The 55,790-nt window shown below is 32.7% G+C and overlaps 2 protein-coding genes across 3 annotated transcripts; one reads left to right on the top strand and one right to left on the bottom strand.

The window, feature by feature from the left end:
• Positions 1 to 3,106: 3,106 nt before the first annotated feature.
• On the top strand, positions 3,107 to 19,024 carry LOC143055053 (uncharacterized). The gene is made up of 6 exons (XM_076228200.1): positions 3,107 to 3,240; positions 10,718 to 10,801; positions 11,945 to 12,085; positions 14,223 to 16,532; positions 17,903 to 17,995; positions 18,895 to 19,024. Exons 1-6 carry the CDS (start codon positions 3,192 to 3,194, stop codon positions 18,906 to 18,908), a joined length of 2,691 nt encoding a protein of 896 aa, XP_076084315.1. The 5' UTR covers positions 3,107 to 3,191; the 3' UTR covers positions 18,909 to 19,024.
• LOC143055054 (protein toll-like) lies at positions 18,857 to 26,111 on the bottom strand. 2 transcript variants are annotated; one of them, XR_012971927.1, is made up of 3 exons: positions 25,985 to 26,111; positions 23,250 to 23,472; positions 18,857 to 19,832 (listed from the first exon to the last, which is right to left on the bottom strand). XR_012971927.1 is itself a non-coding variant. In XM_076228201.1 (2 exons), exon 2 carries the CDS (start codon positions 22,711 to 22,713, stop codon positions 21,346 to 21,348), a length of 1,368 nt encoding a protein of 455 aa, XP_076084316.1. In that variant the 5' UTR covers positions 22,714 to 23,472; positions 25,985 to 26,111; the 3' UTR covers positions 21,195 to 21,345. The 2 variants fall into 2 exon arrangements, 1 of the variants encoding a protein (XP_076084316.1); XM_076228201.1 differs by lacking the exon at positions 18,857 to 19,832 and having other exon boundaries at positions 21,195 to 23,472.
• Between the last annotated feature and the right edge of the window lie 29,679 nt (positions 26,112 to 55,790).

Here is a 55,790-nt window from a genome sequence, read left to right as displayed (position 1 = left end):
AAATAAAACACAAGGAGCACAATACAGAGAATCTTCAGATACAGAATATCTCAGCCATTGGTGTTCTTTGAACCATACATTCTGTACTTTCCTCTTCACTCCGTTTTTCATAACTCTACAAAATTTACGAAATTTGAAAATCTAAAGTTACATTTCTGGGCCAAAATATTCGTTTGTCTTAAAAATAACAAGAAATGGTAAAGTTATTTAGATACTATACTATACAAAGGATATGATTAACGGTGTTGTATGTTGTACTGTTACACCATTGTCCAAGGTTAGGGGGAGGGTTGGGATCCCGCTAACTGGTTTAACCACGCCACATTATTTATATATGTGCCTGTCCCAAGTCAGGAGCCTGTAATTAAGTGGTTGTCGTTTGTTGCTGTGTTACATATTTGTTTTTCGTTCATTTATTTGTACATTAATTTGGCCGTTAGTTTTCTCGTTTGAATTGTTTTACATTTGTTATTTCGGGGCCTTTTATAGCTGACTATGCGGTATGGGCTTTGCTCATTGTTGAAGGCCGTACGGTGACCTATAGTTGTTCATTTCTGTGTCATTTAATTTGGTCTCTTGTTTAGAGTTGTCTCATTGGCAATTACACCAAATCTTCTTTTTTTATATTGTATGCAAATACAGGCATAACCATTACACGGTCGCTGGGTTGTTGGGGGAAGCCCAACGGGCCGTGGTAATTGTATTTGGATACTTATACGAAAGTGTATTCTGATGTTTCATTAACAATTTGGATTTGGAAATTCAGAATTTTTTCTGTAACTGCTAGTACATGTAGACCATGATACAAAAAAATACGAGGTGCACAATGACATTATATTGCTAATATTCTGAGAAATTTTTCAGTAAATCTGATTCGGCGTTTAGGAGCTGAAGGCGTTGCGGATACAAAAGTGTAATGAGAGAACGAACGAATAGACAAACATATGGACGAACGAACAAACGAACAGACGGACGGACTTCCCCTTCACAATATACAGTACCTCCTACTTTACAAGTGGTGGGTATAAAAATGACAAAAATGTTTAAATCACCATTGATCCAAATAAAACACTTATATTGGGTGGTATAGGTTTTTTTGTGCAACGTCAGTTTTTGTTATGTTCTGTTGTTTAACGTTTAGTCCTGCAAGATTTATTATATTTTGCAAAAAAAAGTTTCCCGTTCATTGGTGATTGGCATTTTTTAACGTTCTTCCGATCGTGTATGTACCCCCTCCCCAATTGTATCACTCTCTTGTATATGACCCGGGGGCGTTCTGCATTTCATATGCAATTATATATGATTATTTTGCACGGGTGCATCATATTTTCTTTTTCAAATCGTCCTGTGACAATGAAGACCCTCGTGTTCATGTGCAAAATGTAAACTCTTTGTATATACATGTATATCCGAAGCCGACTAAGTTACTACAGAAAGCCAGGAAGGGGTGGGGTATTTATATCATAACATATAAAAGTAATATTGTTTTTTTTCATATTCTAATTACCTAGATGGGAAAGAGTAGTAGGTTGACTTTTGTTTCATGTTTTGACAACTCATCATTTGTTAGGCTAGACATATCAGGATAAGGGGGGTCAAACAATGTTATTTTCTTTGCAGTAACGTCTTGTGAAAACGATGTACATGGCTCATTTACATCTTTGCTGGGCGACTTAGATAAAACGTTTTGGCTTTCGTTATACGCTGCCTTCTTGCTAAAATAAAAATCTAGCTTCTTCATTTTTATTTTTATTTCTACCGGGGTTAAACTTTGTGTCGTGATTGTAGTTGCAAGTACAGACACCGCCAGACACGATAATTCGGAAAGACTAAAGACTATCCGAAAATTCAATTTCAGGATTTTTTTTTTGATTTTTTTTTTTTTGTGAAAAACATGTGCAAGCAAATGATTTTTTGCGTAAAGGCAGCTACGCGCCTGCAAACCATCACACCTCAGCCTAACCAACAGGATTCGGAGTACCATCGCGGTTCAGAGTCCTACATATATGCCTGTGTTTGTACTAAATCTGGCTATCTGGAATACGTATAAAAAAGAAGATGTGGTATGATTGCCAATGAGACAACTGTCCACAAGAGACCAAAATGACACAGACATTAACAACTATAGGTCACCGTACGGCCATAAACAATGAGCAAAGCCCATACCGCATAGTCAGCTATAAAAGGCCCCGATAAAACAATGTAAAACAATTCAAACGAGAAAACAAACGGCCTTATTTTAAATACAAAAAATGAACGAAAAACAAATTTGTAACACAAAAACAAACGACAACCACTGAATTACAGACTCCTGACTTGGGACAGGCACATACAATGTACATAAATAATGTGGCGTGGTTAAACATGTTAGCGGGATCCCCCCTTACCAGGGACAGTAGTACAACAGTACAACATAAGAACGAACTATAAAAATCAGTTGAAAAAGGCTTAACACATCAGATGGTGTTGTTCTTTGGTTGTTTGTCTTTATCTTTGTGTGTATGTGTATTTTTACATAGGAGACGGTTGTTCGTACATTTTGTGTAACATCCTTTAAAACTTTAACTTATAAAATTTGTTTTTGCTCTTGTCCTTACGATACTACAGTAAGAAATGTACTCATGCTACCCTCATTTATAGTTTTCAAGATCTGAATTAGATATTGAGCTATATTTTCTATAAAAATTAAAAGACAAAAATGAAGGAAAATGAAAAATGCAAAACGTTCCTGTGTGAGAATAATGGAAAATAAATAATTTTATCCTGGTGTTTCAAAAACAAATCTCGAACTGTTATTTTATATATAAAGAGTTTTTGACTAGAAAGTCTTATACAAATTTGTTCCGAGAGAAATACAAAAGCCAGCTTCTTCACAAAAGATGTACAGGTTGTGCCTTTTGACTTTTGTAATGCAGTATTTTTTTGTCCTTAATCACCTTCTGACCTTTACATCTCTAACTATAAAAGTGCACACAAGTACTATAGAAGTACTTATTGATAATATAAAGATACCCCCTGTATCTTCACTGACAATAAGAGATACACCCCTGTATCTTTACACGCACCTGTTGAACGTTACGACACTGCGGTCAACATTAGAGATATATTTATAGAGATAGAAACGTGAACGGATCAAACGTCAAGTGGAACTTGGACCAACAAGAGACCAGTTTTTGCAAAAAATCGAAACAATGAAGTTGATTTTGGCAATTGTTCTCTTTTCGGGATTGTTGTTGCAAGGTAAGAAAAAACATAATTTTAAATAGAGATTATGGATACCGTATAGTGGGTTATTTTGTCGGGAGTAAAATTTCGCGATTTTCATTGCATAAGGTATACGTAATATTTTAGCGGCTATTATTTTTGGCGGATTCAAAACTTTATCAATACCTTGTATGTACACTTTTAATTTTGCGGAATATATTTTGTCGATTTTGTTCTATCCGCGAAAAGAAGTTAAAATTTTTACTCCGCGAAAATAACCCGCTATACGGTATTGTAGCCCAGTAGTCAACACTTCTGTGTTGTGTTCTGCGTTGACATGAATTATCATTGCTATCTTAGCTATGGTCATAATTATAAATTAACTGCTTAAAAAAACCTTTGTTTTTTTAAATAACAATATTTTATAGTGTGTCTTTCTATGTTGTGAGGTTAACACTAATTTTTTTTTCAGGTAAGGGTGAATGTTTGGTACCCATTAAAACGTTTAAACCGTTTATATCTATTTACATCAAATCAACACAAATTTTAAAGTTTGTGAATGTACGCTTTATCAATTTCACGGGCAAAACATGGCTATGTGTGTGCCTGTCCAAAGTCAGGAGCCTGTAATTCAGTGCTTGTCGCGTTTGTTTATGTGTTATATATTTGTTTTTCGTTAATTTTTTTATATAAATAAGGCCGTAGTTTTCTCATTGTTGAAGGCCGTACGGTGAATATAGCTGTTAATTTCTGCATGTGTCATATTGGTCTCTTGTGGACAGTTGTCTCATTGACAATCATACCACATTTTTTTTTATATCTACGTTTGATTTAAATTTTAATTTTATCTTAAAGTTGTTCTAAATTGCATTTGTAAACGTCTATAAGTCTTCTGCTACGAGGGTCTTGCACGGTCAGCCCCCATTTTTGAAACATTTTCATAATAGGAATTGGTGAATGGTAACATATCGCAATTTTACACTGACGATTAAGATGAAGGTATGCACACGAATATTTTTTTGCGAAGTCTTATAAATTATTTACATAAAACATTCACACATGCTCATATTTTAATAAATAAGAACAAACTACACAAATCTCACATGAACCTATAGACCCAAAACTGGGGCTTCTAGACTACACGAATCAGAAGGATTGCGATATTCTGTTGCAATATTAACGCAACAGTTCAAGACGACAAGGATAATAATCGGTTGACACTTTCACTGACAGCATGACGCAAGATCCACGAAAACCGATTGTATTCATGCCGTCCTTACACAAAATATATTCTAATCCTGTGGCATGTAGCTCTAAGTCTCAATAGACAGTCACATAAAACATTGAATCGATGTCGATGGCATATGGATCCCTCTCCCTCTCCAGTCACACATCAGTGATTCCCCGTATAAGCTACCAAATATTGTCCACAATGTAACATCATTTGTTTTGGTTATTACGATCACGTGGTTCAAAGAGTATTCCATGTTTTGGTTATTACGATCACGTGGTTCAAAGAGTATTCCATGTTTTGGTTATAACGATCACGTGGATCAAAGAGTAATCCATGTTTTGGTTATTACGATCACGTGGTTCAAAGAGTATTCCATGTTTTGGTTATTACGATCACGTGGTTCAAAGAGTATTCCATGTTTTGGTTATTACGATCACGTGGTTCAAAGAGTATTCCATGTTTTGGTTATAACGATCACGTGGTTCAAAGAGTATTCCATGTTTTGGTTATTACGATCACGTGGTTCAAAGAGTATTCCATGTTTTGGTTATTACGATCACGTGGTTCAAAGAGTATTCCATGTTTTGGTTATTACGATCACGTGGTTCAAAGAGTATTCCATGTACTGGAAGGGTTGCTTCTCTTATACTAGAAGATGCCCGCGGAATCGCTATACAATTAGACATGTGTTGAAACAATAACCGTATGAGGTACTTCCAATCCGTTTACCGACTGGGACAAAAATGAGTAACACAATGGAAAGACACTCATCTTAATCGGATAAAAAATAAAATCTAAAACACTTTATTCATTAGGAGTCAACCCCTCTAGAATCTCTGTTGACATACTCAAGTTGCAGAACTTTATTAGCAGTAAATAAAACTCCATTAAAATATGTTGAAAAACAACACCCATACGTCGACTGATCATGCGCGAAATCGTATGAGACACTGATTGATGACGATCTAAAAAAATTGGATATTAAAAAAAAATGGCGTTTTTTATGGAAAAAAATTGTTTCAAAGACAAATTAAGGAAGTACACAACACTACATTTATACCTCATATCACAAATATTTTCAAATTTGTATTAATATGTCTTAGAGGGGTTGCTACTCAATGAAATCAGCCTCTTCCTTTGGTAGAGAATGACGCAGATATAAGACGGTCCGGTCCGAAATTACTATCAAAAACACAAAGAGTATGAAAGTCTATTTCCGTAACACAGTATTTACATATACTGATCAGTGGCGGATCCAGAAATGTTCATAAGTGGGGACCCACTGACTGCCTAAGAGGGGGCCCGCTCCGTTCATGCTTCAGTGATTCCGTATATAATCAACCAAATTTTTCCCAGAAAAGGGGGCCCCCTGCCCACCCCTAAATCCGCCTCTGCTGATATGCTATTTAAATTAAGGACTTCTGACAATGTGAATATAGTCTTGTTCAGAAGACATTGCCTTCGTTGTCGGTCAGTATAATCTGAACAGGTCTGCGTCCGTGTACATTTACGCCAAACATTTGTCATTTTAAAATTACAAATAGATTTAGCAAACTGCAGGACCGTCCAAATATATATAATGTGTTGTTATTACATTCTTAAAACATAACAGAACATATTCCTGATATGTGGTAAACTTATCTATTAGATATAAGAAGATGTGGTACATATGTATGAGTGCCAATGAGACAAATCTCCATCCAAGTCACAATTTATAAAAATAAACCTTTATAGATCAAGGTACAGTCTTCAACACGGAACCTTGGTTCACACCGAACAGCAAGCTATAAAGGACCTCAAAAATATTACCAGTCTAAAACCATTCCCACGGGAAAACTAACGGTATAATCTATATAAACAATGAGAAACGAGAAACACTTATGAACCACATAAACAGACGACAACCACTATTAAGTTTAGATGTACATCATGAGTGCAAAGATAGAGGTGGGAACAAATGAAGATAAACTTATCTCCTTGTATCTGTGACTTACTGTCAAATAAACTTCATTCTAGATCTATTTCCTCTAATTCTGTCAACATTAATATTTGGTGATAAAAATTTAAATTTTCCACTTCACTGTTGTTTCTTTTCGTGATGAATATTTTACTTTAATCAGCTTCTGTGGCCCACGACAAACTGACCACTTATATTAACCAATAAATGTACAAGTATTCGTAAAGTGTACTACGGAAGCCATTAGGGCCATGCTTGTCTACTTTTTACAATTTGATATAACAAATTAATAATTTGATATAAAAAATTATTATTTTGATATAACAAGCTATTAATTTGATACAACAGATTATCAATATGATATTATAAATTGTCAATTTGATATAACAAATTATCAATTTGATATAACAAATTATCAATTTGATATAACAAATTATCAGTTTGATATAACAAATTATTAATTTGATATAATTTAATTTTAAATGTAACGCGTCTTCTGATTGGCTGACGTTATTTTGTTATCAGCCCATAGACATAATTTAGTCATGTGACCGTGACGTCATCAACGTTTTTTCATGGTTTTCCACGGTTTAAAATGGAATTTAGAATTAAATTATAAGAAATGACTGTAATATTATTTCTGTCTATTTGAAATAACATAAAAAATGTTGGGCACACTGTTAAATAACCCGCTTCGCGCGTTATTCGGTGTGCACCAAATTTTTTTTGTTATATTTCATAGACAGAAAAAATATTACAGTCATTCCTTAAATAACAAATTATTATTTTGATATAAAAATTATTAATTTGATATTATAGGGTTATTGCATGAATATTGGGGAATATTGTCCCGAGTAGAATTTTATATTGCACGAGCTTGCGAGTGCAATATATGTTCTACGAGGGACAATATTCCCCAATATTCATGCAATAACCCTTTTATTGTATAGCAATATAATATTGAAAGTGAAAAATTGTTTAAACTAAGATTTTGTCATTGATGACGTCATGAATTTTGAAGATTTATTGCACTAGTCCAATATTAGAATTTATTGCACGCTAACTTTTGGTTACTTTCTGTTGGAAATATTATATTGCTATACAATAAAACAGATTATTGTATAGCAATATAATATTTCCCACAGAAAGTAACCAAAAGTTAGCGTGCAATAAATTCTAATATTGAAATAGTGCAATAAATCTTCAAAATTCATGACGTCATCAACGTCAAAATCTCAGTTTAAACCAATTTGTACTTTCAAATATTATATTGCTATACAATAAAAGGGTTATTGCATGAATATTGGGGAATATTGTCCCTCGTAGAACATATATTGCACTCACAAGCTCGTGCAATATAAAATTCTACTCGGGACAATATTCCCCAATATTCATGCAATAACCCTATATTATCAGTTTGATATAACATATTTTCGATTTTGATATAACAAGCTATTAATTTGATTTAACAGATTATCAATATGATATAATAAATTATCAATTTGAATTAACAAATTATCAATTTGATATTAATTAAAAGTTGAATAACCCGAACTGGCCCATTTCGTGCATTAATTGATTGTTCATCTGACGTCCAGTAACAAATATATAATGCATTTTCAAAACTCAATTTACTGGTTAAATGTTTCTAGAACCAACTCCTTCCCCCTTCCCTTTTATTTGAGACATTTTTCTCAATTTTGAATATGGGACCTGGTGCCTTAGAACGAACAAATATAAGAGAGAAAAGGGGGGTCTATTTGATCAATTTATATTACATATTTTCATGTCAAAGTGAAACGAAGAGTTCTATTGATATGTTAGTTTTTTAGTAACATAGAAACATGCAAGGATAAAAATAATGCTCTTTCTTCTTAAAAAAAAACCCCTGACATGTTGCTTTATTAATTTCAATAGGAACATGTTTAATCCCACTGCAAACGTTTGCACCTGTCCTAAGTCAGGAATCTAATGTACAGTAGTTGTTGTTTGTTTATGTAATTTATACGTGTTTCCCGTTACTCATTTTTGGTATGTAGTTGGTTTTTCCGTTTGAATGGTTTTACACTAGTAATGTTTGAGGCCCTTTATAGCTTGTTGTTCGGTGTGATCTCAGGTTCCGTGTAGAAGGCCGTTCCTTGACATATAATAATTTACTTTTACAAATTGTGACTTGGATGGAGAGTTGTCTCACTGGCACTCTTAACACAAGTACATCTTCCAACATTTATGAAAGGATGTATTAAACATCCTTCAATCCATCACTGCATTTGTCTTAAATAAACTTGTTTCAACATTAATTTTTGATTTTGAAATTTTTTATTAAAAATAAACCTGCGTGAGATTTTGAATGATTGTGGAATTTCAATTTCTGTTAAAAAAAGACCACACAAGTATAATCTGAGCACCTTAATAACGTTGTATATATATGTAGGACTCTAAAGTGCGATGGTACTCTAAAGTGCGATGGTCACGCTAAAGTGCGATGGTCTACGCTAAACTACGATGGTGTGTCACGCTAAAGTGCGATGGTTGTTTGTTTGCTAAAGTACAATGGTATATCACGCTAAAGTGTGATGGACCAATATGATAAGGTTCGACGGCTTAAAATGTAATATTGATAAAAAAGAAAGTCTTTTTGCCAAAGCTAGTATGCTAAAAGAAGGAAGAAAAATACCAGAGTGACCGCCAAACTTATAAATCGCAAATAAACTGACAACGCCATGGCTAAAAATTAAACAGACAAACAATAGTACACATGACACAATATAGAAAACTAAAGAATAAGCAACACGAACCCCATCAAAAACTGGGGGTAATCTCAGGTTCTCCGGAAGGTTAAGCAGATCCTGCACAACATGTGGCACCCGTCGTGTTTTTCGTGTTGTAACAAATCCGGTATGTTAAGGTATAACATATGTGATGACTTTATGATTTACCGGTAGGCGTATACCATCGCACTTTAGCGTGACCATCGTACTTTAGCGTCCCCATCGCACTTTAGAGTCCTACATATAGAAGAAGGATTTCAGATCATGAGTAATGCAAACACATTTAGGTCTTTATCTCTAAACGGTAAAACGTTTCGCTTATATATCCTTTATGTTAAATGGAGAAGGGGATAACCCTAGTCCATGCATAATTAATTTGACATATCAAATTTCCTTTTTTGTTATATCAAATAATTATAATCTGTTATATCAAATTAATAATCTGTTATATCAAATTGATAATCTGTTATATCAAATAAATAATCTGTTATATCAAAATCGAAAATCTGTTATATCAAATTTATAATTTGTTTTATCAAATTGTAAAAAGTAGACTAGCATGGCCCTAAAAGGCCTCTGTATGTAGTAAAGCATATTTTACTCCTATCAGTTTCTGTGGTCCAAGACAAACTGACAAACTTATCTGAACGGATATATTTTCAAGTATTTTTGATCCATATTTTACCCTTATCAGTAAATAAATTAGACTTATGATTATAGACAGACATTAATCTGTAATCAGATATCCTGATTAAATTAGGAATTTGTCTCTCCTGATAAATAACAAAAACAATAATCAAAGAGACAAGGCTCATAGTTTTAAACTCAATTCTTGTGTTTTGTCTGCATACGACTCGTAATTGGAAGTACACATATTACTTGTTTGCTTTCATAATTAAATGTTTCGAAAAAAAAAAGAAAAAAAAAAAAAAAGTTTCTTTATATGCGTAAATCACTGTATAATAACATAACATTTTCGACGACAATTCAGTCTTCCTCTCAACTATCGTGGCCAACGATTGAAATGCTTCATAAAACTGTTAAATATGAAAGTTCATTATTTCAATGATTTGTATGAACAAAATCATTGAAAATACAATTGATTTTTTCAATTTTTTCGGTGTTGTGTTACATGCAATGCTTATGACAACTTATGAAATAACGATTATTAAGTCATTGAATTTTTTTTTTTTTTTTTTTTTTTTTTTATCAGAAGTGGATTTATGTGGTAACATATTATGTCATCTGATGAATATCTTTATTTTTACAGAAGTGGATTTATGTGGTAACGTATTATGTCACCAGATGAATAACTTTTTTTTTACAGAAGTGGATCTATGTGGTAACATGTTATGTCACCTGATTAATAACTTTATTTTTCAGAAGTGGATTTATGTTGTAACGTATTATGTCACCAGATGAATAACTTTTTTTTTTACAGAAGTGGATTTATGTTGTAACATGTTATGTCACCTGACGAATATCTTTATTTGTCAGAAGTGGATTTATGTAGTAATATGTTGTCACCTGACGAATATCTTTATTTTTCAGAAGTGGATTTATGTGGTAACGTATTATGTCACCTGATGAAACCTCAAGGAGGTTGTGGATGTGGATGCAACAATAATAATAATAGTACGTTTCTTGTTATATTGATCTTTTGGTCTTTTGTCAGAACAATTAACATGTTCAAATTGCAAGTCTGAAAATCTTTAAAAATGCGTATCTTAAATAAACCAAAACACCGCTGCAAATAGCTGAAAGAAATAGTGTAAAGGTGTCACACCACCAATTACTCCCTCCAATTTAGAACGTATTGAAAGTAGGCCTACTCGGACAAGACATAGTGCATTTAATGTCATTGTTTACTTAAAACCTAACCAACAAATTGGCAGAAATGAACCTTTTGGCGAAAGAGAAATATATTAAAACCATTTTGAGCTTAAATTTACTTGTTTATGAGTTTGCATTCAAAATTGAGGATTAATGCACTCCATAGTATACTAATTTAAGATATCCAGAAAACCAGGGGTTATTTTTAGTGGTACCTCTATTCGGAAGACCTTTTCTTTTTTATTTGATTTTAAACATCTGTTGAAAATTCGCTTGTCATGTTTTCGGGATTTGTGTCAGATTTTAGGACATTTTAATGTCTTATAAAATTTGCCTATTGACCCCCATTATATAGTGGTATAATTTTAAGACATCTGTCAAAAAGTCTTATAAAATCTTTGTTATTTTTTAATAGTTTTTGGGAACTTAAACTTGTCAATGATAAAACAATGAAAAATCAAGAGAGAACGTTTTCCCGCAAAAATTTCAATGGCTAATATCTCGAAAACATGCACATTGACCTATATATTTTATTGGCCTTTTTTGTTCCTTTATTGTATATATACTAGTGTTATGAAAAGCTTCTTATTTTGAAACTGAGTAGCGAACTTGCTTAAAAGCATTTAAAGAACATTGACTTACTAACGAAAAATGATTAAGAGGTCAACATCAATATAAAATGTATTAATTACCATGGTAGAAACAGTACAAGGACATAATTGACTATCAGTTTATTTAGTGACAAAGTTTTTGATATTAATGTCTTGCCAGAGACCTAGCATTGAACACTAACCAGTAAAAACATTGAAGAAAAACGAATGCTGCAGCATTCCAAGTGGGATAGATAATTCGAGAACTGTAACTGGAATTAACTCAAAGAAAGAGTCAAGTACAATTTTGTAAGAAATTAAAACTTTATGTTTTCATGTTAATGTTCCATTTCAGATATATTAGAATTGTTATCCCTGATGAATATGATGAATAGTCCCTGTGAAATGAACTCTCTAGTTACCATGTTCAGATGTGGAGCAAAGAACGTCACTATAGACCCTCTTAAAGGATGCATGAAGTGTAAAGAATCAATCAGTATGTAGTTATTTAAGGGGAAGATAACTCTGTGAATCCGTTATAAGTTTTTTTTATTATCTAAACATGCTTTTCCCACTAAAAAAGAGGTATGCATTTGATTGTAATAACTCAAAATAATGTCTAAAATTACTCAAACTTAGGTATTGCCCTCCTTTATTTCATTGCTGTAATTTAAAAAAAAAAGGCTTTATCATCTTGCAGTATCTTCATACATCCATCTAATGAATACAATGAACTGCAAATGAAATTAGATATGCCTAGGGGAACGATTTCCTCTGTGTCTGTAACATCTTCTACATATGCGTTATTCCGTATAATAAGTTTAAATAACAACTAGAACACACCCGCCACATCGTGGGCATTCAGAGCGTAGTTTAAAGTACTAGTATGTAAAGTGTTGTTGGAAGAATTTTGTAAAATATAGAATGACTGGAGAATTTCAGCAAAAGTATCAAAGTCAAAGGATATTAGGGACAGGAAAATGTTTTTTTTTACCCTCCACCTTTATTTCCAAAGTTCCCAATTTTTGGTTTTCTATTAATTTCAATATGAACATACATGTAGTATGTTATGTACATTTAAGTAAGGAGCCTGTAATTCAGTGGTTGTCGTTTGTTTATGTGTTACATATTTGTTTTTCGTTCATTTTTTGTACACAAATAAGGCCGCTAGTTTTCTCGTTTGCATTGTTTTACATTGTCATTTCGGGGCCTTTTGAAGCTGACTATGCGGTATGGGCTTTGCTGTTTGTTTAAGGCCGTACGGTGACCTATAATTGTTAATTCCTGTGTCATTTTGGTCTCTTGTGGAGAGTTGTCTCAACATGGCAATCATGTCACATCTTCTTTTTTGTAATCAATGCATTTTGTAAAAGATTTGACTGGAGAATTTCAGAAAAGGCATCAAAAGTTCACATGCATAATTTTAGCGCTTATCTGTATATTATGAACATTCATTACATATAAATAAAGCGTATTTACTTCAATTCTAAGTTTACTAATCGATCCATGGTCACCCGTGATCATTGATATAGTATACAGACCCTCTCTATTTAATAAACTCTGTGACCGCCGTGAATAGTAAACTTGAAAATGATAGCAGATAAAATTCTCAAAATACACTTTATTCGTAGAATATGTAACTTCTTTTTTTTTTGTAATCAATGAATTTTGTAAAAGATTTAATGACTGGAGAATTTCAGAAAAGGTATCAAAAGTTCACATGAATAATTTTAGCGCTTATCTGTATATTATGAACATTCATTACTATATAAATAAAGCGTATTTACTTCCAATTCTAAGTTTACTAATCGATCCATGGTCACCCGTGATCATTGATATAGTATACAGACTCTCTTTATTTAATAAACTCTGTGACCGCCGTGGATAGTAAACTTGAAAATGATAGCAGATACAATTCTGAAAATACACTTTATTCGTAGTATATGTAAGTTTAAAGTATAAAGAAAAACGCAAACCGGAAGTCTAATCTGACTTAAAATTTTGTCCATTGACGGGATCATATCCGGATGCCCTTTTCTCGTTTTTCTCCTTAAATAACTCAATCTGAATAATCATATGAAATGGATGACAAATGCGACTATGTACTGTACCTATAGGACACAGAGGCGTGTTGATTAATTTATTGTGGAAAGAAGAGAAGCGACACACAAAATGAGGTCTTCTCGTTTAATAGTATAGATAGCACGTGCATGCATTTTGTGACAGTTCAAACTGAGCCAGTAAACACTTATTAAACGATGCATTTCTGTCTACTTACAATTAACGTTTAACAAACTATAACAAACTGCAAATAACGTTTACGAACTGGTTAGAAAGAAATGAATTCTTTGTATAATGAATATTAGTTTAATATTGACCGAAATGAATAAATTTAAAGATAAATAAATTAAAGAATAGAAAGTAAAAGGAATGAATAGACCAAAAGATAAACATTTTTAAACAGGAACAAATCAATGAGAGTAAGGCAAATACATTAACATATATACAAAGATAGATAACCGATTAAATAATTTAGTATTGTGTTTTATAAATTATTATGTAAATATCACCAGAGAGAGATATAATCTCTGAAATCATATTTTTAAATTATGAGATTTATCCTATTTTTGTAGGTAGAGAAAATGAGCAAACTACGACAATTGCACCGATAACAGAATTACAAACGACGACAGAAACAACAGCCGTACCGACAACGACGGTGACGACAACAATACCGACGACGACCATCACAACAACACTGCCAAAAATGTCGACTACGACTGAAACAACAACAATGCCGACGACGACGATGCAAGCAACAACCAAGACACAATACACGACAAAAAATATGAATACACATGACAATGGAAGCAAGCAAAACCAAAGTAACTCGAAAGCGAACATGGCCAACACAAGTAGCAATAATAGTTCATCTTCTAACACTGGATCAGGCGGAGTTGGTGGCAATGGGAATTCATCTTCTCAATCTAGCAGTTCGCATTCCGAGAGTCATAGCTCTTCCAGCTCGTCCTCGAATAATGGCGGAACTTCCGGTACTAAGAATGGCAATGGGAATAATGGAACAACAAGTCATACTGAGACACATACCAGCAGTTCACACACTGAAACCCATACTAACGGTGGAAAACACACGGGTGGAAATGGGGGTAATGGAAACAACAGTACGCAAACTGTAACTAATACTGACCAAAATGGTAGTCAAATTAGTACTGCTACTAATAACAATGGCACCAGCGGCCATAATGGCACTAATGGAAATACCAATGGGTCTAATGGGGGTACCACACATACCGAGACTCATACAAGTAATACACACACAGAAACACACACTGGTGGCGCAGGGGGTCATGGAGGTAAAAATTCTTCTAGTTCAACTAGCTCCAGCAGTAGTTCAAGCAGCAGCAGCAGTAGTAGTAGTTCTACTAGCAGCAGTACAAATACTAATGGCACGAATGGTCATGGTGGGAAGGGAGGAAACAATACCAGTTCACATACTAGTACACACACTGAAACACACAGCAGTACTACTAACAACAGTCTGAATAACAATGTAAATAAGGGAAATAACTCTGGAAAGCAGACCTCTTCTAATAATAATTCAAATAATAGCAACAGTACGACGCAGAATAATGCTAATAACTCTGGTAACCTCAATTCGTCAGCTAATAAATCCGGTAGTAGCAACAATGCTTCGCAATCAAGCACGAACAGTAGTGGAGCCAAAAATACAAACCCCAATTCTGGCAACCAGAGCAACAGCAGTTCTGGCAAAAACAGTACAAATACAAACAATTCTTCTTCGAAAACAAATACTGCGAATTCAGCAAACTCTTCTAACAACAATTCTACGACAACGAATACAAATACCAGCAATACAGCAAATCAAATGTCAAATAACAACAAACAAACCGCACAGAACGCAAATTCTAATTCAAATACTGCAAATCAAAATGCAGCTTCAAAGAATAGTACATCTAATCAAAGTACCAACCAAAATTCAAATACAGCTAATAATAGTAACAATTTAAACAAACAATCATCGAGCAGTGCTCATGCGTCAACGTCAGCTGTAAAAATGCATACAACGAAACGAATGACTACACCGAAACCGACTACAACCCAAAAGCCCACAACTACAATAAAACTGACTACGACCCAAAAGTCTACAACCACTCCAAAACCGACAACGACCCAAAAGCCTACAACTACACCGAAGCCGACTACTACCCAAAAGCCCACAACTACACCAAAACCGACAACGACCCAAAAACCAACAACAACTTCAAAGACTACAACAACTCAAAAACCAACACCTAGACCCCATCATCATCATATCCACCGGACCAAGCCTGTACAGAAAATAATTACAACTCAGAGACCAAAACCAACAACTACCAAACCTACAACCGCAACACCAAAACCAACAACAGCCGTTCATAAAATACATAGAACTCACCGCCCTGGTCCAACACCTCCTACCATCCCACCAACGACGAAGGCACCGTCTACAACACATAAAATGATGAAAACACATCGTCCAGGACCAACCCCACCAACCATACCCCCAACTACCGTTGCACCGTCTACAACACATAAAATGGTGAAAACACATCGTCCAGGACCAACCCCACCAACCATACCCCCAACTACCGTTGCACCGTCTACAACACATAAAATGGTGAAAACACATCGCCCAGGACCAACGCCACCAACCATACCCCCAACTACGCAATCTCATACAACACGTGCTGGACCTACGCCACCTACAATGCCGGGAAGTACTGCTGGACCGACACCACCCACAATGCCTGGAAATACCGCCGGACCAACTCCACCTACAGTTGTTACAAATACTGATGCAGTAATTAAAAATAAAGTTACAACACCGATGGCAAATATTATCCTTAAAACAACAACACCAGGTCAGTATATAAATGAGGATCTGAAATATTTTTTTGGAAATATTTAGATAAGATACCGAAAGACACTTTTTGTCAAAATTAACTAACAGTAATAATATCATGTATCAAACACATGGAAAGATTAAAATATAGATGCAAAACTGCAACACATGTGTTACGATATTTCTCCACTTGAGACAGTTACATTTTTATATTTAAAGTGCGAGGCTTGCCGAGCATTTTAAATAATTAAAATTTAACTGTTGAGAGTGGAGAAATATTGTAATACACGAGATATAGTGATGGAATCTGTTTCTCTAATGATTTTTACCCTTTTCTTTTCAAAGATTTGAAGACAGTTGTGTAATTTTTATGTGACATCATCAGGCATGGTCGCCTTTTTTCGTGACGTCACAATAGGGAATATCAGAAGAAACCAAGAAAATTTAACGTCACAATTAAATTTCTACAAATCATTTGCCGAGAACAGATTTTTCACTTGTGAGGAGAAATATTTTTCTCACACCGCCCAAGAAGTGTGGAAAAAGCACAAACATTAGAAAATGTAAGATAATTACGCATTCTATTTTTTATAAGAATAAAAGGTAGATTATTAAAATAAAAATTAATCAATTTCATTTTCATCTCTTAGACGTATTTGCTGATACTTAGATAATGTAACTTCTCTTGGAGTATTCATATTGAATGTTATAATAATAAAGTTGAAACCTACCGATAAAGTTGCTTTCACACTACCTATCTTTTTTTGATTTTACGAAGACAGATCGGCTTGATTGGAAAGGAAGAGATGCATACCATATGAGCAGAAATGCATGCCTTCTAAAGCGGAAAAAAAAGTCAGACCTCTTAATCTTTTGTTACGGAGGTTCTTCCATACTTTTAAAAATTCCCAACATAAAGAGATTTAATCGAAGATAACTTTTTTTATAATCGACACACTTATCGACTGAACGGCTGGTATAATTCAATACCCTGTGCACCATTCGGCTTCGCGTTTTATTTCATATTTTTGATTTCACCATCATTCTTATAATAAAGGTCTGCAGACTTTATTACGTTGAAATTTCTATTACATTTCAAAGTTAGGATGCAATTTAAAATGAAGGACAAGAACACTAGTTGTAATGCAAATCAAAAGTATAAATACACATATATACTAATCATATGTTCAAAAGTACTTTAACAAGAAAACAAAGATGTGGTATGACTGCCAACACCCCACGAGACTTTAAGTCTTTTCTTCTCTCACTTATTTAACATAGAACAGCAAGATTTTTTAACATTAAGTGAAATCAACAGCAATCATGTTACAATAGCAAACTGCCATTTATACCTCTAACGAACATACATTGTTTTTGTTATTTAATTAGGCTGTCCCCCGTATGATGGTGCCACATGCCCAGCAGATTGTCAGTCATATGACATGGATTTCTGTCCAATTTGTGACTATTCTATTTGTAGTGGTAAGTAGCCATACCACAACATCAACACCATAATTTTATACCGTCTTTCAAATTCGTGCATTCTTTAATTTAACATAGTTTCATGATGAATGTGAAAAAGTGTCTCTCATGAACGAAGATTCATTGGTGACTGATTCACTGTATTACTGTATCATGTGTATATATAAACTGTTATACTTTTCGATTTATAAAACAGATAAAGTCATGTATTCTGTTCAAAAACGGTTTGAAGCCAACGCCTCTTAAAACAAAGAACCCCTTCCAAAAAACATAAAGACATACTAGTACACATTTTAATGTTTGTACTGCACCAATTTATATAAATATCAATACATCGATGACTACAAAAACGTTGCACATTAAAAAATATGAAAAAGTGTATGTATCGTAGTGGTGTTAAATGTCTTTGTTTCCATAAGAAATCAAGTCAATACACTTAGGGCTGTTCCAAAAATAAATATAATAGGGGAAGGGGGGGGGGGGGGATAGAAGGGAGGCACTTTAATTTTATACATTTTATACATTTTATACATTTTATACATTTTAAATAGGATATTTCATTTAAATGTTCAAGCAATCTTTCTTAAATAACAACCACCCATCAAATTTTAATAAAAGTGCCTTCCTTCCCTGCCTCCATACCATTAATTTCGGAAAAGCCCTTACTATGAAAACCAGGCCGAAATCTGTGTAATCTGTGTATACCAGTGGTCCGTTTCAAATCCTATGACACACAAAAGAGTGAACTGATATTATTCATGTTATTATTATTATTTTTTTATATATTAAAGGCCTATAGCAATGTTTAACATTAAGTGATAAAAACCGTTGATGGATACAAGTAAAAATATCCTTGAAAGAGAACATTAACTTTTTTATTTCGTTTTATTTTCTTTCAGCAACCAAACCATAATGTAGCGTGGTAGCGCCATGTTGTACAACGAGTCACCAGTCTACAATTCAAAGACGTGAACAAAATGAAATTTCTTATAATGAAAAATATATAAAATAAAATTGAAAAAAACAAAACTGTATGCACTGCTTTAGAAAAAAGGCTTGTAAAATAATCTGTCATGTTAAGCTTATAACAGCTAAAATCTGAGTGAGGGACAGATGGAGTTTGATTTCGTACAAAAAAGGAAGATGTGGTATGATTTCCAGTGAGACAACACACTGTTTGTTTTGTGAGATAAAAATGTAACACAATGTATTTCTTATAGATAAAGGCAACATTAGTATACCGCTGTCCAAAAGTCATAAACCGATTTAGAGAAAATAAATCCGGGTTACAAACTAAAAATGAGGGAAGCACATCAAATATACATTGTAACAGGAAAACAACGAAACATTAGAAACACTATTTTGCAAAAAAAAACACCAAACGACAATGCAACACACACACAGAAACGAACTATAAGATAACAATTTCCATTTCCTTATTTGGTTCAGGACATTATAAGAAAAAATCGTGGGTTAACCCTTGTGACATTTCATTTCATTTCATTTTGTTATAAGTTCTGATTTCCGAGTACAATCACGTATACACTCAAGTATCACTTTACACATTATTTGTATTTGCACAAAATGTTTAACAATTTGTATTACAATATATTTTTAGTAAAAAGTAAAATCACAAAAGTGCCGAGGAAAATTCAAAACGAAAATTCCATCATCAAATGGCAAAAATCAATAGAACAAACAACACATAACACGAGTTGACAACAACTGTCATATTCCTTAGTTGCTACAGGCATTTTCTTATGTAGAAAATGGTGAATCGAACCTGGTTTGATAGCTATCTAAACCTCTCTTTGTATGGCAGTCGCATCAAATTCGCCTGTAAAGCAAACACATTTGTTAAATATTTGTTTGGTCTTATAGAGAATAAGATTATAACACAATGGTGTACCTCTGTTTTCGACATTTTTACACAAATCATTTTTTTTCTCACGCATCGTTGTCAATATAATGGAATTTGATACGACTATCATACAAGTGAGAGGTTAAGCTAGCTATAACACCAGGTTCGAACCCCCATTTTCTACATAAAAAGTGACTGTACCAAGTCAGGAATATGAGAGTTGTTTTACAATCGTTCGATGTGTTTGAGCTTTTGATTTTACCATTTGAATAGCAACATTCCGTTTTGAATTATCCTCGGAGATCAGTATTTTTGTGATGTTACTTATGTCAAATTGATAACTTTTATATCTTACTATACGTTACGGTTATTTTTTATTGTTAAAGGTCTTACGGTGATATTTGTTAACATCATCGTTTTTTCTGGTTATTAAACAATTATTTAAAATCAGCTTAATTATACAATATTTGGAGATCTCAGAATAGTATCAACAGGCTTATCAACAGGCGAAGGATGCCACATGTGGAGAAAGATCTGCTTACCCTTCCGGATCACCCGAGATCACAAATTGTTTTTGGTGGGGTTCGTCTTGCTTATTCTGTATTTTTCTATGTTGTGTCATGTGTACTATTGTTTGTCTGTTTGTCTTTTACATTTTTAGCCATGACGTTGTCAGTTTATTTTCGATTTATGAGTTTGACTGTCCTTCTGGTATCTTTCGTCCCTCTTTTATACCAAAGAGACCTTAAAACTACATAGACAAAAACACTGCCAACTCCAAGGCTAAAGAAGAAAACGGCAAACAGACAAAGAACAGTACAAAAACACAACTTAAAAACAAAGACTAAGCAACATGACACTTTCTAAACACTAAGGTTGATCTTAGGTGCTTTTGAAGGGCAAACAGAACCTGTTCCACAAGCGGGATACGTCGTGTTGCTAATGTTAGTACAAACTCAGTTGGAAGTCTCATTCGGTAGATCATATAAGAAAGACCCCAATCTGTCTATAAATAGTCTGGCGAGATTGCCACTGAGATAACTATTTACTATGTAACAAATAAAGTTGACCCAAAACAGTTTTAGGTCACTGTTCGGCCTTTAGTGATGAAAGTATATCAAATCGATTATAAAAAATAAAAAACCTAAACGTAAAAAAGATAAACAATTGAAAATGAAAAAAAAACCACAGCATTTAAATCATATCGACTATAAAAAATTAAAAAAAATAAATGTAAAAAACAAAATAAACAATTGAAAATGAAAAAAACTCAACAAAAACAACTTTCTTATTAGCGTTAGCATAAAACCACTTTCTATTCATAACATATTTCAGGCAATCAAAATGGTACATTTATTGCAAATGTTAAAGATATAACAACATTTCATCTCTTACACCAAATAGATATATGAAGATGTGATATGAGTGCCAATGAGACAACTCTCCATCCAAGTAACACTATATACCACTATTGGTCAAGGTACGGCCTTCAAGACGGAGCTTTGACTCTAAGTTCGTTTTCTATTTTCGTCAATAATTTTTTATCAAAGTTACTAAAGTCAATGGAATATTGAAGTCTCAGAAAAGCTTTTAATATCTGATCTTTTATGTTTTTACTGTGTAACATGTCATAATTAATGACTAAAATGTTACTGTTAATGTTACGTTTGTAATTGTTCCAGATATGGCCCCATTCAATAACTTGGTATTGTGTTTTTAAATAATCATCACTCAACACAACTACATAATTCTTTGAGCTGGCGGTGTGAGTCATTATTTGATCAACATGGACTCCACCCAATTCAAAATCTCTAGGCGGTAAACAAATTTTAAAACCACGTGTTTCTAAATGTGTCGTTAAAACATCTATCACCCATTTACTTATGTCCTCTTTGTCTTCACTGAATGAAATATAAATATCAAATGTAGACGACTGATCGACAGGGTTGAAAACATTAAACTTAAATTTATGTCTGCATTTCCTTAAAAATAAGTATAGTTCGTATTTGAAAATAAGTCGAGTTAATGTAGCTATAAGTACAATTAAAAATAAACCCACAATTAGATACCGCTCGTAGGCTAAATACTTCTTTCGAAAACTACAGTTATCGATCATATATAATGTTATTAACTCATCATTTCTCTGTCGACATACGATTCGATCATGTCTTACTAGTAACCTGTTCTGATATTCCAACCAATTTGCAATCCATTTCTTTCTACAGGAACACTCAATTGTAATGTTGCCTATGACAATTGTTCGTCCATTTTTCATTAACTGTATATTTCGATGAAGGTCTGTTATTTGATTGTTTTCAACGTTGATAAGTTTCAGTGTTTCAATTCCATAGACGAGAGGATCTAAAACTTTAATTTTATTAAATGATAAATCGATTGCGACCGTGCGATCTAAATATGCTCTCTTTTCGAGAATCGTTATAAAGTTATGACTAAGATCAATATCTAAATTAGCCTGTTGAGGGAATGCACTTGGAATTTTGTACTTTTTACTACGACTACAATTCACAACAACACGTTTTCTTGAAGGTTGTTCAAAACAGTTACAGCTAAGTGGACATTTCTGTTTTACTAATATATTGCATACAAAAAGGTCATCTGGTACATTAACAGCCAATACTCCCCTAAGACTGATTGGATATTTGCATTCCCAGTCACCTCCTACGTTAAAATGTTTGCTGGCTAATTTTAATGACGGAATAAACCAAGCAAACTTGCAATCACAAAACCAAGGGTTGCCTCCCAAATAGAGGCTATATCTGAATGATACACTTAAGATTGTTTTACTTGTTATTCCTGCATTTTTAATATACGGTAAGTGTGAAAAATTATTATTCATAAAATCTATGCTTCCGCCACCTATTAATTTTGGACTCTTCCACTGTAGTTGATTTGTAATTTTCGAAATTTTATTCCTGGCGACATCAATTTCAGAAAACCGGTAACCTAAGTATAGATTTGTAATGTCAATACTTTTCAGTATGTTTCCACGAAGATTGATAATCAGGAGCGAACCGGGTCGGTAATTAAATGTTCTCGGTTCTATATACTATATGACATTATATGATAAATCTAATTTTCTCAGATTCTTAAGTTTGAAGAAAGTTGTATTTTCCACTTTTGAAATTTTATTAGATGACAAATCCAAAGTGTCGAGATTAGGAAAGCATTCAAAATGTGATCCTGTTATATTTTCAATTTTATTGTTGTTAAAATCTATTTCAACGGTCTCATTATAATACATAAAACCATTTGGAATAGATGTGGAGTTTGTATTTTTGAAAATTAACTTATAGAATGTTGTTTTCGTAGAGCAATGTCTAGTTTTACCATTGCCATTGAGATTGAGATTACAGATTGAACTTCTAAATTTACCGATCTTCCAAATGGGAAGTGATCGGACTGTACAACATTGGATAATAGGAGAACCACCAAATGGTCTGACTTGTACAGTCGTTGTCTTACAAGCAATTGGACACATAAGGTGTTTACTCGAAACCGCTTTTGTTATCCACTTAAAATGTCCTGGTACAATCATCTTATCCTCTATAGTTGCATTTGATGTCAATGGTATCACTACAAGTAGTAGCATAGCAATCTGAAAACAAAAGTAATTCAAAAGTTTAAGAAATGAACAACAATTTGGTCCCGATTTTTTTGTACCTGATTTTTTTATTTGATGGCTACAGTAATGTACGTATACACAAAAGTATTGCTGTACTTAAGTGTTCCGTGTTCATTTGTATTAGCATATACTACATGCTTTGCTTTGCAGATTTGTGTGCAATTGTCAGCTGTATTTGAATGTAAGAACAAGTTACATTTACTTTACTATTTATAGAAATGAAGGGATGATGATGTACATGATGTACATGACATGAAGCATGCATATTCAGTCTGATTAAGGTATTGATAGAATTTCCGATATCATCTGTGAAACGGTTATTCCATAACGGTTAAACTCGTGATGGTTCCGTAACATTTACGAATGGTTAAAGTCGTCTTCACTCCTCCAATGAAAAGGTTAATATGCTCGATATAAAGAGTAACGAGACAGCATTTATGTACGTTCCGGCAATTTATTTTTAAAACACATTTTAGGTATTCTTATGGGCACCAATTGCGCCCTTTTTTTATCAGATGTATTACTGTACTGTAATGAAAAGTGTATGGCCAATGCAGTGAAGTTCCGTCTAAATTCGAAATGATTAAATTGACAACACCTACTGTTTTTTTATGGTTATTTTGTTAGTTAAAGGATCAGAAATTCACCAATTGTATTGATGATATTCACCAAATGGAACTACTTGACAACAGCCAAATATCAACATCAAAGCTGTCTTGTCCTAGATGTTGATATTTCTGTTTCCTGTGGTAAAGCCATTTTCAACTGATTTTTATAATTTGTTCTTATGTTGTACTGTTATGCCACTGTCCCAGTTGAGGGAAGGGTTGGGATGCCGCTAACATGTTTAACCCCGCCATATTATGCATGTGTGTGCCTGTCCCAAGTCAGGAGCCTGTAATTCGACGGTTGTCGTTTGTTTATGTTTTATGTATTAGTTTTGCGTTCATCTTTTGTGCATAAATAAGGCCGTTAGTTTTCTCGTTTGAAATTTTTACATTGTCATTTCGGGGCCTTTTATAGCTGACTATGCTCATTGGCTTTGCTCATTGTTGAAGGCCGTACAGTGACTTATAGTTGTTAATTTCTGTGTCATTTTGGTCTCTTGTGAGAGTTGTCTCATCGTCAATCATACCACATCTTCCTTTTTATATCTACACAAAAATATACGACAAAAGAATGAATTTTTTGTTCCCTGTTGTTGATGTTCCCCTCTTGGACGTTGATATTCCTTTAGCACCATTTAATGGTATTTACATAATACAAATCGCTCGCTACGTCCATGGCTATAGTGACGTTTTAGGTATTACCTGCCCAGTAGTCAACACTTTGATTTTTTCGATAAACGTAAGATTTTCTTATCGTAGACACAGATTACCTTGGCCGTATTTGGCACAAGTTTTTGGAATTTTGGATCCTCAATGCTCTTCAACTTTGAACTTGTTTTGCATTATAAATATTTTGAATACCACACACTACTTAAACATTTACTTATTTCTTTCATATATATTAATATCCTGTTTGGAAGTTTGACTGTACTCATTTCAAACAGGATGACATATTCTAATTTTAACAATGATGTTGTTTTGTTTATAAAGTTTTATTTTAGGATATACAAATTTAAACCAAACAAAATGTTATTGTAATACGCATATATACATCCATGGTCCTACAATTTGTCGTTACCTAATTTGTTTAACATTGCACAAGGACAGCGTCCATCTGACTGTACCAATCGTCTATTCAATAAATCCTTGAATTTGATAATGAGTTTGAAATTGTAGATGAAAATATTATATTACAAAAATACTAAACTCGAAGGAAGTTTCAAAAAGGTTGTTTATAAAAACTGATAAAAAACAAACGCTGTCAGTCAACGAAACAGATGAAACAACTGATTGATTACCGGCATTTTTTTTAAGAGAACGGTGGTTTAAACCTGACGTTATATTTACCCAAACCTCTTATTTTCTGAAAGTTTGTAGTTTTGATATTTGACTTTCAAATATGTGTTTTGTATTAGTTTCTATTGGCAGTGAAATAGCTTTCAGTATCTACAGGTGCTTTAAGATCTGTTTAGTTTAGTACTTTAATTGGTTTTATAGGTTATTCTTTTGCTGTGCTGCTACATCACTGTCCTAGGTTTATGGGATGGTTTGAAGACAGCAAACATAAATCTACCACATTCTGAATGTTCATGTTTATAAATCATTCAGTGTTGTAGTTTACTGTTTTGTCTATAAATCAGACAATTGTGTGGACAGATGTCTCATTGGCATTCATACCTCATTTTATTGTTTGTATGGAACATAGTTTCAACTGGCATTTACTCTGAAAAATGTCACTTCATATATATCTAATTGTTTAATAGATTAAAGCTGTTAGATTTTTATGCAAATAACAATTTAAACAGTTTAATTCGCCTATACATGTTCAGGCTTTATCTATTTCCAAAGACGACAATGCGGCTAAATACTAGTCTTACCTCCATGACAAATTTAGTCTCCAAAAACAAAATCATTAAAGGTATCGTGTTTTTGTGTTAATCACAAAATCTAGACTGAAAAGTGTATTAGAAAGTGAAAATTATAAGGAGTGACTGTTTGCATTTAACACAGGAAACGAGCCTACAATAACAAAACGATACATATATTTATTTATATTCAATTTTCGTCATTATGTCATCCATTATGTTTTAAAAACCGAGATTCAGAAGAAAAACCCACACAATTCATTTACAAACCTTTTTTTAAAATTTGTTTTTCACTATATATTCCCCGTACTGTTTTCTAAAAGTGGGTGTAACATACTTTTGTCGGAGGGAAACGTTTGTTTTAATTATTTTTTTTAAAAGTAGTATGGGCATCACGAAGGCAATCAAAATATAAATATACAACTTTACATGCTTCTATCTATTGATATAGTATTCATGCGCATTGATCTAGGATAAGTGCGATCTACATGAATGCATCACAATGGGAAATGGTTAGACAATATGTGTCTTTTAATGACTTTTTTTTAAAACACTTATGTATCGTGATGATGTATATGTCTTTATTTCCATAGCATATGTTGTCAAATGACACCTTCAAGAGTGTAATAATGTTTTTTGTGTTTTGTTGAAAACCCACAGCGAAGGCTAATATTAAGAAGATTAATAACAATGTGTTGAATTCGTCATTAATATACACATCCAATTTTTAATCTTCCTTTAAGATAAATATAATATTTATTTATGTTAGGGACTACTTCAAGTGCGGATACAACTAACACATATAATATATATGAATGAATTGCTAATATGAAGAACGGATGATATTATGAAGTATACATATCAACGAATAAACTCTTTATATTTATTAGTGCATATTCAAAACAACTCGTGAACTAATTGCCATAGTTAAATAGTGATCAGGTATAGTGACGGTCACGAATAACAATATCCATTGTAAAGTTCATGACATTTCTTTTCTTAGTTTTCTCTCTCAGTAACAAAATCATGAGTAATAGTGGTATTCAATTTAATCAAATGGTTTAACGGTCTACAGTTCATACATCTCATACGACAGTTCAATAGTCTACAGAGCATACATCTCGTACGTCAGTTAAATAGTCTATAGAGCATACATCTCATCCTACAGTTCATACATCTCATACTACAGTTCAACAGTCTACAGTTCATACATCTCATACGTCAGTTCAAAAGTCCACAGTTCATAATATCATACTACAGTTCAATAGTCTTTAGTTCATACATCTCATACTACAGTTCAATAGTATACAGTTCATACATTTCATCCTACAGTTCAACCGTCTTCAGTTCATACATCTCAAACTATAGTTCAACCGTCTACAATTCATACATCTCATACTACAGTTCAACCGTCTACAGTTCATACATCTTATACTACAATTCAACAGTCTACAGTTCAACCGTCTACAGTTCATACATCTTATACTACAGTTCAATAGTCTACAGTTCATCCATTTCATACTACAGTTCAACCGTCTACAGTTCATACATCTCATACTACAGTTCAACCGTCTACAGATCATACATCTCATATTACAGTTCAACAGTCTACAGTTCATACATCTCATACTACAGTTCAACCGTCTACAGATCATACATCTCATATTACAGTTCAACAGTCTACAGTTCATACATCTCATACTACTGTTCAACAGTCTACAGATCATACATCTCATACTACTGTTCAACAGTCTACAGATCATACATCTCATACTACAGTTCAACAGTCTACAGATCATACATCTCATACTACAGTTCAACAGGCTACAGTTCATACATCTCATACTACAGTTCAACATTCGACAAATCATACATCTCATACTACAGTTCAATAGTATACAGTTTATACATCTCATACTACAGTTCAACAGTCTACAGTTCATACATCTCATACTACAAATCAACCGTCTACAGTGCATACATCTCATACTACAGTTCAACAGTCTACAGATCATACATCTCATACTACAGTTCAACTGTCTACAGTTCATACATCTCATACTACAGTTCAACATTCGACAAATCATACATCTCATACTACAGTTCAATAGTATACAGTTTATACATCTCATACTACAGTTCAACAGTCTACAGTTCATACATCTCATACTACAAATCAACCGTCTACAGTGCATACATCTCATACTACAGTTCAACAGTCTACAGATCATACATCTCATACTACTGTTCAACAGTCTACAGTTCATACATCTCATACTACTGTTCAACAGTCTACAGATCATACATCTCATACTACTGTTCAACAGTCTACAGATCATACATCTCATACTACTGTTCAACAGTCTACAGATCATACATCTCATACTACTGTTCAACAGTCTACAGATCATACATCTCATACTACTGTTCAACAGTCTACAGTTCATACATCTCATACTACTGTTCAACAGTCTACAGATCATACATCTCATACTACTGTTCAACAGTCTACAGATCATACATCTCATACTACTGTTCAACAGTCTACAGATCATACATCTCATACTACAGTTCAACAGTCTACAGATCATACATCTCATATTACAGTTCAACAGTCTACGATTCATACATCTCATTCTACTGTTCAACAGTCTACAGATCATACATCTCATACTACAGTTCAACAGTCTACAGATCATACATCTCATATTACAGTTCAACAGTCTACGATTCATACATCTCATTCTACTGTTCAACAGTCTACAAATCATACATATCATACTACAGTTCAACAGTCTACAGATCATACATATCAAACTACTGTTCAACAGTCTACAGATCATACATATCATACTATAGTTCAACAGTCTTCAGTTCCTACATCTCATACTACAGTTCAACCGTCTACAGTTCATACATCTCATACTACAGTTCAACAGTCTACAGATCATACATCCCATACTACAGTTCAACAGTCTACAATTTATACATCTCATACTACGTTGAACAGACTGCAGTTCATAGATAAGGACCCATTAGGCATTCACATTTTTAAACTGTTCCCAAATCAATGTATATGAATGCTTTTACAATTCATCGATGACTACAAAACCTTTGCACATTTAAAAATATGAATATATATGTATCGTAGCGGTGTTAATGTCTCTTTTTCCATAACATATAAAGTCAATACATTTACTATGAATACCAGGCCGTAATCTGTGTAATCTGTGTATGCCAGTGGTACGTTTCAAATCAAATGACACACAAAAGAGTGAACTAATATTTTTTTGGTATTTTTATTTTTTAATTAAATTGCTATGTCACCAGTCTACATTTTAAACACGTGAACAAAATATAATTTAATCCATTATTTTTCTAGATTTGAAAATGACCGTACCAAGTCAGGAATATGACAGTTCTTGTCCATTCGTTTTTGATGTGTTTTTCGAATTGAGTTTCCTCTAAGTTCAGTATTTTTGTGATTTTACTTTTTTCTTATAATGATAAATATATACAATAAAATTGAACAAAACAAACTGTATACATTGCCTTAGAAAAAAGGCTTGTAAAATCTGTAATGTTTAGCTTATAACCACGATAACAGCTAAAATCTGAGTGAGTGACAGATGGAGTCGATTTCGTACAAAAAGGAAGATTTGGTATGATTTTCAGTAAGACAACAAACTGTTTATTTTGTGAGATAAAAATGTAACAAAACGTTGTTCTCATAAATAAAGGCAACATTAGTTTACCGTTGTTTAAAAGTCATAAACCGATTAAGAGAATATAAAAAGTAAAATCACAAAAATACTGAACTTAGAGGAAAATCAATTCGGAAAGTCCATAATCACATGGCAAAATCAATAGAACAAACAACACATAAAACGAGTTGACAACAACTGTCATATTCCTGACTTGCTACAGGCATTTTCTTTTGTAGAACCTCTCTTTGTATGGCAGTCGCATCAAATTCGCCTGTAAAGCAAACTCATTTGTTAAATATTTGTTTGGTCTTATAGAGAATAAGATTATAACAAAATGGTGTACCTCTGTTTTCGACATTTTTACACAAATCATCTTTTTTTTCACGCATCGTGATATAAGTTTCATACAAGTGAGAGTTTAAGCTAGCTTTAACACCAGGTTCTAACCCCCATTTTTGTTCGATGTGTTTGAGCTTTGGATTTTGCCATTTGATTAGCATCATTCCGTTTTAAATTATCCTCGGAGATCAGTATTTTTGTGATGTTACTTATGTCAAAAGGATAACATTTATATGTTACTATGCGTTACGTTTTTTTCTTATTGTTGAAGGTCTTACGGTGACATTTGTTAACATCATCGTTTTGTGTGATTAGTTTATAATCATTTCACATCTGCTTAATTATACAATATTTGGAGATCTCAGAAAAGTCTCAGCAGGCTTATCAAAAGACGAAGGATGACATGTGTGGAGCAGGATTTGCTTACCTTCCGGAGCACTGATATCAACCCTAGTTTTTGGTGGGGTTCGTGTCGCTTATTTTTTAGTCTTCTATATTGTGTCATGTGTACTATTGTTTGTCTGATTGTCTTTTTCATTTTTAGCCATGACGTTGTAGGTTTATTTTCGATTGATGAGTGTGACTGTCCCTCTAGTATCTTTCGTCCCTCTTTTATACCAAAGTGACCTTCAAACTCCAAAGCCATTAATAAATAGCTATATTCTTTCTTTATCCTGTTGATTGTAGACACGTTTCCGCAGTACAACTTGCATTAAGTTACTCTTAAGTACTTTTTTTTTTATCTACTTGCTGAAAAACGTACGGTGACTTATAGTTGGTTACATTCTCGTGTGTGCGTGAACATATTAATACAATATTTGTACTTCTTGAAATAGTCTAAAAAGCTCTAAAATGTCCTGAATCTGATTTTGATGAGATTAATGTGTAAACAACAACAATCACTGTTTTGTCCTTAAATGATGAAAACAAATCCATAACGCTATTAAGAAACATAAATGTAAAAAAAGTAATAAAAAAAGAAAAAGGAAACAAAAAGTTTAACAACTGTCACGACTTTTTATTCACAAGAACACATCATGTTAAGCAAATGGTTTATATTTATTGCAGTGTTTCACATCTACAAATACAATTAGATTTCAAGTTTAAAACCGAAGTTCGCTTTCTATTCTTTTAAATTATTTCTTATCGAAGTTACCAATGTCAATATACTATTCAAGTCTCAGAAAAAACTTCTAATCACTGATCTGCTAAGTTTTTACTCTGTAACATGTCATTATTAATGACTAAAATTGTATTGTTAATGCTACGTTTTCAGTTGTTCCAGATATTGCCCCAGTCAATAACTTGTGATTGTGTTTTCAAATAATCATCACATAATCATCTTTGACCTTTGTGATGGGTTGCTTTCCAGAACAGGTTTATCGTTCAAAGTCGTATAGTTTTCTCTAGCTGTACAATAATTTGCCATTTGGTCTTTGGTGGAGAATTATAAATATATGATAATTTATTTATACAGAAATGCAACATTCGATAATTGAATCAGAGTTATTTTCCTTTGAACGTCGTATTGTTTTTAAAAGTATACTGCCGTTTGAATACCTAATGATTTGTTATATGTTAAATACAGTACAAAAGTAATACAATTAACGGTATCAATTTTCTTGCACCAGATGCGCATTTCGACAATACATGTCTCTTCAGTGATACTCGTGGCCAAAATATTTAAAATCCAAAGCTTATATAAAAGATGAAGAGCTATAATTCAAAAGGTCCAAAAAGTATAGCCAAATCCCTGAAAGGAATCAGAGCTTTGCATGAGGGAGATACATTCCCTAATTTATAATAATTTCTATATTTGTATCAGCAAATTTTAATAATACAAAAAATCCGTATTTTCATGCCAGTACCGAAGTACTGGCTACTGGGCTGGTGATACCCTCGGGGACTAATAGTCTACCAGCAGAGGCATCGACCCAGTGGTAGTAATAAAATTAACGGTACCAATTTTCTTGCACCAGACGCGCATTTCGAAAATACATGTCTCTTCAGTGATGCTCGTGGCCAAAATATTTAAAATCCAAAGCTTATATAAAAGATGAAGAGCTATAATCCAAAAGGTCCAAAAAGTATAGCCAAATCCGTGAAAGGAATCATAATATGTTTCACAATATCAAATTTATGTTATATCGAATTTAGTCACTAGTGGGTTCATTAAAGGCAGGCCTATAGGTTAAATTATCATGATGATATTTTAATGAAATTTAATGCAGCTATTTAAGTTCAAGTAAAAATCAAATTTTGGTAAATGGATGTAACAATTAGCTATAGGTGTTATATTCTACGTCATTTAGTGTTTGGTGATAATTTTCATTGATTGACATGCAGATCCTTATTAACTAGTTACCTAAAATCTAAATAACCGCCATGAGTCTAACAGAATATAGTTAAATATTTTTGAATACTTGATCTCTTTATCGCAGATCATATTTATTCGTTCATAGTGTGTTAATTTACGTTTTTTGATTGAGTAAGTCTGCCAATTGATATTTTATCGTGTGTTTTTCTGTGTTGTGATGTTATGATATTGTTTCAGAAAAAGAGAGAAGGTTTGGTACCATGAAAACGTGTAATACCGCTGCAAATGTTTGCACCTGTCCTAAGGCAGGAATCTGAATTAGCTTAATTTATTCATCAACAGCAACTGGATCGATGCCACTGCTGGTGGAGATTTATTTCCCCGAGGGTAACACTAGCCCAGTAGTCAGCACTTCTGTGTTGACTTGAATTATCATTTATATTTTCCTAATTATAAATAAACTGTTAACAAAACTTTGAATTCTTGAAATACTAAGGCTTTTCTACCTTAGGAATAGATTACCGTAGCTGTATTTGGCAAAACTTTTAAGAATTTTGGTATGATTTTCAGTAAGACAACAAACTGTTTATTTTGTGAGATAAAAATGTAACAAAACGTTGTTCTCATAAATAAAGGCAACATTAGTTTACCGTTGTTTAAAAGTCATAAACCGATTAAGAGAATATAAAAAGTAAAATCACAAAAATACTGAACTTAGAGGAAAATCAATTCGGAAAGTCCATAATCACATGGCAAAATCAATAGAACAAACAACACATAAAACGAGTTGACAACAACTGTCATATTCCTGACTTGCTACAGGCATTTTCTTTTGTAGAACCTCTCTTTGTATGGCAGTCGCATCAAATTCGCCTGTAAAGCAAACTCATTTGTTAAATATTTGTTTGGTCTTATAGAGAATAAGATTATAACAAAATGGTGTACCTCTGTTTTCGACATTTTTACACAAATCATCTTTTTTTTCACGCATCGTGATATAAGTTTCATACAAGTGAGAGTTTAAGCTAGCTTTAACACCAGGTTCTAACCCCCATTTTTGTTCGATGTGTTTGAGCTTTGGATTTTGCCATTTGATTAGCATCATTCCGTTTTAAATTATCCTCGGAGATCAGTATTTTTGTGATGTTACTTATGTCAAAAGGATAACATTTATATGTTACTATGCGTTACGTTTTTTTCTTATTGTTGAAGGTCTTACGGTGACATTTGTTAACATCATCGTTTTGTGTGATTAGTTTATAATCATTTCACATCTGCTTAATTATACAATATTTGGAGATCTCAGAAAAGTCTCAGCAGGCTTATCAAAAGACGAAGGATGACATGTGTGGAGCAGGATTTGCTTACCTTCCGGAGCACTGATATCAACCCTAGTTTTTGGTGGGGTTCGTGTCGCTTATTTTTTAGTCTTCTATATTGTGTCATGTGTACTATTGTTTGTCTGATTGTCTTTTTCATTTTTAGCCATGACGTTGTAGGTTTATTTTCGATTGATGAGTGTGACTGTCCCTCTAGTATCTTTCGTCCCTCTTTTATACCAAAGTGACCTTCAAACTCCAAAGCCATTAATAAATAGCTATATTCTTTCTTTATCCTGTTGATTGTAGACACGTTTCCGCAGTACAACTTGCATTAAGTTACTCTTAAGTACTTTTTTTTTTATCTACTTGCTGAAAAACGTACGGTGACTTATAGTTGGTTACATTCTCGTGTGTGCGTGAACATATTAATACAATATTTGTACTTCTTGAAATAGTCTAAAAAGCTCTAAAATGTCCTGAATCTGATTTTGATGAGATTAATGTGTAAACAACAACAATCACTGTTTTGTCCTTAAATGATGAAAACAAATCCATAACGCTATTAAGAAACATAAATGTAAAAAAAGTAATAAAAAAAGAAAAAGGAAACAAAAAGTTTAACAACTGTCACGACTTTTTATTCACAAGAACACATCATGTTAAGCAAATGGTTTATATTTATTGCAGTGTTTCACATCTACAAATACAATTAGATTTCAAGTTTAAAACCGAAGTTCGCTTTCTATTCTTTTAAATTATTTCTTATCGAAGTTACCAATGTCAATATACTATTCAAGATCTATTCGCAGATCATATTTATTCGTTCATAGTGTGTTAATTTACGTTTTTTGATTGAGTAAGTCTGCCAATTGATATTTTATCGTGTGTTTTTCTGTGTTGTGATGTTATGATATTGTTTCAGAAAAAGAGAGAAGGTTTGGTACCATGAAAACGTGTAATACCGCTGCAAATGTTTGCACCTGTCCTAAGGCAGGAATCTGAATTAGCTTAATTTATTCATCAACAGCAACTGGATCGATGCCACTGCTGGTGGAGATTTATTTCCCCGAGGGTAACACTAGCCCAGTAGTCAGCACTTCTGTGTTGACTTGAATTATCATTTATATTTTCCTAATTATAAATAAACTGTTAACAAAACTTTGAATTCTTGAAATACTAAGGCTTTTCTACCTTAGGAATAGATTACCGTAGCTGTATTTGGCAAAACTTTTAAGAATTTTGGTCATCAATGCTCTTCAACTTCGTACTTTATTTGGCTTTTTTTTTATTCGAGCGTCTTTTGTAGACGGAACGCGCGTCTGGCGTAATTTTAAAATGTCAATCTTGGTATCTATGATGAATTTATTTATAACTGTTTATATGATTTGACGTCTGTCCATGATGAGGTATATCAGTGGTTTCCTTTTTTGGTGTATATCATAATTGTTTTTGCGTGTATTTTTCGTATATACACCAGATCGTTAGTTTCTCCGGTGTTTATCAATAGAATCATTGACCTTTAACGTTCGTGAGTTGCTATCTTGACTATGACGTATTAATTATTCACGGTCGTATGGTTTCCTTAAGTTATACAAGTCTATGTCATTTGGTTTTTGATGAAGGTTGATAAATGTATGATATTTTATTTATTTTATTTCAAGTAAGGTCACATTCTATTATTGAATCAGAGTTATTCTCCTTTGAACGTTGGTTGCATTGTCCTCAATAACACATATGTTAAATATAGAACAATTGTAATATTTTGCACAATGTTAAATGCATGTATAATCTTCTTGCTTCATCAGCGGGTTCTTTTAAGGCTGTGAAAAACGTTTGATTATCGTTTTATTGGAATTCAAATGGACATCTATAACTATGAACAAATTACCTATCTCGGTATTGTTACAACTTAACAAAAATCAGCAAATATCCATTAATAAAATATCTAATACAGCAATCAAATAACATTCTACGATATTTGGATGATGTATTTGCTCGCATAAACATGTCAATGGCGATTTCAGTATGACACTTAACAGATATATCCGTTGTACGACTTTGTCCTCAGCATACTTACTTACTTACTTACTTAATCCCTTCGTGCACACTTGCACATGAGGCCATTTTGTGCTCAGAATAGCTACAACAAAACAGTTCAATATCGGGTGTATCACTGACACTTCATACACGAACACTTTTTATGAATTGTGTCACTCGTGTATTCAGTGTGTTCATGAGAACTTTTTCGTTCACCTTGTGTCATAATTACATTTAGTAAATGTAACAATAGTTTATATGAAAAAAGTTCATTCACGATTCAAGGTATAATTAATGAATAGGTAACTTTTTTAAAAGGGTTAAATTATATATGAGATGTATAAGCATTTACTGTTCATAAGAATACCTGCAACCATATATTATGTCTACTGTTCGCGGCAGTTTTAGTATCGCTTGTTTCGCGGTAAGAAGTGAAAAGCAAAGATTAAACAACAGCGACAATTTCCTGGAAAATCTTTTCATAAGATAAAGACCATACATGTATGTATTTGACATGATATGAAGAGGACAACTGCATTACATAACACCGATTTTACAGACGAAAGATTTGTACCTCAAATCATAGTCTCGTTTCAAAATAAAAAGCAAAGATAGAAATCATGATGTTTTAAGTAAATGGGAAGATTACCTTTTATTGACTTTTTAATAAAGGATCATAGTTTATTCACTTGAGTTGGTGTTGGTTTGAACCCTTTCCTGTAAACATCTTAAAAAAGGATTCAAGTTTTTTTTCACTGATGTCAGTAGTTTAGGGTCCCCTTTCCTATTGACTTTTAGATAAAGGATCATAGCTTATTCACTTGTGTCGGCGTAAGTAGGTTTCCTATCCTATTGCTATTTAATGAAGGATCTTAGTGTATTGCCTTGTGTTGGTGTTGGTTGGTCCTCAGTTATATTGACTTTTTTTAAATGATCCTTGTGCATTGACTTGTGCTAGTGTTGGTTGGTCGTCTATCCTTATTTATAATGACTTTTTAATATAGAATCATAGTTCATTCATTTGTGTTTGTGTTTGTTGGTCCTCTATTGACATTTTAATAAAGGATCCTTGTTTGTTTACTTTTTTGTGTTTGTTGGTCCTCTATTGATATTTTAATAAAGGATCCTTGTTTGTTTACATTTTTTTGTGTTTGTTTGTCCTCTATTGACTTTTTGATAAAGGATCCTAGTTTATTGACTTGTGTTTGTGTTAGTGGGTCCCGTATCCTCAGTTCTATTGATTTTTTAATAAAGGATTCTAGTCTATTACCTTGTTTTGGCGTTGATGAGTTAAGTGTTTGTGTAAGTGGGTCCCGTATCCTAAGTTTTAATGATTTGTTTTTAATGGATTCTAGTTTTTTAACTTGTGTATGTGTTGGTGGGTCCTCTGTTGACTTTTTTTATAAAGGATCCTAGTTTATTTACTCGTGTTTGTGTTGGTGGGTCCCGTTGCCTAAGTTCTAATGATTTTTTTTTAAAGGATCCTAGTCTTTTCCCATATGTTGTTGTTGGAGGGGCCCCTTTCCTGTTGATATCTTAAAAAAGTGTTCTTGGTGTTGGTAGGTCTCCTATCTTATTGAATTATTAATAAACGATCTTAGTATATTCACTTGTGTTGGTGTTGGTTGGACCCCAATGCTTTATACTTTTTAATGTAGGATCCTAGTTTATTCATGTGTGTTAGTGTTGGTTGGTCCACTTTAATATTGACTTTTAATAAAGGATCATAGTTTATTCACTTTTGTTGGTGTTGGTGTGTCCCCTATCCTTATTTCTCTTAATTTTTTAATACAGGTTACCAGTTTATTCACTTGTGTTGGTGTTGGTGGGTCACCTAACTTCAGTTTTATTGCCCTTTTAATAAATGATCCTAGTTGATGCACTTGTGTTGGTGTGAGTGGGTTTTCTATCTTTAGATATAGATTTCAAATATATCTTCGTTTCTAAAATAAAAGCAATGAAAGAAATCATCACGTTAGGATGATGACGTTACGGAGATTTCTGACAATGCTATGTAAAGAACACGTGTAATACATATATAAAAAAACACCTGTCAATCAGTTTCAACTTCGTTGAATATTAGTTAAGAATAAATCAGCACAAATGACTAATCTATTTTGCTTTTTACCTGAAAGCCTTTTATTTTAATTCACTCTAAATGTTCTTTCTTTTTCTTTTCTATTGTTGTAAACATTTTTATGTAAACATGATATAACTTTTAAATTTCCTTCACATCAATGAATCAAAAACTTAATTATTTAATTGATTTTGATCCTCGAGTTACGATGTGTACATGTAAAGCTGTTGGATTGTCAATGTATTAATGAAGATTGTATATATTTCACAGGGAAATCGCGAATTTAAAACGGCGCGATTTTATATTATGTTAATAAATCGAGAAATAAAGATGGCACGATAATTTTTCAGATTACAAACTAGTGTTTGTTTTAAAGTTCGTTTACTGTTTTGTGTTACATGATTTTGTATTATAATTGAGTTATTATTTTGTGTACATTTTGTGTACATTTTGTGTACATTTTGTGTGTTAAAGTTTGGACAATTAATCAGATACTGTAATCAATATTCTATGTTATTGCCATATAAACTTTACAGTTTGTGACATATAGCAAAAACAAAAACAATTTAAGACAATAATGATGTTACTCAATATACAAATTCCGGTTCAAGTAAATAATAAAGGGTAGTGAATCCTATTTTCATTGACTTTTTCATCAAAGGATCCTGGTTTATTCACTTGTGTTAGTGTTGGTTGGTCCACTTTAATATTGACTTTTTAATAAAGGATCCTAGTTTATTCAGTTTTGTGTTGGTTTTGGTGTGTCCCCTATCCTCAGTTCTATTAATTTTTAAATACAGGTTACCAGTTTATTCACTTGTGTTGGTGTTGGTGGGTCACCTAACTTCAGTTTTATTGCCCTTTTAATAAAAGATCCTAGTTGATGCACTTGTGTTGGTGTGAGTGGGTTTTCTATCTTTAGATATAGATTTCAAATATATCTTCGTTTCTAAAATAAAAGCAGTGATAGAAATCATCACGTTAGGATGATGGCGTTACGGAGATTGCTGACAATGCTATGTAAAGAACACGTGTAATACATATATAAAAAAGCACCTGTCAATCAGTTTCAACCTCGTTGAATATTAATTAAGAATAGATCAGCACAAATTACTAATCTATTTTGCTTTTTACCTGAAAGCCTTTTATTTTAATTCACTCTAAATGTTCTTTTTTTTCTTTTCTATTGTTGTAAACATTTTTATGTAAACATAATATAACTTTTAAATTTCCTTCACATCAATGAATCAAAAACTTAATTATTTAATTGATTTTGATCCTCGAGTTACGATGTGTACATGTAAAGCTGTTGGATTGTCAATGTATTAATGAAGATTGTATATATTTCACAGGGAAATCGCGAATTTAAAACGGCGCGATTTTATATTATGTTAATAAATCGAGAAATAAAGATGGCACGATGATTTTTCAGATTACAAACTAGTGTTTGTTTTAAAGTTCGTTTACTGTTTTGTGTTACATGATTTTGTATTATAATTGAGTTATTATTTTGTGTACATTTTGTGTACATTTTGTGTGTTAAAGTTCGGACAATTAATCAGAAACTGTAATCAATATTCTATGTTATTGCCATATAAACTTTACAGTTTGTGACATATAACAAAAACAAAAACAATTTAAGACAATAATGATGTTACTCAATATACAAATTCCGGTTCAAGTAAATAATAAAGGGTAGTGAATCCTATTTTCATTGACTTTTTCATCAAAGGATCCTGGTTTATTCACTTGTGTTAGTGTTGGTTGGTCCACTTTAATATTGACTTTTTAATAAAGGATCCTAGTTTATTCACTTTTGTTGGTGTTGGTGTGTCCCCTATCCTCAATTCTCTTAATTTTTTAATACATGTTACCAGTTTATTCACTTGTGTTGGTGTTGGTGGGTCACCTAACTTCAGTTTTATTGCCCTTTTAATAACAGATCCTAGTTGATGCACTTGTGTTGGTGTGAGTGGGTTTTCTATCTTTAGATATAGATTTCAAATATATCTTCGTTTCTAAAATAAAAGCAGTGATAGAAATCATCACGTTAGGATGATGGCGTTACGGAGATTGCTGACAATGCTATGTAAAGAACACGTGTAATACATATATAAAAAAGCACCTGTCAATCAGTTTCAACCTCGTTGAATATTAATTAAGAATAGATCAGCACAAATTACTAATCTATTTTGCTTTTTACCTGAAAGCCTTTTATTTTAATTCACTCTAAATGTTCTTTTTTTTCTTTTCTTTTGTTGTAAACATTTTTATGTAAACATGATATAACTTTTAAATTTCCTTCACATCAATGAATCAAAAACTTAATTATTTAATTGATTTTGATCCTCGAGTTACGATGTGTACATGTAAAGCTGTTTGATTGTCAATGTATTAATGAAGATTGTACATATTTCACAGGGAAATCGCGAATTTAAAACGGCGCGATTTTATACTATGTTAATAAATCGAGAAATAAAGATGGCACGATGATTTTTCAGATTACAAACTAGTGTTTGTTTTAAAGTTCGTTTACTGTTTTGTGTTACATGATTTTGTATTATAATTGAGTTATTATTTTGTGTACATTTTGTGTACATTTTGTGTGTTAAAGTTCGGACAATTAATTAGATACTGTAATCAATATTCTATGTTATTGCCATATAAACTTTACAGTTTGTGACATATAACAAAAACAAAAACAATTTAAGACAATAATGATGTTACTCAATATACAAATTCCGGTTCAAGTAAATAATAAAGGGTAGTGAATCCTATTTTCATTGACTTTTTCATCAAAGGATCTTAGTTTATTCACTTGTGTTAGTGTTGGTTGGTCCACTTTAATATTGACTTTTTTTATAAAGGATCCTAGTTTATTCACTTTTGTTGGTGTTGGTGTGTCCCCTATCCTCAGTTCTATTAATTTTTTATACAGGTTCCCAGTTTATTCACTTGAGTTGGTGTTGGTGGGTCACCTAACTTCAGTTTTATTGCCCTTTTAATAAATGATCCTAGTTGATGCACTTCTGTTAAATAAATGTTAGTGGGTTTTCTATCTTTAGATTTAGATTTCAAATATAACATTATTTCTAAAAGAAAAGCAATTATAAAAATCATCTTGTTAAATAGATGTGGGACATCTGAAGCAAGAGGACGTTACGGAGTTGCGGACATTGTTATGCAAAGAACACGTGTTATACATATATTAATGACACCTGTCAATCAGTTTCGACTTAGTTGACTATTAATTAAGGATAAATCAGCACATATGACCAATTTATGTTGCTTTTATCCTGAAAGCATTGTATTTTGATATTTTGATTCACTCTGAATGTGGTTTTTTTTTCTATTATTGTATGCGTTTTTATGTAAACATGATATAACTTTTTAATTTCCTTCACATCAATGAATCGAAAACATAGTTATGTTCTTGTTCGTCAACTCAAACGAACATAAAATATTTATAAATAAAAAACCAGACACTATTTGGGATATCAGCTCGCCTGGACAGTACAGTTAAGCATGTTTATTCATTTTATTTACAATATATGAATATGTGTCTGCACGCCCGTAGCCGCTGCTTCAACATATCATTTTCCAATTATACACAATCTACAAAAGAAACATCTTTGTTAACAATCTTTTCAAACATGTATAATCTTAAAAAAAAACATCCACATCAATCATAAGCATGAATACGTCAATTGACAATATTGACAAAATAAAAAGTGGGTGGGTGGTTGGGGTCAAATGACCAGACTGAACTGTCCGAAATGCAAGCGTCGAATGACACATAATTACACACAGATGTACCGTTACAATTCTTCCCGCTTATGTTAGCTCGTGAAATACTTATTACTTTAGAGTATACCTTAAACAGGTATATCTAGTCATGTGACAAATGTCACAACAAATACACGTGTTCTTTATAACATTGATAAATACATTTATTCTGATTGATTTTATCCCTCGATTTACGATTTGTACATGTAAAGCTGTTGCTTTGTAAAAGTATTAATGAAAATGTATATATTTCACAGGGAATTCGCGAAATAAAAATGGCACGATTTTATATTATGTGAATAAATCGCAAAATAAAAACGGCGCGAAGATTTTCCGGATAACAAAATATTGTTTGTTTACTGTTTTGTCTTACATGGTTTTGTATTATAATATTTTTTTTGTATGTAAAAGTTTGAATAATTATTCAACTACTTTAATCAATATTCTATTTCATTTCCATAAAAAACTGAACAGTTTGTGACATGTAACAAAACAAAAAAATTAAAGACAATAATCAAGTAACTCAATAAATATATTCCAGTCCAGTCCCCTATCCTATTGACTTTTTGATAAAGGATCCTAGTTGATTTACTTGTGTTGGTGTTGTTGGGTCTCATATCATATTGACATTTTAATAATTGATCCTAGTTTATTCACTTATGTTGGTGTTGTTGGGTCTCCTATTCTATTGCCTTCTTAATAAAGAACCCTAGTATATCCTCTTGTGTTGGTGTTGGTGGGTTCTCTATCCTAATGCATTTTTAATAAAGGATCCTAGTTTATTCACTTGTGTTTGTGTTGGTGGGCCACCTTTCCTATTTACTTTTTAATAAGAGATTATAGTATATTCACTTGTTTTGGTGTTGGTTGGTCCCCTATCCTCAGTTATATTGACTTTTTAATAAAAGATCCTAGTTCATCCACTTGTGTTGGTGTTGTTTGGGCCCCGATCCTATAAGGATCCTAGTTTATTCACTTGTGTTGGTGTTGGTGGGTCTCATTTCCTTTTGACTTTAAAATAAAGGATCATAATTTATCGCGGTTCGGAGTCCTACACATATATATTTGCGTTATGAGGCCAGTGTAATGTACTCTGCAATACTGAATAAATTAACATACACATTATTGTCAACTCCATTCATATACTTTTGTGTATGTTAACTATGTACATTATATACTTGTAACAAGTACATGTTGTATCAACAGGTACATTTATTAGCAAATATTTACTCACCATATCTTTGAAATAAATCCTTTTTGAATAAACTACACATTTCTTTTCATATAATTTATAACAAGTATCACATGGCAAAAGATAACTTGACCAGAAACTTGATGTTATAAAAATTAGCATAATAAAAGAACATTCGGGTTGAAGTAATATAAAATTGAAAGGGGTAGCTATTGTGAGAGAAAAAAGACGAATAGAATGAACACTTTATTCAAAAAATCATATGTGGTGTGATGATTAGATATATATATAGATGACAATTACGTGTATATTTGTATATAGATGACAATTACGTGTATATTTGTATATAGATGACAATTACGTGTATATTTGTATATAGATGACAATTATGTGCATATTTGTACAAAGATAAATGATATTTATAAAGATATTGTTATCATGTGATTAATATGTTGGAATCCACTTATTCTAAGTCAATCATAAAACAAGGTAGAACGGCTTCTGCTTCACCATTTACACTAGCGATGTTACTCCTTTTCATATACGTTGAAACGATATATCCAGTGAGTATGACTCAAACACATATGTTTACTTGTCAAAATGAGGACATCGCAATAAAAAGACAGTTATGAAATAGTCATCATCAGTCGCTTTCGTCACTTCGCAAAAACAATAATTAGCTCGTGATTATTATTTTGAGTTGACACGGTGATAAGTCTTCCGTTTTTATTCTGAAAGAAAAAAGTTAAATTTATGAATTGGGAGTAAAATATATTCAAATACTTTCATTTCAAGCTGTTTTTGTATTGAACAAAATTAAAGTTTCAATATATTTTCAAATAGAAATATAATTCTTAGAAATGTATTTTTCAACGAAAGGTACTTTTATGGGGTTCATGTTGTTTATTCTTTAGTTTTCTATGTTGTGTCGTGTGTGCTATTGTTTTTCTGTTCGTCTTTTTCATTTTTAGCCATGGTGTTGTCAGTTTGTTTTAAATTTATGAGTTTGACTGTCCCTTTTGGTATCTTTCGTCCCTCTTTTATGATAAACTTTTCCTCTAGCATGGCTTGGTTAGATTTAAACAATATGATCGATACATGTAAAGACGTAGGATAATCGGATTGGCAGTTGGCCAACATTCATAGAAACACAAGTAAAAAATAATATTTTACTAAAACAAAACTAAACAAAATCAAACAAAACTAAAACATAATTATAACATGCAAATGAATACAAATAAACAAAATAAACAACTGAAATGTTAGTTGGTATAAATTGAAACCAATCAGGACATGTCTCATCACAGCTACATACGCTGTTTGCGGTCAAGATCTAGGACGTTGATACTTTAGATTGTATTATTCTAAACTTTCATTTTACCAAACTTTTCACTATTTAATATTGACTTGTGTGAATCGTCGAAGTTGAGATATGTTCCCTATGGCCATGGTATTACAGGGGACCTCAATATCGTCCAGGACAGAGAGGTTAAACAAATTTTGAAAAAAGGACCAAAATATCGTCCTCCATCTAAAATAGATTGGAAAGAGTGTCGTAAAGTCACCAATGATGCTCTTTCCTCGTTTTGTAAAAAGTGGTGTAAACGGGAAAAATCTGATAAAAAATCTCTTGATTCTTATTTAAATAAATGTATGAATGTTGTAGATAAGAAGATATCACATTTTGAAAATAATTTAGAAGTAAATAAATAGAGTACATAATACACCTATTTCCAGAATAAGAAATAAACTTCAAGAACTTTCAAAGCGGTTTGTGTTTGTACCGGCATACAAAGCAGCCAACAATGTGGTGGTGGTATGCCGTAAATACTACACGGACGTTCTTAAGAATGAAACTTTAAATTCATCTACATTCAAATCCATCCGCTCCACAGAGAGTCATATGGTAAACAAACATATCACAACCACATCAAAGCTTCAGGCTTCTTCTGAACATGTGAAGGTCCCTATTATGTATTGGCTACCTAAACTACACAAAAAACATTTAAATATCGTTTCATCTCGGCCTCTAGTAAGTGTTCTACAACTAATCTGTCAGTGCTCTTAACTAGTTCATGAACATTATTAAAGAGCATAAGCTATTGTAATAAAATATATGAACATAGTGGTATAAACCATTTTTGGAGTGTAAAAAAATCTTTGGATGTTTTAGATACATTACGTGCTTTTGATGGTCCTTTTGATTCTGTTGACAGTTTTGATTTTTCTACTCTTTACACTACACTTCCACACTATCTTTTGAAACAAAAGTTTTTCCTATTTAGTTAAATGGTCGTTTGGTAAAGCTGAATGCAAATATATTTGCTGCAACTCATTTAAAGCCTTCTTCTCTAATGAGAAAGGTAAATATGCTAGATATACTTACTGGAGGTGTGATGAGATGATTGAAGCTGTTAATTTTCTCCTTGATAATATTTATGTACGTTTCGGCAACAAAGTTTATCGACAGGTTGTAGGTATCCCCATGGTCACTAATTGTGCCCCTTTAATAGCAGACTTGTTTTTATACTGTTACGAATCACAGTTTATGACTAAACGCAGTAATAGGACGGTGAGCAAAGTTGGAATTATGAAATTTTAATCGTCATAAAAGGTATACGGCTATATCATATATCATTGGATTCGGAAATATGTGTACTTTGAGATTCTTCTGGTCGTCAAAAGAAAATATGGTGCAGTTTTTCAGAAATAATGATGAAAGGTCACATGTCGTTTTCAAGGGAAAACAAAATTGAATATCAAACTCAAATTTAAATACCCTTGTTACTGTAGAATGATCGAAAACTTGAACCTCTTTTCTTTCTTATCCAATTGTTTACCAAAAAAGTGGAAACCCATTGTTAAATGATATTTCCAAACACACATATGCGACTTCACAAAAAGTAGGGTAGTTTTCAGTTTTAAATGATGTATATTTTTCAAGTGAGAAGAACAACGTCCGTCAAAACGTAACATAATTTATAGAAAATTATGAACAAATATGTATTTATTAATATAATAATCTATTATACCTCGATGAAACTGAAAACTTAAGTTTTTGCCATGTACGTTGAATTCGGTACATGCAAAACAGACAACAAAAATTATTTCAAAACATACTTGTAATTGAGTTTTTACAATGTCATTACGATTTTTACGAAACAAATTTGTATAAATAGGAATATTAATCATTTTAAGATAAACTAACAACTTAAAAAAATATATGTATTATGATAGAACAGACTTTTATTTTTTAGAAATGGAGGAGGTTTCGGTTATTCATTCCCAAACTACTAGTTAGTAACGCAAAATAATATTGTCTATGCAGGATTGTTTAACATAGCACTAAATATACGTAACTCTAATCAGTAATTCAGACCTCAAATGTATTTTGTAATTGGGAATGTTTTAAACGATGTTCTGACCCATGAATGGAATACATATGTTCGTAAGGAACAACATAAAAAATTCAATGAAGGATCAAAAAGTTAATTCAAATACTTTGGGGTGGGGGTCAAAATTGCTGCAAGTATTGTGTATTGACATCGATTTTATATATATATCCTTATTGGTCAATTATGTTTTTTCCAAATGAAGTAAAGAGGGGGTAGGGGGTTCTCTGCAAAAACTATATGAATTAAGTATTTTTTATCTTACATTAAACTTTTGATGTCGTCCTAAAGTGGAAGGTTTAACTAATCTATAACGTCAGTATTGGTCCATAGTGTTAAAAGAACACGACAACATTCTTAAGTCATGAATCCTATAATAATATTGCGAATATGAATGTTTAACTTCGGAAATTTTTAATGTATTGGGCATTTGCGATAGAGTGGTGGTTTGTGTACTACATATAGCGAACTTTATTCCAGCACCATAAGGCATCAATTTCAAAACATTTCATTGCAAAATACACTTTGGCCATATCAATCTATAAAAAGGAGCCATACACATCTGAAACATAAGGGCACCCCTAGGACAAATCTCAAAAGAACCATGTATTGAAAAAATGTCTTATTTTGCTGTTTGCAACTCAAAATATCTCTACACAAAAGTCAAGAAAAAAGCCATCTCTGATCGACAGCAAACATTATCCATGATCCCATGACTGTAGTCTGCGGAATATTTCCGATTGTCCTGGTTGTTATGTCCTACAGTCTGGTCTGTATAATTGATTTGATATCTGAAGTAGGGTTAGCATTTACGGGCCTCGACAATAACGCTTGGCCGATTGTCCGGTACCAGAGGGAAAAAAGGTCGGACAAGTAAAAGCTGTATCAAGCTTGTCCGTCAGGACAAGTTCAATTATTTTGCAGAAAATAAATTTTAATAATCCAACTTTGATGAACAAAGTAATTATAAACAAAAAGCAAGAAAACAAATATTAATTTTACATGTGTCTGTATTCTGTTTATTCAAATGCAAAAGTTACCGTTTTCTTCTTCTTTTTCTACTTGCAATCGATAATTTTTAACTGGTTCTTTGTCAGGTACATTTTAAAAGGTAAAAGGTATACTATTCTCGGAAACCAGTCTAACTGGTCCGATTCAAAGATGCGCTTTGTAGATAAGGTAACTTTACAGCACAGTTCGTCACCTCGACAGGTTTAGCTCCAAGTTTAATAGACAGTTTGGCACAGTAGGAGACATGTTTAGTAGACATGATTGATAGACATTTTGGCAAGACAGAAGACATTTCGGGACCAAAACAAATCAGTACCTCATTTTGCTACCTTATTCTGTTCCTTATAATACATACCATACCACCAGTAATTTTTTCACACTTTTTTTTTTTATTTACCATAAAATTCACAAAATCATATTTGATCATAAGTAGAAAAAAAATAATACTTGCAATATTGTGACCTTTATTTGTAAATGTCTGTGTCATTTGGTCTCTTTCTGAGAGTTGTCTCATTGGCAATCATACCTTTATCTTCTATTTATTGATTGTAATTGAATACACTTTGTTCTACTTAGAAAAATATAGGATACAAATGTCAAATGAGTGAACAGGCCTATCAGAGTCTTTACTTAAGCATTGATGAAAACTAGAACCTAAGGCCTGTGACATGACTAGTTTCAGTTGTACTTGACTCATATTTTTGAAAAGTATTTCAAAACTTTAAAGAAAAACATCAAATTCTGTTCTATTGTTTAAATTCGTTTTGTTCCTTTAATCAACTTAATATGTAAAAAGGTTATTGTTAGTAAAACAAATTGGACAAGTAACAATTTCATTCGGACAAGTAAGTTTTGGTATGTAATTGTCCTACTGGACAAGTTGAAAAAAAGTTATTGTAGAGGCCTGAATGTATAATTGATTTGATATCTGAAGTAGGGTTAGCATATATATCGCACTGCTGGTGGTACAAAACTTGCTTCTGTGAATGTTCTTTTGATTCAGAATCCAGTTTAACTCCCAGTAAAGGTTTATCGTGGCTGTATGACAAATTACCATTAGACAGCCTGTACTTAAATGTTCTGTTTTAGAGAATGAAATAATTTGTCTTGGTTGCAGTTTTTTTCACAATAGATGCAAGCATATGAAAGAAAGACGAACTATGCCAGAGGGGCTTAAAGGTCTTAAGTTGAAAATAAACTTACAACACCATGGCCTAAACAAAAGGAAAACACCCACAAACAAACAATAGAACACATAGCACAACCTTGGATACCGTAACCTCGATTTCTTGACTGGAGATTGTTGCTATTTAATCTGTATGCCTCAAGAACCATTAGAGGCAACAGTAGTTTACTGCTGTTGATATGTTCAAACAAAATCAAAAATTTCGAGAAGAGTTCAGTTTGGTTGTGTCAACATGCACGAGCGGAGGTTATAATTTGAGATATATGCACATTAAACGATGGCACAGAGGACTTTAGTACATTGAGACACGGGGAAATTGACAATTGGGAAGTTAAAATCGCCCTCCAAAGTTTTCATAGATTTTTGTTTGTAGTCGTTAATCTGTCTCAATATTAAAGAAAAGGTCAAGATAAGAAGCAAACATTTTAGTTTCTGTAGTATCCTTTATCACAAACTAACTGGAAAATACATGTACTGACTGAATGATGTGTGGGTTAAAGAGAGACATCAAATCTTCAATATATCTGAATTTGAAATCAAAGAACTAAGCAAAATGTATGTCTTTAGATCTTTGAAAAGTTTCTGCATTTCAAATTGTAGAGCGAACTGTAAATACCATTAAGCTATGTAGACTTTTATAATAAACAAATAGAATGAACCATAGATGTCCCTCTATGAATGAACTAAGGTCACAACATGTCATTCGCGCAATTTCGGGTAAAATTCCATCATTACGCCAATCAACTGTGCCAAAATACCTTGATTAACTGTAAGTGGTAAAATAAATCAAATATCCCACTTCCGCACTTGAGAAAATAACACTATTCAAGGGATTAAACTGAATGTTTGCTTCTTTGAAATTTTAAAGTCAAGGTTCAACGGTCTTCTAAAAACAGTTGTTGGTATGACACGGGTTATGTTCTTCTCATATATGGTATGATGGTATGATACTAAACCCCTAACGGGAAGGATTGTGTCTGATGTTCATATGATGAAATCATAATCTTTCAGTCAGTTTAATTGAAGTCTGGAGCTGGCATGTCAGTTAACTGCTAGTAGTCTGTTGTTATTTATGTATTATTGTCATTTTGTTTATTTTCTTTGGTTACATCTTCTGACATCAGACTCTGACTTCTCTTGAACTGAGTTTTAATGTGCGTATTGTTATGCGTTTACTTTTCTACATTGGTTAGAGATATAGGGGGAGGGTTGAGATCTCACAAACATGTTTAACCCCGCCGCATTTTTGCGCCTGTCCCAAGTCAGGAGCCTCTAGCCTTTGTTAGTCTTGTATTATTTTAATTTTAGTTTCTTGTGTACAATTTGGAAATTAGTATGTCGTTCATTATCACTGGACTAGTATATATTTGTTTAGGGGCCAGCTGAAGGACGCCTCCGGGTGCGGGAATATCTCGCTACATTGAAGACCTGTTGGTGACCCTCTGCTGTTGTTTTTTATTTGGTCGGGTTGTTGTCTCTTTGACACATTCCCAATTTCCATTCTCAATTTTATTTCTTGTTTTGTGATCTTTTTTGGATTTTGCCGGATCCCTATTATTTAAATAAACAACCGAAACACTTAGTTTACCTCTGATATAGATAAAATCATATTGACACATCCTTATAAAAGAATTACAGACACTCAAATAATTCAACAAAGTAACAAAACAATCAACAGAAACCAGTAATATTTTAAGTCCAAAACATTACGGGAACTATGTATTCAGCCCAATCTTGGACAAGACACTACTATCCGGATTTGTTTAAAATTAAATGATTGAACAGCAGAGATTTTTGAAAGTTTAAAAAATATCGTTTTAAACAATTTTATCTTACATTGAACTTTTGATGTCGTCCTTAAGTGGAAGGTTTAACAAATCTATAACGTCAGTATTGGTCCATAGTGTTAAAAGAACACGACAACATTCTTAAGTCATGAATCCTATAATAATATTGCGAATATGAATGTTCAACTTCGGACAAAAACGTTACCATCGGCCTAATGTAAAAAAGTCTTCCAAATCGAGATCGGCCTCTTGAAGCTTTGATGACCTTCTTTCTCATCTACATCATCCGTTAGGGTTACATTACATTAGAACTATTCTTTTTTCACTGCCGGTTATTTTTCTAAAATGTTTGAGAGATTATGCACTTGACAATGGAGGCACCAATACATTATCTCCAATATACAGACTTGTCAGTATAATTTGTGATGTAGCTCTTTTCCGTCTCTTTAAACCAATAAGATCGGAACCTTTACATGAGGAAAAGAGGAAATTCCTTCCTGTTCACTTTACCAATAGAGGAATTGATGCAATCCACATCAGCAATGTTCTACATCAAAAGGAGGTAACATCTAAAATTTCTATTTATTTTGAAAATCAGTCTGTTCCTATTGTATCCTACAGTTACACCAAAACCAATGCACCCAAAATATTTAACTATAAACAAGCATTACAGGACCTTGATTTAGAATAATACCTAAAAAAAACTCTGACATGTGACTGTTCCCACTCGCCTTACAATTACAGCCCCTCTGGCCATGTTATTACTGGGGATCTAAACATAATTCAACATGAAAATCTCCGAAAGGTGATTTCTCGTGGCCCTAAGTTTAGAGAACCCTAACACGTCAATTGGAACCATAACTTCAAAATAATTATGGATTCCATTGAGAACTACGCCAGAGCATGGGCTAAACGAGAAGAAGTTCAACTGGACACTTTGTCATATTGGGTCAAAACAATCAGGTCTCTGATAAAACGTCGCATTCATAAGTTGAAAAACTGTGTGAATGATCGACTTAAGTCCATTTTCAGTGACAAAGAGGCTGTAAAATGTCTATCATTTCTTCAAGATAAGTATGTTGTTGTTCCTGCGGACAAAGCTTCAAATAATATTGTCTTTGTATGTAAATCGTATTACTACGAGTGTCTTATCAAAGAACTAGGAATAAATGAGCACTTAGGTAATCCCACATACAAAAACATATCATTCGACAAGGATGAGATTTTGGCGAATCATAAGTCCTTCATGGCTTCTATGAGCATTGCATTGAACAACAAATCGGAGGACTTACCTTGTTTGTATTGGATACCTAAACTTCACAAAATTCCGTACAAACAACGGTACATTGCCGGCTCATCTCCTTGTTCTACTAAAGAATTGTCCATTAGATTGACTAAAATTCTGTCCGCAGTTAAAGAGGGTCTTCAGATATACTGTGAAACTGTTTACTCACGTAGTGGTATTAACCATATGTGGATTCTTAAAAACTCTAAAGAACTTCTGGATAATTTTAAATCTCGGTCTTTATCTGAAATTAGTTCTATTAAAACTTTTGATTTTTAAACCTTGTTTACAACCATTCTCCATGTGAAATTGAAAAAACCGTCTAAAAGAAATAATCCACAATGCTTTTCATAATAAAAATGGTAGCATAAGCTATAAATTTATCACTTTGGGATACCACAAGGCATATGTTGTTAATAAGGAACAAAAGGGTAAAACATATTACACAGAGGAACAAGTGATCAGTATGCTGGAGTTTCTTATTGACAACATATTTTTCGAATTTGGAGGTAGACTGTTTCAACAAATTGTCGGCATTCCTATGGGAACGAACTGTGCGCCTCTCCTTGCCGACCTCTTTTTTTATTTTCATTTGAATCGGAGTTTCTTCAGACACTTGTCAAAAACAAGAAGATCAAAGAAGCCAGGTTATTTAATTTCACTTTCAGATATATTGATGATGTTCTTTCCATTAACAATCCGAACTTTTCTGATTGGGTTCCATTAATATACCCACCAGAACTAGAAATTAAAGAGACTACAGACACGGCTTCCTCCGTCTCATTTTTAGACTTATACCTCGAATTTGACATACACAGTCATCTCAGTACCAGAATCTATGACAAACGAGACGATTTTAATTTTGAAATTATCAATTTCCCCCACCTTAGTAGTAATATACCAACTTCACCTCCATATGGAATATACATTTCCCAACTTATCAGGTATTCAAGAGCTTGCAGCTCCTATTCAGACTTTATAAAACGTCACCAGTGTCTGAGCAGAAAGTTGATGAACCAGGGGTATGTCAAAGAACGTCTCGTCCTTTTTCTAAAAAAGTTCATCGGAAGATACCCAGAACTTGTTGATAAATATTCAGTATCAACTTCATAAATAATACAAGATGGTCTTGAAGTATATATTTTGCGTACTGACGATGGTTATCATAACGTGTTATAATATTCTTGTATTTGTCTTTATTAATATTACTTGTACTGTTAAGTCAGTTTTTTTAGATATTGTTTTGAAGTGACTCTGTGGTTATGTAAAACATCATACTTTGAACGACAAAATTATTTCATTTATTAATATTACTTTTACTTATGGACCTTGACATACTATGAATGACAAAACTATTTTACTCAATAATACTACTTTTTTTGTTAAGTCTGTTTTTTATGATATACATTTGACGTGAAACTTTTCTTATGTATCCCGTCATACTTTGAACCACACAATTATTTTATTTATTATTATTACTTCTACTGTTAAGTCTGTTTTTGTTATATCTACTTTACGTGACTCTGCATTTATGTATGCCGTCAATCGAACGACAAAATTATTTTTATGTCTACCTGTGCGAATTTCAAACGCGCAATTTTACACCAGTACTGAAAACCTTTTATCCTTTACGGGTAGACTTTACATAGATGAATTAAGTCGTATAAGATAAGCAATATGAGTATGTTAAATTTGATGTATGCCTTTTTGTGCTTCTTCGTTACATTTGTTGTTTTTATAGTGATATTAAGATGATAACACAATATTGACTGCTGTACCCCTATTTTTGACATTTTTACTCTTTGAGTATGTTTGTTTTGTTCATGCATCGTTGACAATGTAATGGAATTTGATGCGATTGTCATACAAGTGAGAGGTTTAGCTAGCTATAAAACCAGGTTCAATCCACCATTTTCTACATTAGAAAATGTCTGTACCAAGTCAGGAATATGACAGCTGTTATCCATTCGTTTGATGTGTTTGGACTTTTGATTTTGCCTTTTGATTTTGGATTTTCCTTTTTGAATTTTCCTCGGAGTTCAGTATTTTTGTGTTTTTACTTTTTACCTCATAAAAACATGTATACATGAAAAGAAAAATTGCAGTTTTATAACTTTATAGTATATACGATATAATTAATTAATCAGCGCTTTTCTGTATGATGTTGGAATCAGGTAAAAGCACAAAATGTCCCCGTTAACAGTAGTTTTTTTCCTCATAATTTGCCATCAAAAGGCTTTTAGGATTATCTTTTTCGCCTTATGCATAGAACATTATGTCGGATGTTTGAAAAACAAAAAAGAAAGATATTCCTCGGCAGCTTTTGAATAAAATGCCAAGCTGAATGCCACTAATTATCTGCATTTGAAGTCAAATTTGCTGACTAAAAGCTGAAATAAAAAAACCTGCACCATACGACTTTTTGACGACCAATCTAAAATTCAAGTAAAATATTTTTTCTAGGACTGTGCCAATTTTCAGCCGTATACCATGAAGTGAAATTAAACTCTTTTAATAATCGACTTTTTCCTGTTCTGTCACGGCACTATAAAGACCCGTCGAAATTTCATTCAATTGATAAATTCAACAACACCTATCACAACCGTTATCTTGATGATATTTTTCGTTGAATAATCAAAAATTTTCTTAATATACTGCTGACATTTACCCAAAGGAACTTTATTTATATAAATCAAATTTATTCGGTACTAACTGTTCTTTCCTGGATTTAGATATTTCGGTTATAAACGGGAAACTCCACACTAAACTTTACGACAAAAGAGACGATTTTTCGTTCCCTATTGTTAATTGTCCATGTTTAGATGGTGATGTTCCTTTGGCACCATCTTACGGTGTTTATATTTCACAGCTAGTTCGCTATGCCCGTGTCTGTTGTGACGTTTTTGATTTTAACGAACGCCTTCTATGGTAAATTATTAAACCAGGGATATCGTTACCATAAATTTCTTAAAACCTTTATTAAATTTTTCCATAGATATAAACATTTGGTTTTGAAGTTTGGTTGTACCTGTAGAAAGCTTATTTCAAACGGGATAGCACATCCTCATTTCTACGAAAATGTTGTTAACCATGCCTGTAAATTTAGAAATGATCCATGTAAACTTGTCGCTCCTTTAGATAAACTTATTTTAAAAGGCTACATATTCAACACTGTGATAAGATCATTGAATATTGTTTTTATTGGTATAAATATTGATATTGTTATCAGTAAATTAAAAGCTAACTAAATATTATTAATATGTTATATACATATACATATTCATGGATCTACAATCTGTCGTTACATGTTGAATCCCGCCACATTATTTATGTATGTGCCTGTCCCAAGTCAGGAGCCTGTAATTCAGTGGTTGTCGTTTGTTACTGTGTTACATATTTGTTTTTCGTTCATTTTTTTAAATAAACAAGGCCGTTAGTTTTCTCGTTTGAATTGTTTTACATTGTCTTATCGGAGCCTTATATAGCTGACTATGCAGTATGGGCTTTCCTCATTGTTGAAGGCCGTACGGTGACATATAGTTGTTAATGTCTGTGTCATTTTGGTCTCTTGTGGACAGTTGTCTCATTTGCAATCATACCACATCTTCTTTTTTATATTGTATACACTTGTAACATCAATATGATGTATGGCTCACTATATATTCACTTAAAAAATATTTCACTAATTGCATATATAACTTTTATATTGATATGCCACTTCCGGTAAATCAAATACGGACTTCCGGTAAAACTAACACCAACTTCCGATGAAATTAACACCAACTTCCGGTAAAATTAACCTCTTCTATAAACGCAAATGCGTAATTCCTGCGACATGACATATATATATTGGCCGTTGTACGATACGTTAAACTAAACCTCACAACTGGTATTTGGGAAGATCTGCGTCAATAAATGGGACGTACGTTGGCTGACCATTTAAACGTTGCCACTCTAAAACAGAGCATGAAAACTGCATGGTCCCTGAAACAAATAATTGAACCAAAAGCAAATTTATAATCAAATGAAAACAAGATTTCAAACCAAAAATCGACCGCCACGTGAATGAATAGTCTCCGGGTCTGTTTGATATGTCAAAATGACAACTAAATGATAACACCGTCAAAAATATAAATAAATGTTCTTACCTGAGCAAATTCATTATATTGTCCTGTGAAACTCCATGTCCTGAATTGACAATTCTGAAATATCACCAAATATTCTGAACTGCAGCAGACAAACGTTTGTTCACATCAAAATCTAGGTATGCTCTGCCTAACCACTTTACCTGTATGAAAAACCATGTGTCACTTGTCATATGATTTTTACCTGGCGCGTAAATCAATGAGTGGGTTGTCAATCAGGGTGCGATTTATACAT

Source organism: Mytilus galloprovincialis, chromosome 12 (genome assembly GCF_965363235.1).
Source record: "Mytilus galloprovincialis chromosome 12, xbMytGall1.hap1.1, whole genome shotgun sequence".
In the NCBI taxonomy this organism is placed as follows: Eukaryota; Metazoa; Mollusca; class Bivalvia; order Mytilida; family Mytilidae; genus Mytilus; species Mytilus galloprovincialis.
The sequence above is the reverse complement of the archived record's forward strand: the minus strand, read 5'-3'. Positions and strand labels throughout refer to the sequence as shown.

What these genes read in the sequence shown, in the direction of transcription:
- LOC143055053 (XM_076228200.1), top strand. Translation starts at nt 3,192, where the DNA reads ATGAAGTTGATTTTGGCAATTGTTCTCTTTTCGGGATTGTTGTTGCAA. An exon ending in TTCGGGATTGTTGTTGCAAG is followed by an intron (nt 3,241 to 10,717) that starts GTAAGAAAAAAC and finishes TTTATTTTTCAG; the next exon opens with AAGTGGATTTATGTGGTAAC. An exon ending in CCTTAAAACAACAACACCAG is followed by an intron (nt 16,533 to 17,902) that starts GTCAGTATATAA and finishes TTATTTAATTAG; the next exon opens with GCTGTCCCCCGTATGATGGT.
- LOC143055054 (XM_076228201.1), bottom strand. Translation starts at nt 22,713, where the DNA reads ATGAATAATAATTTTTCACACTTACCGTATATTAAAAATGCAGGAATA.